We start from the raw sequence: 68,686 nt of genomic DNA on the forward strand, positions 1-68,686 counted from the left end.
AGATCCTTGGATGAAAAGAGCAATTGAAATGGAGATGCCTTATACTAAACATGCATTTTGCATATGACATATCACCATTAAGTTTAGTAGTTGGTTTACTTCGGTCCTAAAAACTGAGTACTCAAGTTGGTGCACCGAATTTTACAACTTACATAAGTTAGACTTGGCTGAAGTATTTGAGCAACAATGGTCATTATTCATTGTAAAGTATAATCTCGAAAAGAATAAACATGTGGTAGCGTTGTACCAAATTAAAACATTATGGGTTCCAACTTATCTTCGTGACTTTTTCTTTGGTGGCATGATGACTACCGGAAGATCGGAAAGCATAAATTCATTTATAAAAAAGTATATATGTTCTCATACATGTCTTCATACATGTCTAAGGGAGTTTTATTAGACAAATGAGTATTGGTATTATATTACTACATGTTATTTTAGTTTAAACATTTTTTTATTAATCTTTTTACTTATACTTGTATAGGTTCATCTTGCCATTGAAGATGTTGGTCATAAACAAATACATGATGGTATGCTGAAAAAATATCAAGAGTCGCATTTTAGATCATTATAACCGTTAGAAAAACAAGGTTACCAAGTTTTGACTCCATTTGCATTCAAAAAGTTCGAAGAACAATTTGCTCAAGTAATTCAATATTCGGTTCGGGAAGAAAATGACACAAGTTTTATTGTCAAACATTACAAAGCAGCTCAATGTCATCAGGTGATTTGGGATAGTAAGATGACTAAATGCACTTGCAAAAACTTTGAATTTGTCGGGATACTTTGTCGTCATATCTGAAGTGTATTTCTCCATTAGGGTTGCTTTGAAATTCCTTCTAGTTATTGGCTATCACGGTGGAGACGCGAAGAAGCTCGATTTATTGAAATCTTTCGATTACATCTTCACGGAAATTTTGATGTTTCATCATATTGTGGAAACAATAGTCATCTTGTAACTAATGCAATTGAGCTAGTTCAATGCCCAATTATCTCAAAAACAAAAGGACAGCCTAAGCAAAAGTGAATGAGAAGCGGAAAGGAATTAACGAGACTAGTAAAGTGTTGCAAACTTTACAAATCTTTTAGTCACAACTTCGGTACATGTCCAGAGCGTGAGGCTAATAATTTTCAACAAGTGGCTAAAAGAAAGAAACTTAACATTCAAACAGAAGATTTCAATATCATTTTTCACTTTAAATGTTAAATTGCAAAATTACTATTAAACTTTATTTTTTGTTTTGAGATGAGAATACTTATCAATTTCAATTCTCATCTTTTATTTTAAATGCTTGTCCAATGCTTACTAAATGTTTGTTAAATGCTCCTCGTCGTTATGATAAAGATGATAAACTTATCTCTCTATTCTAATAAAAGAACATGCTTATTCATCTATTGACAAGTGTCATACTATTAGAACTCTTCATTAATATTATATGTCATATATCATGTCACTTGTCAATATATTAATTATCAATTTCAAATTTCTCACTTTAGTTACATTAAATTAATAATTGGTTCTTCATTTTAAATTTTCTCACTCTAATTATATTAAATTGGTAACATTATATTAAAAAATAAAAATAAATTAATACAAATTATAAGGTGATATAACTTCACGTATTTATTTAAATCAACAATTATAATTTTATATAACTAAAAAATATCTCTTAAATATTAATTTATTTAAAATAATTGATTAATAATTTTGATTTTTTAATATAAAAGTTTAATAAATTTTATAGCCGGGGTTGTTACGGGTTATAAACTAGTATGATATAAAAAAAAAAAAAAAAAGAAATTTAAAAAGATAATATATAAATCATCGAATAAAGGAAATTTTTTGAGGGAACTAAAAATCTAGAATATAGTACCATTTCATATGCTTTTAGTAGGGAAGATTAAAAGGAAATAATAAAAGTGTAAATTTGAAAAAAATAAATAAATAAATAAATAAATAATAAAAATAATAATAATAATAATAATAATAATAATAATAATAATAATAAAACCCTTAAAAATACAATAGGAAGCTAAGGAATGTGAAATCGTGGTTTCAACAATAATATATAAATATGTCAAATATTTACCGTAATTAAAATTTCTCACGTATGCTCTTACCATTTAGGCACATGTTAAAAAATCCTAATTTTTTAATACTAATATAAACTTATCAAAATTTTGTGGATTTATTTTGATAATATTTTCGAAAACATAAAAATACTTTATACAAAGAATAGATATATAAATCCCAAAAGTTGTAAAACACGGGTTATTACTTATTATAATACAGCTATAATGAAATTGTGAAGCATGGTTATGTGTTTCATGGCTATTTGACGAAGCATGGTTTCGTGTTTCATGACTAGTCGACGTGGCAAATTGTACTCCAAAAGCTGTATTCAAACTTCAAAGACTTAAAATAAGTTTCTAGAAGAGATGAGCATTTGTCATATTCAAAGAATTGAATTTCGATGTTAGAAAATCATAGATAAATCAAATAGGTGTTATTACTCCCACTTGATTTTTTCATTATAACTAGAAAAGATTCCCTGGTGTTGTCGGGATCGAAAGATATTTCTTTATAAAGTAAAGTAGCATGTTGAATTGCACTGAGATAATCTAATAAAGGAAGATAAACAATCTTATCTAATTACATAAGTAAAGAAATCTAAATCATAATTTTTTTACATATAACTGAGGAAAATAAAAAAATGGTCTCACAAATTGAACTTTATTGCAATGTATGACAGCGGCCGGAAAATCAATCCGGAAAATATAGACTGTTGTTTTTTGTCAGTTAACGTAAGGGTAATTTGGTCTTTTAAGGTAGCAGAGACTGAATTTGTGACAATGGGTAAACCATATGGACCATTTATGTAATTTTGGCAGTGGTGGTGGTGGTGATGGCAGCTGGTGGGTGGCTTTATGGTATTGGGTGAGTATTTTCTAATAAATAAAACATTAATTTAAAACCAAAAAGAGAAATATAAATTAATAAAAAAAATGATTATGAGTAAAAGAGTGATTTTGGTTTCCATCGTTATCCTTAATGTGTGAAATCAGGTAAACCACAGGGACCAATCGTGTAATTTTGTCTAATAATAATAATAATAATAATAATAATAATAATAATAATAATAATAATAATAATAATGAGGGACCATTTTTGCCAAAAGACTAAATACTAATAATATGTAACAAACGACGAGGGTTATAAAAAATTCAAACGAAAGTGAAAGGGTTTTTGTGAACAAAAGCATAAAGGTGAAGGGTCAAGTAGTTTTTTAAAACCAATATAAGTTTGAGGACCAAAAATAATAAAAAAATTGACACAAAAAAGAGGAGCAAACATACATAACCTTAGGGACCAATCTTGTCAAACACTTAGGAATTTTACTATTCCTAACTTTCATATCTTTAATATATATATATATATATATATATATATATATATATATATATATATATATATATATATATATATATATATATATATATATATATATATAGGATATAGATCCGGTAAGAAATTTTTTTTGGTAGGAAGGTAAGAAGTTTTTTTTCTACATATTTTTTTGACGAACAAAATAAATGAATCACTAGATGATTCATTTGTAAGATGATTCACAAGAAAAAATTCTCAAAAAAACATCTTTATGATTCATTTTTAAGTAAATTAAGAAAAAAATTCATTTTTATGATAATTTTAGTGAATAACAACAAAATCATTGTATAAATGAATCATCGAAATGTTTGAGAATTTTTTCTTGTGAATCATCTTAGAAATGAATCATCTAATGATTCATTTTGTTTGTTCGTGAAAAAAATATGTAGAAAAAAAACTTCTTACCTTCCTACCAAAAATTTCCTTCTTATTTGATCTTGACTATATATATATATATATATATATATATATATATATATATATATATATATATATATATATATATATATATATATATATATATTAATTAGCATGTAGGCCTGATCCTAATCCGTTTTATAAGTTGATTTTCAACGACAGTAGTGATAATAGTTAGATACCAGATGTGCATAAAAGTACCTATTAGTTTTAAATTTATAACATAACAAACTTAACTAGCTAAAATGCACATAGACAGTGTACCTGATCGAATTATAAAATAATTTAGGTAAATCGGTTGTTGATCATAGGGAATAGACTTAATTAACTAACCTAATTACTAAAAATTAACCTAAAATAAGCAAAGATTTAAATTGGTTTTTATCTGATTTTAAAAGTTCAGACAATCTTTAAGAATTAACTGATAGTTTTACTCAATATTCTAAAAACACTTATGTTTAGTTCGAATCCGCTTCTCATCTATGGTTAGCTACTAATTATGGATAATTAAAGTTGGTTACCAATTATTATATTATTAGTAATTTTAGTCCAAATTTACTAATGTTTAACTAATTCATGTAAAACTATGCATGATCACACAGAATCAGTTATGGATTATGAATGGAGCTATGTAAGATTTATTAAGCAAACACAATTATGGTCATAATGTATGTTCTCTAGCACAACTAAATCTAATTACTTCAATTACTTATCTAAGATTTTGAGCTCTAACAATTTAATGGTCACTAAATCACTAGGTGTCAAGTTCATGTAATTTAATAGTCACTAAGCTACACAGAACATGAATTCAAACAATTTAAATATCAAATATTAGCATCCTAGATATTAACAATCAAACACAAGCACATAACCAACTAGTAAAATCCATAATTAATAAATTAATCCATGAAGTTGAAGCTTCATCTAGCTAAACAGAAGCAACTAGATTCAGCTGCTCATGGCTGAAATCAAACACATATATTCAACAAATAAGAACATAGTTGAATGTACCAAACTAAGTAATGGTTATGATCTTCAATCAATTCTTCTTCCTTGGATGCTTTACACTTGAATTCTATGGTTTATTTTTCTTTAGACTTCTCTTTCTAAAATCTCCAAATCTCCAGAATTATCTTATGAAATTACTCACAACTCACTCACCTACTTGTTTAATAATTATATGTTTCTATCAATTTAAAAATAAAAATAAAAAAAAAGACAATTTTTTAGAAATATGTTGTAATTTCCACAAATCCTTCTTAAATACGTTCATCATCAACAAGCAAATAGAGAATAGTGAAATTAATCAAAGCAAAAATTCAAGGAATCAGAGTTACTAAAAAATGGTAAATTGGTATATAGATACGATAAATTTAAAGAGTATACAAAGTTTCTGCTAAATTTGACATGATTTCTTTCTGTTACAACCACATTGAGGAACATCCACCAACATCAGGCGGTCTATTCAAAATGAAGAATTCAAACATTCAAAAGCAATAAATCTGGAATCTCAGTAAGTGCCATCACTCTAGGGATGTATACATCAGACCTCAAGCAACCCCAGTAAGTGTTATTTTACATTTTTTTTTTTTTTGACAAATTCGACTCCTACAAACAAACAATTTAAAGTAAGATAGATATCAAGTCTATAAAAGTGTTAAAACCACAAAGTCAACTCCTTATATCATGATGTCATTGGATTTATGGAGGCTCTAGAAAAACAATAAATGAAACTCCCCTATCACCAAAACAGATGTTGTGCTACCAAATGCCATGATAGAGCAACTGAAGGTCAGAAGTTACCATAACTCAGAATAATAGGTGAACTAAAAGTAGAAACACAAAGACTATGAAGATGCTCACGGTGTATATTAGCCACCATGAGTTCCATCAGACCTGTTATGGACATGCAGGCAAATATATAACATGCTCTGATTGATGGTACTACCCGTGTGTTAAAATCTATAAGGCTTCTTCTGCAAACTAAATAGAAGACCAGAGAAGAACAACTTGAGTTGGTAGGTATAAAAATACAACAATAACCATTTTTTATATACCTCAAATATCTTTTGAACCAAATCTCGTGAACCCCTTCTCCTTGCTTTTACTCCCCTCCCCCTGGGTCTTCAAAGACATTTAGAAGATCAAGTTTTCCATATTTGGAAAAAATATTTTGAACTTTTATGTCAGATATTAAACAAAATAATTCGAATGAGAAGATCTTAAGAAGTCTATAGAAGATCCATCTGATACACGGGGAGGCACGTTAAAGTATTAAACCACACCTATTATTGCTTTATGCTTCAAAATACATATGAACCATAACAGAAAACAAAAAACGCAGTTAAGCCCGTGATATAAAACAATAATAAGGAAATACAAAAATCAAAAACCAAACCTTAGTGCTCAATTTTGAACCAAAGAAGCTGAAGGTGGCACAGTTAGTGGATGAAGATGGGGATGATGGTGGCTGAGATTGGTGGTACGAGTGGTGACTGGCAGTGATTAGATTGTAGAAAAAGGGTAGCAAGTGTGGCTGAATATGGAGATGATTGGTGGTTGCTGATGATCGTGATGCAATCTCCTGGTGGTTGCTGACGATAGTGATGTCGAGTCTATAACTGTTGGAGGCGGCACTATGTGGCGGTCGCGGTGGCGGATAGGGTTTGTGCAAGGAAGAAACTGGCATGGTTATGATTCGTTGTAGAGTAGTGGTGTTAGCAAGGGTATTCGAAGATGGTAGTAGCAAAGGAATACGGTGGTCGAAACGCAAATATAAGGTACGACAGATGGTCATGGCATAAGATAGAAGAAGAAGGGTGGTGTTTGTACTCCAAATTTAGGATTAGAGAGGGAACGTATGCTTTTTTTTTAGACAAAAATGCAAAAATATCCCTGTGGTATGCATTTTTTGGGGGATTTAGTCCAAACCACGACTTTTTTGGATTGATGGTCATTTTGAGCTAGTTTCTTTGTGTTTTAGGTCCCTCAGTAAACTGAAAAGACTATTATGCCCTTCTAATATATTTTTTATGATTTTCTATTTAATTTAAATGAAAAATAAAATAACTAACTAATTTGGGGCCCACATCTCTCTCTCTCTCTTAAAATAAAGCGCACAACTCTTTTTTTTTCTTTCGATCTCAACTTCAACGAATACGAAGGGTTGCCACCTCTGACGATCTTGAGGCAGCTACCGCACCACCTGCCATCGCCCTTCTTATGTTCGGTATTGCACCCCACCACCATTCCTCCGACACTCCTTCCCCGTCTCACCTATGAACGTCGCTGGTAACAAAGAAATGAGAACGAGACCGATGAGGCAAGGCATCCACCACCTCCATCTGTCATTGTATCACTATTGTTCTGCCACTAGCCCATTACTCCACCCTCCTCTCCCTTTCGATCGCTAAAGGAAGAAGAGGATGAAGAGGTAGCTGAAGCCATCACCGTCATCGCATTACTCCACCTTCCTCATTTAAAGTTGTTGAGTTAGCATACTCTGTAATCAATCAGTATCTGGATACAATCCTGCAAGATTCATACACCAAGATCTAATATCTTTATTTTATTATACGAAAATCAAGAAATTGAAACATTTAGAAACTAACCTGTAAGAAATTAATATGAGGAGAGGAAGGAGTAAGGGTCGAGGATGTTTGGGGCTCCTGTACTCTAAAAAATAAACACGGTGGTGGTAGGTTTTTACCATGGCAGCGAGGAGTGGCGGAGGGAGCTACTCCGATGGCCAACAATGGTGGTTCTTGGTTGTAAGTGAAGAAGAAGAAGGAAGGGGAAGTTTGGTTGTGAGAGAGAGAGAGACCAAAGGTCCTTCTCTTCCTCCATTTTCTCTATAAATCAAAGTAAGTAGCAAAAATTTAAAATCTTTTTTATCTTGTATCATTCCTTGATTCTAATTGTGCAAGTGGCGGTAATGATTGAGGTTCAGGTGGAAACCCACCTTCATCGCCTATTTGAACTAAATTACAGGTCAAATCCAAAAGAAATTCATCTATTTCTCCATGTCAATGTGGTTTACAGGAAAAATGAAAGAAATGTGGGTATCCTATGTTGATTTCTAGAGAGAGAGAGTGAGAGAGAGTGAGATATATATATATATATATGTGGGCCCAGTTGTATATTTAATAATAATAATAATAATAATAATAACAATAATAATAATAATAATAATAATAATTCTAAAAATTGAAAAAAAAATGAAAACTAAATTCATTAAGGGTATAATAGTCATTTTAGTTTGAACGGGGGACCAAAATTGCAAGTTAACTAGTTCAAAATGACCATGAATAAAAAAACTCGAGGTTTGAACTAAAACCCCAAAAATTTACATACCACATAGACCATTTTTGCAATTTTATCTTTTTTTTTTTTTTTTAATTTGTTCAAATGATAAGAGAGCCAATGAGTAAGGTGTTATAAGGGGGTGGTTGGGAACCCAAGCGACATGCATCCGACGAATAGGAGGTATGAGTTGATAAAATTTAATTTTGTTCTTGAGACTCTTTGTTTATGTTTTAGAGGTTGATCCGGGTGAGTATATTTGTGTTTCTTTATGCTTCAAGAAATGTATTTTATGTTTGAAAGGTGGTACATTTATTCTGTTGGTTTAATCTAAATCACTTGGATTATCATTTATTCAATCTAAACCATTGAAATTAATTTTAAAGGTCCAAAATCATGCTTCTTGTTTTTAAGACTTTGGTCTTAAAAATCATGGGTCCCACTATTTTATATATATATATATATATATATATATATATATATATATATATATATATATATATATATATATATATATATATATATATATATGGGAGTAGGATCAAATGAGAACACCTAAAAGGTTGAGAACGCGAGAACCGATCTGGACCATTTAAATACTTAAATCTAAGGTCATTATTGAAAGGGGGATTTATGAAAAATTCTTAAATTGTTGGCATTAAAATGTAACTTTTAAATGGTCAGAAGGACATAACAGGAAATTCAACTTTACCTATATCCTATAATTTCTCACCCACTCACATATTTCCTTTAACCTTCTCGTGTATATATTTCCACCTCTTTCTTTTTAGGGTTTCATAAAACTCAGTCCATCATTGATCTGGGCATCACCTACAACCCACCACGAAGATATGTTCCCCATCTTCATCTTACACCGCAACCATCATCGTCGCACACAGCTCCAATCAAGAGTGACAGCCGAAGATGATTGTGACAATTGGCAATGGCGAAGATGACTGTGACAATTGGCAATGGCGAAGATGACTGTGACAATTGGAGATGGTGAAGCAGCGACGTTTGAGGCATATTGTGGTGGTACTCGGGTAGCCCAACGAGCAGACCACAACCAGTAAACCACAGTGTTGGTGTTCATGTCATTCTACAGGTATGATACCATTGATTCGTAGGTTGATTCTTTCTCACCTGAAGTCGGGTAGATTTAGTGGATGGAAAGGGACACATTGTTCACAGGTATGCTCTTTGAAGTTTTATTATCCAAATACAAATATCTTAACATATGGCTACCCAGATTTTGTATTTAATCGAAAATCATGGATTGCTCTCAACAATTATACATTTTTGTTTAGAAATTGGCAATGGTCTTTAATTTGTTGAATGAATGGGAACCAATGGGGCCAAGAGGGTATGTTCGTGAAGAAGGGATGAACTGTGCACATAAGGTGCTCGATAAAATGTCTGTGAGAGCATTTTCGACTGGAATAATGGAAGGGGTCTCGATAGGGCAGTTGCTTCGATCGGTAATGATTATCTTCTCTTTTATTTTTATTTTGACTGTAAATCAATGAAGTTTAATCAACTACATTTCTTTACTCGTATTTCTTTCTATTCATACATGAATGTAGCTTTGGAATTAAGTTTTATGAACCACAAGATCTTATCGTGAAAACGTCTACTCAAAACCACAAGGTTTTTTACTATTTTAGTGTTCGGAGACTCCACTTCTGATCCTCGAAACAACAACTACATTATGACCCCTTTCAGGGGCAACTTCCCACCTTATGGGAGAGATTTTGCAAACCAAAAAGCGACAATGAGGTGTACCAATGGAAAGAAAGACAATCCTAATTTTCGAATTTTTTGGTAATAATTTCTTGAAGGGGGTGCGTGAATGGTTGTATTTATTTATGAATAACATGTGTACTCATTTATGAATAGCATTGTAGTTATGTGTGAATAGTTGTATTCATTTATTAATAGCACGTTTATTCATTTATGATAGAATGTGTATTAAATTATAAATAACAGTGTATTCATGTGTATTCATCTGTGAATTGCAATGTATTCATGTGTAAATGATTATATTTATTTATGAATGTTAGTGTATTCATGTGAATGAGTGTATTTATTTATAATTAGAGGTATTCATTTTATGAAAAAATGATAATTTTTACATTTTTTTTTTCAATTTATGAAAAACGCATTGAATTATTTGTAATTTGATGTGTTTTCATTTATGATTGGAAGTGTATTGATTTGCGATTGGATTTCTATTCATTTTTTTTTTTTTGAAAAACAAAAACATGAAATAGTAGAAAATATTATTTTTTTAAGATTTTCTTTTCAGATTTAAAATAAAAGGAAATATTAAATTTTTTAGGTGATTTTTTTGAAAAACTCATAAATAATTTTTGGGAAAAATCATAAAAAAAATATTTATATATATTTTATTAATTAAAAGGAAATATTAATTTTTTAGGTAATTAAAATAATTATACCTAGATTTTAGGAAATCAATAATTAATATTTATATAAAGTTACTAATATACCCTTATAAAATGATTGATCCAGAACTGTACTCGCATTGTCAACCTTTTAGGTATTCTCATTTGATCATCTCCCTATATATATATATATATATATATATATATATATATATATATATATATATATATATATATATATATATATATATATATAGTTTTTGGTAATTACCCTGCTAACGTCGTGAGCTCAATTATAATCTGTATCCAAAACGGATTCTAGCTTCCGAATGCTTATCTTCTAGAACATTGATGCTCACGTTGTGAGATCGATTTTTAGCTGAAATCTTCATCTTCATAGTTCCAATCCTCTAAAGTTCCGATCTTTGTCACTTTTGGTCATTTTTCTTCAAGAATGCTCATTTTGGCTACAAAATACCATTAAATCTTATAAATACCATATATCTTTGCAAATAACCAAAATATTAATCAAAATGTAACAAAATATTGCTTAAAATGTGTATAAATATGGAAATATCAGTACCGTTATATTTGTTGTCAGATAAATATACAAGGTTAATACAAATTAACGAACTCAAATTCTAAATTTACGTCGAGTCGTTAACCATCTTGAATTTATACCGAAACATACATAAAATTAAGCACATAATTTTTTTTTAAAGTTAATGAATGAAAGTTATTAAGAAAAATCAGATTATATATATTACGGATGATAAACTAGAAAGTTTATAAAATGGTGTCGTGAAAATGATATTTTACAAAGTTGAAAGTAATAGGATCAAAGTGACATTTTACAAAGTAGAAGGAAATTTCATTATACTATATATATATATATATATATATATATATATATATATATATATATATATATATATATATATATATATATATATATATATATATATATATATATATATATATATATATATATATATATTAAAAAAATACAAGGTGTAAAATATCACTTCATAAAGTAGAGGGGTAACAAATGTCACTAGAAACATCCATAATTGTATCGTTGCTATTAAATTATTTGCCACACGTTGCAACAGGGACAATCATTTCATAAGTTGAATTTTGACGATACGTATTTATAAAAGTTAGATATCGTTGTAGTTGTTGGTAGGTAAATATACCAAGGTTTTAAAAAACGCAAGGCATGATTTGGCAGCGAGGTCAAAGTTAAGTTATGTCAAGCCTTGGCGAGCCATGATGTTTTTCAAGGCGTGAATATTTTATATACATTAAAAGAGATAAATCATATAATTATTGAATTGTAGGAAATATAAGAAGTTTTTAGAAGTGTTATATTAATATTTAATATAAAAAAAAATTAACAAAAACTCAATTATTTTAGGCCCGACAAAAAAAAAAAAAAACAGAAAAAATTGAAAAATCCGCGCATTGAAAAAAACTCGTGCCATAACACGAAAAGGCACGTCTTGACACGTTATTTGGGCGTCAAGCTTAACAAACCCACCTTGAACGTTGTCGTAACGGCTACACCACACCTTGCACCATGGAACGCCTTGAGACGCGCCATGACGCGCTTTTTAGAACCATGAAATATACAAGATCAATATTGGCTAACTCTAATTTATGCAATCAAATGAAAACATATTATAAGTGACTTATCAATTTGTACCTAATACTTGTATGTAAAAATATGTATGGAATTGTACACAAAATTTATGTTGAAGAATGTTGATTTACAAAATATTTTAAAGAATGAAAAATATCATTTTAGAAAGTGAAGGAAGCAAATCGTCAATGGAAGCACTCTTTGATGTTACCCTTTAATAAAGATATAATTTTTAGTTTCTCATTTTTTTAGATAAATATTAAAAAATATTCTAATATTTTTGGTCATTTTACGAAATAGTCACAAGTTAATTTTTTCTATATAAATTTTTTTCAAAAAGATCGGTAAAATATTGCATTCTGAACCATTTCTCATTGTCTAGCAGGTGACAAATTAATTTGGTACTATCTTGTAATTTGACCAAAAATATTGAGAGTTTTCTTAAAGGGTAACATCAACGAGTGCTTCCATTGACGATTTGCTTCCTTCACTTTCTAAAATGTTTGGATCACAAAGGATCCTTACATCCACACAATAATTTGGCACTCGTTGGTACTATCTTGTAATTTGATCATAGAAGAAGAAACGAACTTGAAAGTATAAGCGTAAAGACGGATGGGAAGTTTCATGTCTCACTCATCTCCCTAGCTTCCAGTTATTATTTGTAAGGACGAGGAACCAGGCAAGAGAAGAAGAAAATAGTTCTCTCGTGAAGATAAGAGTGTGTACATGTAAACTGATTGGAGAATATAGGCGGTGGAAAGTGCGGCGATCATAAAGATCACACAAACCCATAGTCGTAGGTGGTTGACTAAATCTCGATGGAAACGGGGGGATACGATTTTGTGGAGATGGAAGAGGCAATATGGTTTTAAATAAAGTAATTTGCCTAAATTAAAGGGTAGATGATTTAATTAATTATTTATTAAAATTAAATAATATTTGGTCCATATTAATCTCTACATCCACACAATATTTATTCATCCGCATTTGAACCTATATATATATATATATATATATATATATATATATATATATATATATATATATATATATATATATATATATATATATATATATATAATAGGCGAATGCCCGCGCGTTGCGCGATACCATATATATAGCTGAAATCTTTAGAAATATAGGGTTTTTTTTAATATAACAATAATGTTGTTAAATTTGATATAATAATTCGTATGCTAAGTTGATATAATATATTGATTATTTTGAATTATATGATAATATATACATCTATTAAAACTGTATAATCTCAAAATTTTGAATGATCTCTACCCGCAGGTTACTCATGAATAAAATTAAATATAATATATGGTTTAATATTATTTATAGTTGTTGTTATTGTTAATTAATTTTTAAATATTTATTTGCTTAATGTTTTAATCTCTATCCTTGTAATTATTTAAAACATCAAAGAATTATTTTTGATTTTAAAGGTAACAATATAATTGTTTATATAAAATTATTTTTAACTATTGTTATTGTAAGTTATTTTAAGTTACTTATTTGAAAACTTTTACCGATTATGAAAATATCTTTAAGAAAAATATTTTAGTTAAATTGATATTACAATTTAGTTTTTGCATTTGAAACTACAATTTATCACTTTTAACTATTTGCAAAATATTCTTTAGGTTTTTAAGTGGAACTAATTTTATATTGAAGTTGAGTCTGTAATGTTATATTTAAATTAACAATTTAAGTATTTTGTCCAAACAGTTCAAAAGTTATAGCTTTAAACTAATAATGGTTTACATACAACAACATATTAAATATAATAAATTAAGTTTAATATGTTAAAAGTTAAAGTCATAACTTTATAAGTAGAAATAAAAATATTATTTTAATATTGAAATTTAGTTTATTTATGATTACACTTTAGTTTTAATACTTATTTAACCTTATTAATCAACTTATAATCATTATTAGAAAGACACTATAATTTATCACTTTTAACTATTTACAAAATATTATTTAGGTTATTTAAGTTGAACTAAAATTTATATTTAAGTTGATCCTATAAGGTTATATTTAAATTAATAATTTAAGTATTTTGTACAAATTGTTCAAAAGTTATAGCTTTAAAATGATAATGGTTTACATACAACAACTTATTAGACCTAATAAATTAAGTATAATATGTTAAAATTAAAAACATAACTTTATAAGTAGAAGAAAATATATATTCTTTTAATATTGAAATTTAGTTTATATATTATTACACTTTAGATTTTATATTTATTTAACTTTATTAACCATCTTATAATCATTATTAGAAAGAAATTGAAAAGTCATAGAAGTTTCAAATGAATATGGTGAAAGAAAAAATGAATGGGAGTTTCAAATGAATATGATGAAAGGAAAAATGCTTTCTTTATAAGTATATAATGATAATGATATATATATATATATATATATATATATATATATATATATATATATATATATATATATATATATATATATATATATATATATATATATATATATATATATCGCGCGCACGCGCGTGTTTGTATAGATATAACACATGCAAATGAAAAACGAATTTATATATTTTTACATCTTAGAAAACGTTATATATATATATATATATATATATATATATATATATATATATATATATATATATATATATATATATATATATATGAAACAATAACTTTAAAAACATTTTTTAAGGTATATATATATATATATATATATATATATATATATATATATATATATATATATATATATATATATATATATATATATATATATATATAAATACGTATGAAAAAAGTATTTATATAAATTTATAAAAAAGTTCTTTCACATTTAAACATTTTGATACATGTATTTAATAATACATATAAATGCGTTTAAGAGAAAAAAGAACTTTAAAACATTTTTATATGAAAAAACGTATTTATTAAAAACGTTTATGCGTATATTTAATATAACATATGAAAAAAGTATTTATAAAAACCGTTTTTAAAGTTCTTTTTATTTAAATATTATTATACATGTATTTAATAATATGTTTAAATGCAAAAGAACTTTAAAAACAATTTTTAAGGTATAAAAATATACACATATGTTTTTCATATGTATTTGTTATATAATTTTAATATGTATTTTAAATATATTTATATATGCAATTATTTAGTAATATTAATAATAACAAAATTTTAAAATGATATATTTATTTGCGATTTAAATAAAATAATAAAACTAAAAATAAAAATAAAAATAAATGTTTTTGGAGAAAAGTCTTAATATTTCGGGTTCGTTTACAAAATAGTCCCAAATTAATTTTTTGTCGGCTGAACTAGGAGAAAAAGGTTAGAATGCCATATTTTATCGGTTTTTAAGACTTTTTTTGTAAAAATTTAATTTGGGACTATTTCATAAAATGGTCTAAAATATTGTAACTTTTTAGTAAATTGAATTTTGACGGTTGTATTGATATAAATTAGGTGATGTCGCTTTCATTGGTAGATAAATATATAAGGACAGTACCAGTGAGAAAACTATCGGTGGATGAGGCTAAATACGAAAGTTTAGAAAGTCGAATGGATGAAAAAGAACGAAAGTGGTCAAAATATTTACATCGAAATGTAAAAAAATTTGAATTTGTACCAACACGTTCATAAAAATAAGCAAGTAAGAGTATTTATTTTAAACTAGTAAAAAAAACCCAGGCATCATCCCGGGTCGTTATTTTTTTAAAACCTTTTTTCCAATTATGACATCGTACTTTGAAAGGTTTATTTGCCTATAGTAGCAACGTTCTTACATAGTGCTACAAAGACTTTAATAGAATAGCGAAGGTAGGGGGGACCAAAAGCGACATCTCCACAAAATAATGTGGCAAAAAATTGAGGTTTCACTTTTGGTAAAAATGTCAAGGACCAAAAGATTGAAACTCTTGAACTCTTTATGGCTAGCAGTAGATAATATCGAAGTTGGGGGACCAAATTTGCCAACTTCAGAAACTTATGTGGCAAAAAGTTGATGAGGGACCAAAAGTAGCATAGTGTAGAAACTTTTGTGACAAAACTTTGAAAAAGTTAAGGAAGGACCAAAAGTGGCAAAGTGTAAAAAGTTGAGGAGAGACCAAAAGTGGCAAGTATTGAAACTTTTGTGGCAAAGCTTTGAAAATTTTGAAGAGGGACCAAAAGTGTGGCAAAGTGTTGAAACTTTTGTAGCAAAACTTATAATAATAGAAAATATACTATTCCTAACACCTTTGTGCTTTAATATATATATATATATATATATATATATATATATATATATATATATATATATATATATATATATGATGGGTATCGAGGAATACATCAATCTTATGGTGTACATGCAGACCCTAATAGCTTTGGAACTAGTTTGTCTAATGAACATGCAGTTCATAATCCAAAGCCATAAAACCTAGATCTAGCATATAATTAATCATATTGACATAAAATAGGGTTTAGATCTAACCTTTGATTGTTATATAGCAATAACAATCAATAATTGGCTTCAGAAAGCTTAGTGCCTCAAGTGTTGCACCTCTAATGGAGTCACAAACACCACTAAGCAACTTGGATAAAGAGAGAAGAGAGAGAAGCACCCAAAATCATCCAGAAACCCTAAGGGAATCATTCACCACGTTTTTAGGGCTTAGGGGCTCCTTAAATAGGTAGGAAATTAGAGTTATCTTACAAGGAAATCCTAATTTGACTGCTTAAGCCCTAAGCAGTCCATGTACTCCTTCTTTAGAAGCCTTGGACGATTTCTAATGGGTTTCCCCATAGAATTCGTCCACTCCACCTTCTATGGAGTCCATAAGCCCAACTATGTAATTATCTTATAATTACACAATAAGTCCCTTAAGTTTAATTAATCTCTTTTAGCCACAAAATTAATTCTTAATTAATTCTTGACTAATATTAATTAAACATTATGATTTATTCTTTAATATATTATTCTTATAATATATTAATAAATCATAATTAAACATTTCCCTCCTTAATTCATCCTACATATTGCTATGGTGAAGGCAACCCAAAAGGACCATTCTCATAATCGGGTTAAGTACATACCAAAATAGTTATGGACTTAGACACTAATCCAACAGTCTCTCACTTGGATAAGTCTAATAACTATTTTGCATAACTTCAGAACCTGATCAGCAATCGTTGCTTTCAAAAGCCGTTGTCAACTCTGATCTTATCAGATACGCGTGTCCTTTAGATAAGGGATCGTATATTCCTCAATTCTCAAGATATCATATAGACACAAGAAATGAATTTTAATCATTCTCTCTATATTGTTTCCCGACTTCCGATTTATGACGACTGACAACTGACTATAAGTGAACACATCAACTTAGTCTCGGCTTGGCCAAGCGCTTAGGTGTCATCACTAAATTATAGAGAGGCCCACAGATATCGCTTTTATCCCACTTTGGGTAAAAGGAATGGATAAACCTCAACTCAAATGCTCGCTTGCATTTACTGATCGAATCACACACAATAATAAGTTTTATAACACCAAGTTACTGGTGCGTTTTCTTATTATCAATGTGCAACCGAACAACAAATAACAACTCACAAGGCTCGGTTTAAAGAATATACAATATTATCGTCTCACAATCACTCGTGATAAAAATCTATTAAGTGATTCACGTGAGCGTGGGTTTAATCCAATACTCTAATCTTATCAAATCACTTATGAACTCTGCAACAAACTTGTGCTATGTCTAAACTCTTTAGACAATCTACAGACTCTTCATGACAGTCTTGCTTCATACCTATTTCCAACGTATGACCGACTGTGGAGGTTCGAATAACCCATTTATTATGGAAGTCAAAACATGCAAAATTGAAACAAAATAATACTTAATCCTATATGGCCCCAAAACTTTTGAGTGTAAATAAAACAATTTTATTTAAACACCATATTGATTACTCATTATTAACTGTTTAATGTTTCAGCTAATCAACTTATTACTTAAATTACAACAATAGATGCCCCATGCTTCGAGCATGCACACTATGTTTCCTATGGCCCATGTTTTGTGAAATTGATCAACTGAAAACTTTTCCAATGATGCTCATTTCACAATTCCTTATCTTTATCATTAGTGTAAGAATACAAATTTCTTACCACTATTAGAATATGTTAGATTCTAACATTTTATGCAACAATCCTTTTGTAAAGTCATAGCACAAAAGTCACCAAGACTTGGCCAATGAAATTACAAGGTTCTCTATCAGAAATTGTTACAAAAAAAATTCTATATACGTGATGTCTCTCATTCAAAGTACATTCCTTTGAACATCCTTTGCATAAAAATTTCTAATCTAGACATAAAATTCTTAATATCCAACTCCCAATATGGATACATTTCAATATTTTCTATATGACAACTCATTCTAAATAGAATCTTATCTATTCATGATAATGTCGGTATAGTCCATCCAACACTATACTTCCAACTACTCACAAGCAACAAATCCTTGGCGAACCTTAGATCGTTCTTTGATAGTTGTTTAATTATTTTAATCAAAACCGATTCTAATCCCTTTTCCCTCTTAATATAGTGGGAATTTGGAAAATTTTAGGATGGTCAAATATTACAGCATATGCAATCGATCCTATACCTAAAGCGTATGGGACACGATTCATAATGTCTTACATAAAGACGTGATACTTTACTAGTCTTTTGCTACAATATTTCTAATTGCCATGTTCTCACAATTTTGATTACGAAAAGGGATGCCGTAATCATAACCAAATTTTGAGAATGCAATAATCCTTTCCATATATAGAATTTCCTCATGTTGAACTATTTCAACACAACATTCATATATATTTGACTAAATTTGATTAAAATTCCACAATCTAAGCCTTTAGATTTGAAATTAAGTATAATATTCTCTACCTTAATTATAGCAAAAAAACTTTTCAACCCTTGCGACTTTACAAAGTATAACTCTTGTTTTCTATAATTAGTATTGCTAACTTGCAATACTTACCATAATAATCATGCTCCCATTAACATGATGATTATTTTCTTATTGGCATAAAACTTATGCTCCCACTAGCTTTGACATGTATTCATAAAACAATGGAACTTCTAGAAGACAATGCTTATTGAATTCCTTAAGATCATATTTATAATACCTGATGCTTTGATAAGCCTTTATCTAAGCTTCTTAAACTCATACACCTGTGTCTTAGAAAGCTCACATGTGTGTCTAATCAAATTCAGAAGTTATTTTACTAAGTCCCAAATGTTCAGACTAATTGCCAAATCTCACAATTCGAACTATGAAAAGGGATGTCGTAATCATAATCGAATTTGAGAATATAATTTTTCACAATTGCTATCTTCTTAAAATCTCTTTTAGTGAAAGAATTTCCTCACAATCATTTTCATGAATGAGGGAAACCTTATGACACTTAGATTTTATTGTGTATGTGTTCTTATCCATATGAATTTGCCAAAACCAAGGTTTGCGACAAATCCAAGCTTATATGGACTGAACTTGTTTAATTTTGATTTCTTTCCTCATGGTAGCACAAGTGCCCACCATGTATTCCAAGTTGTTTAGAAACTCACCCCTAAATATCAATGTACTTTCCATTGATCAAGGTGCTTGCCTTTATGCATTCAAATAAGAACTCATATAACTCACATACATAGTTAACTCAAATGGAATGGCACAGAAACTATAGTATGTCAGTTACGATAGGATATAAACCTCAAGTTGTGTGCTAGTGATGATTAACTAGGTTTATTCTTGAATTTGTTCTTGAAACTTTTCAAGACATTTAAGACTCCCACTGACTCCTTGACATATAAGGTTCTCTTGTCAAGAAACATTTCTTGACAAAAAAAATTCAAGAGTTAGTGTAGCTCCTTATCAAGTTTAACACTTCACTCAGTTGGTCCTAGTTGGTCTTTATCTTATTCAAGATATCACAACTTACCAATTTCAAATGTACAAGAATAAGAAACTTTCTTATTCTACATTTGATAATTATTACAAACCTACTTAAGACATTTCATTCAAGTCACAATCTTGACTCTAAGACTTGATATTGGAACGAAGTATGATTGGCTTCTTGACTTAACCATTTCTACAATTCCCGATTCCTCTTCTTAGACATACAAATGCACTAAGACTCACTTAGAGTACCAATTGAGAAATAGTTCTTAATCATTAAGACTTATCATAAAACACAATAAAAGTTACTCTCCCTTCTTCTTAGAATAGAGAAACTTTTATCTTTCTGTCTACTAGATTTTTCTTATTCGTTCTGCTATTGAGTGAAACTCTTTCAATCAACTCAGAATTATACTCAATATTATAAGTATAACCATATTTACTAAAATTTAGTAAATCATGACGAATATCTTTGTCACTCTTGTGGTAGACTTGATCAACGTACGACCTAGTGTACTCGATCTCCTAGTCCTTTAATTGACACTTTGTCAAATAATTAGTCTACTTTCCAAATATAAAGGTTTTTCATTCATCACACTATGCAAGTTGCATGATTCCAAGTTTCTATCCAATTAAGACTTGGGTGATGAGAAACTCTCCCTATTTGGTAAATTCCTGACATTTCCATAAATAACCTAATTAAGAATCAAAGCCATCATTGCTAATAATAGAAACATTCAAAACATCAATTTTTCATACATGCCATCGTAAGGATAAATAAATAAGACAAAATCAAAATTTATTTTATTACGGAAAAATTTGTCCTTACAATGCAATTCAATTGAAAAAATATGTTATTACATATTTCTTAGCAATCTACCCTAACTCTAAAGTTGCAGCTGAAAAATCTGATCTTTGAATCCATGCGATCGAACTCCATTTCTTCGTGATCAGATTTAGCACGCTTTTTCCTTAAGTTTCCTTTCTTTTCTTCGATCCTACAAAATATCAAAATGTAATCTTATCGCATTATGTATTAAGAACCAAAAATAGGAATTAGTAGAGCTAGTTAATGGATTTTACCTGATGTGGAGCCATAAGTCTTGACTCTCTCATCTCTTAGATCTCTCAAGTAAACATGGCAGCTTCGTCTCCAATGCCCATTCTCTTGGTAGTAAAAGAAAATGGACTCCTTTGGTACATAGCAAGGGAAAATCTTAGCCTTTTCTGGACTTCCAATGTAGCCAGTGTCCAATGAATCTAGGGAGTTTAACTCACCAGACAAATTTGCTTGACCAGCATGCCAAATCATTGCTGATTCAACAGTTATAAGCAAATAAGTGAGATCAATTAGGGCCACGTATCGTTATATCATATAGTACTCTCTTACGAACTCACTATAAGAATCAGGAAGTGACTGAAGAACCCAGTCAACAGCCAACATTTCTGAGATATCGACACCCAACATCCTGAACGTATCAATGTGTGACTTCATCTCTAAGACGTGTGCACACACAGGTTTCCCATCTTCGTGTTTGCTTGCCAAAAGGGCTTGAGTGAGCTTGAACTTTTTAAGCCTTTGAACTTGTAGGTCAGGGAGAAAAATTGGAGGAGGTGGAGGAAGTGAAGCATGACTCTTATTTCCTTGATCGTATCTTGGAATGTTATCTTCATTTGGAAAGCTTGTTCCAAAGGATTTGGGAAGACCATTATAAGATTCAGACATCTATAAAACTGGAGAAAATTCAAGTCAGTTGATAAGAATCCTTAATGTAACACCCAAAATGAAACATCAAGGCTAGGATCCAACACAATACTCTACAACCTAGAAGAGGGATGCCGTAATCTAGTTGCAAAATATTTGAAGGTAGGTAAATCAAGATTTACCAATTTCTACCATGAAAAACGAAAAGGAAATTTAAGTTTTAAATGAATTGAACCTCCTAGATCTTTTGAGATTCATTAAACTTTTCAATGGCATGTTTAATCTCGATTATGCCCTTCAAGTTTGCGACTGTGATGCCGAGGATCACAAACAAGGTGCGAATAACCATATGAATATACGTGGTGCACTCAATGCTACTATCACCTAATCAATGTGTCGGTTAGCCACACACACTCCATTGATCTATGACAAACATCGAGCCACCCTTCGCTACCAATGCCAAACCCAAATTAGTGTGCCAGTTAACCACACATGCTCCACTAACGTCTCGGCAAAGGTACAAAGTGTCATTCCATGGATTAGCATACAATTTCACATTTTGCCTAAAGTAACTAGATTTGGGAATTTATGAAGGCATTTAGTTACTTTGTACTTCATTATACTTTTAATGGAAGGTTTCATCCTATCCTACCCGTTCGACTAACGACCCTCCACTAGTCAAGAGTGTGGTGGGTAAGAGTGGATACTCATTCAATCGTCATTTTATAGGCAATTTCCTTAAACACCCCTTATATACCAGCTTCGTGAATGAGGCCTACTAACGGTAAGACTGACTGTTTACTCAAACATATATATAATATTTGACTTTTAATGTTATATATAGTATAGGGTGTATTTTACACTTTTAAAATACTAGGTGGTTTAATTTAGTAAATTATACTTTTAATTTAATTAAATGTAAACCAGAAACTTTATAGGTTTATTAAATCTCTTTTAGTAATACACTTTAATTAATTAATAAAACCATGATGGTATGATTTGAACTTTTCAAATTACTAGGGTTTTGGAATTTAATATATCAAAATTAAACTTTTTAATCAAATTTTAAATTCCAAAACTTGAGGGCAAGTTTTGAAACTTTTCAAAACTATCTAGGTCAAATTACAAATAATTAAATTAAACAAATAATTGGTAATTATCTAAATTTAACCTAATTCAATTTCTTGCAAGATAATTCATCAAATAACTCAAATAAATAAAGGTTATCTTATAAGGCAATAAATATTTGATTAATTGGTAATTATCTTCTATTTTAGTAAGTATATTCACCAAAAATCAATAAAAAGTGAATTTTATTAATTAAAAACGTTTATGGTAAGTATCCCAAGCCAAAACAGCACGAAAATTGACAAAAATCGCTGCCAGACCCTAGGACTCACCGAGTCAGAGACTGGACTCGCTGAGTCAGCCTGACTCGCCGAGTTCATCTACTGACTCGCCGAGTCAGTCAAGCAGAAGGTGCAAAGATCAATTTTTTTCAGCCAATAAACAATAAAATAAGCATCAATTCATCAACAAAAAGCCCTAGGCTCTAATACCACTGATGGGTATCGAGCAATACATCAATCATATGGTGTACATGCAAACCCTAATAGCTTTGGATCTAGTTTCTCTAATGAACATACAATTGATAATCCAAAGCCATAAAACCTATATCTAGCATATAATTAATCATATTAACATAAAATAGGGTTTAGATCTAACCTTTGATTATTATATATCAATAACAATCAATCATTGGCTTCAGAAAGCTTAGTACCTCAAGTGTTGCACCTCTAATGGAGTCACAAACACCACTAAGCAACTTGGATGAATAGAGAAGAGAGAAAAGCACCCAAAATCATCCAGAAACCCTAAGGGAATCATTCACCACGTTTTTGGGGCTTAGGGGCTCCTTAAATACGTAGGCAATTAGGGTTATCTTACAAGGAAACCCTAATTTGACTGCTTAAGTCCTAAGCAGCCCATTGACTCCTTCTTTAGAAGCCTTGGACGATTTCTAATGGGTTTCCCCATAGAATTCGTCCACTCCACCTTCTATGGAGTCCATAAGCCCATCTATGTAATTATCTTATAATTACACAATAAGTCCCTTAAGTTTAATTAATCTCTTTTAGCCATAAAATTAATTCTTAATTAATTATTGATTAATATTAATTAAATATTATGATTTCTCCTTTAATATATTATTCTTATAATATATTAATAAATCATAATTAAACATTTCCCTCCTTAATTCATCCTACATATTGTTATGGTGAAGGCAACCCAAAAGGACCATGCTCATAATCGGGTCAAGTACATACGAAAATAGTTATAGACTTTAGTGTTTCCCATGCAGGGTTGAATCCTATTAAACTCAAAATCACCATTGTAGGTTATGACGTCACATTCAATAGAATGGGGAGTTCAATCCCCATTGAACTCTACATTCTCTCTCTCTCTCTCTCTCTCTCTCTCTCTCTCTCTTTCCACACACACACACACACACACACACACACACACACACACATATATATATATATATATATATATATATATATATATATATATATATATAAAGGTTATTGTATTCTAATTAATTATTGTGTGGATGTAGTGATAAATGTAGACCAATGGTTTTTGTAACAGCCCGGAATTTCAGGTATTGTTTTAAAACTATTTTTGGGACATTTTAGGAAGGGACTCGGCGAGTTGGTGTCTGACTCGCCGAGTAGGACCACAGGCTTGGTCGCGGATGCGCGACTGGACTCGACGAGTCCAGATATGGACTCGGCGAGTCGACGCTGTTCAGCAGAAACCCTAGCCGTTTAGTTTGGAACGTATATAATGCCCCTTAGGCCGTCATTGTACGTTTTTTTGGCCGATTGTGAAGAACCTAAACATCTGTGGACGACTAGAGGAGAAGGGAAGGCTATTGGGACCTTGAGGAGATTGTTAGGCAAGAAGAGGCAAGGTTTTGGTCAAAGGAAGATCAAGAGGATTGAGTTCTAAAGGTTGGGGACACAGAGAACACGTTTTTCAGGTAATACTCGGACCATTTCTGTTGTTTTGGTGGTGTACACGAATCTAGAGTTTATGAGACCCATTTGGGGATTAGATAGATTATTATGTTGTTACCCAATCGTTTATACCCCAGTAATAGGATGCTTAGAGGTCCAGAAAGTCCCATGATTGCATGTCTCGGGACCATGCGTAATTCAGGAGGCAGATGATCGACTGCATGGCATGGACTCGCCGAGTCCAATGATCAGACTCGGCGAGTAGCTTGAAGATTTACTGGGACTCGCCGAGTTGTTCTTCAGACTCGGCGAGTAGCTTGAGGATTCATTGGAACTCGTCGAGTTGTTCTTCAGACTCGGCGAGTGGAGTCGGGGTGGCCCCGCGATTCTTCCACGGGGATCTCGTCGAGTCAGGAGGGATACTCGACGAGTAGAAAGGGGAGCAACATGGAAGTTGGGGAGGACGTCTAGACTCGTCGAGTCGCCTTTGCACTCGACGAGTCCGGTCAAGTTGACCGTTGACCAGAGTTGACCTGCATGTAATTTCGTAGGGTCAGTTGTCTTGTTTGATAAGATTATTAATAAGGGTAAATGGTATTATAGGGAGACTGCAGATCGGTGGACCGAGTGCGAGTGGTTTCAAGAGTTTATAGTTTACATACTACGAGGTGAGTCTTCTCACTATACTCCACCCGGAAGGGTATGACTGTGAGACCAGAAGGTCGTACATGATATGTGTTATTTATGCTATAAATAGAAAGGTAGATGCTATGCATGATATGTATGTTTGTACGGGCCGTAAGGCGATATGTTATGTGACAGAAAGGTCAGGTATGATGTATGATGTATGTGCTATGTGTATTATATTAAATGTATTATGTGTTGTAAATGTTATGGGCCGGAAGGCAATATACTATGGGCCGGAAGGCAATATGATACGGGCCGGAAGGCAATATGTTATAGGCCGGAAGGCGATTATGTTACGGGCCGGAAGGCAATGTATTGTGGACCGGAAGGTCAGGGCCTGGAAAGGCGTATGTGTGTAAGTCGTATACTGGGGAACTCACTAAGCATTTATGCTTACAAGTTGTTATGTATGTGTTTCAGGTACTAGCGAGGACCGTGGGAAGGCGCCGGCATGATGCATACATACTGTTGCTATTTGAGATCTTGGGGATTTTATATATGTATTTGATATGGAACATGAAATAAATATTATTGGTTGAATGAAACTAGTTTATTTTAAATGAAAATTTTATTTGAAAATTTACGTTGTTACAATTGGTATCAGAGCCTTGGTTTGAGGGATTCGGGTGTACCTTCGGGTGTAACTGAACTCAAACCGAGGATTTGAGGAAAAATCTTTTTTTTAAAAAAAAATAATAATAATAAATACATAAACTCTTATAAATGGTAAAGTGGTAAACAAGAAAGAAGCAGTGTGTACGATCAGCCAGCGCCCGAACGGTAAAGATCCCCAGAATACCTTACAATGTTATGTTATGCACTGAATTATGAATTGTTATGCATGCTAGAAGACTAGGTATACATGATAGGACTAGAATGGCCTGTTTTGTGATGCCTTAGTCTAGGAAGATTTCTTATATGAGATATTCGGTAGCGTGCAGGTAGGTAGTGCATATTAAAAGTAGAGTACTCACTATTCGGGGTTCGGGGAGGAAGATTTGGGACGAATGCTGATACGGTGTGGTCGGTAGTATTGGGCCCGTACTACCGAAGACACCGGGTCGGCGGGCGACCCAAGTAAGAATCCCTGGATATCGGAGACTGAGTAGGGTTGCGATATCGAGTACAATTGTACTTGATGGAGTCTCTGATAATTTTATGTTGTATTTCAGAGACATCATGGTTACGACACGCCACGGAGCGAGTTCGAGCAGTATGAGTGACGAGGAGATTCGTCAGATGATTCAGGAGGAGGTAGCTGCGGCGGTTCGGGCTGAGATCCCGAAGATGTTTGGGTCCATTAAGACCACCCTGATGGAGGAGTTTGAGGAGCGGTACGCCGCACTGACTGAAGCTGCAGTCGCTGCCGCTACCACAGCTGTGGCAGCTGCTAGGCCGCAAGGGGGTGATTCGTTGCTATTCCGGGAGTTCAGCAACACGAAACCCCATGAGTTCGATGGGACGCAGGATCCGATTGCGGCGATGAGGTGGATCGCCGACATTGAGGGGTGCTTCTATACTTGCTCATGCCCGGAGCACCTGAGGATACGGTTCGCCTTGAACCAGCTCCGTCTGGGAGCGAAGGATTGGTGGAAGTTCGTGACGGCGAACTTCACTCTGGCGGAGATTACAGTGGTGACGTGGGAGAGGTTTACTGAGATGTTCAGGGACGAGTATGTTCCCCCAGTGGAGAGGGAACGATTGATTCAGGAGTTCTTGACCCTTAAGCAGGGTACTGATTCCGTTGCGGTGGTCACACGGAAGTTTCACGAGAGGGCGATGTTCTGCCCAGAGCTGGTGTCTTCGGAGCAGTCACGGATGAGCCGGTATTTAGGCGTTTTGAGAAGGGATATCCGGGAGTTTGTGTCAAACTCCACCTATCGTACTTTCACTGAGCTTCAGGTGAACGCCAGGAAGCGCGAGATCGAGTTGGAGACCCAGGCCAGGGAGGAGGCCGAGTCTCGGCAGGTGGATCGGCGGCCGGCTCAGTCTCAGCCGGCAGCCAAGTGGATCAAGTCCGCTGATTCGAGGATGGGAGGTCCGAAGGGCCGCACTTGCGCGAAGTGCGGCAAGGGTCATGAGGGAGCGTGTCGAGCTGGTGGTTGCTACAAGTGTGGCAAGGAGGGACACATTGCCAGGGATTGCCCTAAGGGGTTTATGGTTTGCTTTCACTGCAACCAGACAGGCCATCGGAAGGCCGAGTACCCGCAGCTTCGTCAGGGATCTACACCTACTACCAGGACTACTGAGACCCGACCGGCGAAGGTCGAGGCCCCGAGGGCTCGCAGGAGAGCCTTTCAGCTGACTGCGGAGGAGGTCCGCGCTGCGCCCGATGTTCTGGCAGGTATGCTATCATTCACGTATTTACTTTAAAGTCGAAATGTTATGCTTATGTTGATGTATTTGTAGGTACTTTTCTTGTGAACTCTATGCCTGCTCTAGTGTTATTTGATTCGGGTGCGAGTAGATCCTTTGTATCGTTAGCTTTTAGTCAGCATATCGGCATTAGTCGTGAGCCGTTAAGTCGGCCTCTGAGCGTTTCTATTGCGGCCGAGAGGGTGGTTTGTGCCACGGAGGTTCTTCGGGGATGCGTGCTAGAGATTTTCGGGGTTGCGTTTCCGATAGACCTAATTCCTATTGCGATGGGGGATGTCTGTGTCATCGTGGGCATGGACTGGTTGAGCTGATTTAGCGCCGTCATCGACTGCGAGCGTCAGCTGGTGACTATACGAGACCCTAGTGGGGGAGTTCTTACGGTATACGGCGAGGGTACCCGTTCGGGATCAGCTTTTTGTTCGGCCGCTAGGGCGAGGCAATGCCTACAGCAGGGATGTAGAGGTTTTGTGGCGTATGTGATGGATACGTGGGAGACTTCCGAGAGACCGAGGACAGTGGAGGAGGTTCCAGTGGTGCGCGAGTTTCCAGATGTTTTTCCCGAGGATTTGCCGGGAGTACCTTCTGCGAGGCAAGTAGAGTTTGGTATCGATCTGGTTCCGGGGGCTGTGCCTATTGCGAAGGTGCCTTATCGTCTTGCACCTCCAGAGATGCAAGAGTTGTCCTCGCAACTCCAGGAGTTGCTGGGGAAGGGATTTATTCGGCCGAGTAGCTCGCCGTGGGGAGCACCGATTCTGTTCGTCAAGAAGAAGGATGGTTCACACCGAATGTGTATTGATTACCGGGAGTTGAACAAGGTGACGGTCAAGAACCGCTATCCGTTACCGAGGATCGATGATCTATTCGATCAGTTGCAAGGGGCATCTTGGTTCTCCAAGATCGATTTGAGATCAGGGTACCATCAGGTAAAAGTGCGGGATGAGGACGTCCAGAAGACAGCGTTTAGGACGCGGTATGGGCATTACGAGTTCGTGGTGATGCCTTTCGGGCTCACCAATGCCCCGGCAGTGTTCATGGACCTCATGAACAGGGTATGCAGGCCGATGCTGGATCGGTCTGTGATTGTATTCATCGACGACATCCTAGTGTATTCGCGAACTAGAGAGCAGCATGAGGGACATTTGAGGGAGGTCCTTGAGGTACTGAGGTCGGAGAAGCTATATGCAAAATTCTCCAAATGTGACTTCTGGTTACGGGAGGTCCAATTTCTTGGACATGTTGTTAATCAGGCAGGGATATTGGTCGATCCGGCCAAGGTAGAAGCAGTGATGAGTTGGGAGGCACCGAAGTCACCTTCCGAGATCAGGAGTTTCCTCGGGTTGGCGGGGTACTATCGGAGGTTTATTAGGGACTTCTCCAAGATCGCGGTACCGCTCACCAGATTGACCCGGAAGGGTGTTACATTCTCATTGGGACCCGAGCAACAGACTTCCTTCGAGACACTACGTCAGAGACTGTGCGAAGCCCCGGTATTAGCCCTCCCGGAGGGGATGGAGGATTTTGTCGTATATTGCGACGTATCGATTTCGGGACTGGGTGCAGTGTTGATGCAGAGAGGCCATGTGATAGCTTATGCATCGAGGCAATTAAAGCCTCACGAGGCGAGATATCCCACGCATGACTTAGAGTTGGGGGCAGTAGTGTTCGCTCTCAAGATTTGGCGTCACTACCTGTACGGGGTTCGTTGTACTATATACACGGACCATAAGAGTTTGAAGTATTTGATGGATCAACCCAACCTAAATATGCGTCAGAGGAGATGGTTGGACGTGGTTAAGGATTATGACTGTGAGATCCTATACCACCCAGGCAAGGCTAATGTGGTAGCCGATGCATTGAGTCGTAGAGCGGAGAGCACTCCATTGCAAGACGTATGTCTGAGACTGACGGTGATGACTCCGGTATTAGATGCTATTCGTGGGGCACAGGCCGAGGTTGTGAGATCCGAGATGCAGAAGAAAGAGCGGGTCACTGGGTTAGTTTCGGAGTTCGTTAAGGATGGACGAGGACTTCTGACGTTTCAGGGTCGGATTTGGGTACCAGTCGTGGGCGGTACGCGTGCTACTTTGATGGAGGAGGCTCATAAATCGAAATTCTCGATCCATCCCGGTGCTACGAAGATGTATTTGGACTTGAGAAAGGAATATTGGTGGCCTTGCATGAAGAGAGACGTCGCTTGGTTCGTTGAGAGGTGTTTGACCTGCCGTAGGGTTAAGGCCGAGCACCAGAGACCGCATGGTAAGTTGCAGCCCTTGGAGATTCCTGAGTGGAAGTGGGAACAGATTACGATGGATTTCATCACCAAATTGCCGAGAACTGCCAGAGGAGTCGATGCAATTTGGGTGATTGTGGATAGGTTGACGAAGAGTGCACACTTCCTTGCCATTAGCGAGAGTTCATCAGCGAAGAAGTTGGCGGAGTTATACGTGAGAGAGATAGTATCTCGGCATGGAGTGCCGATCTCGATTGTTTCAGACCGTGATGTACGCTTCACTTCCAGGTTCTGGAAGAAATTCCATGAGGAGCTGGGTACTAAACTGCATTTTAGTACCGCATACCATCCCCAGACAGACGGTCAGAGCGAGCGGACGATTCAGACATTGGAAGACATGCTTAGAGCGTGTGTGTTAGACTTCGGGGGTAGCTGGGATGCGCATTTGCCTTTGGCTGAGTTTTCCTACAACAACAGCCATCATTCGAGCATTGGTATGCCACCTTTTGAGTTGTTGTATGGTAGGAGGTGTCGGACTCCCATTTGCTGGGGAAAGGTGGGACAGAGAGTGATGGGCAGTACAGAGATCGTACTTTAGACGACCGAGCAGATTCAGCAGGTTAGGCAGAGGTTATTGACCGCCCAGAGCCGACAGAAGAGTTATGCGGATAGACGCTGGTCCGAGCTAGAATTCCAGGTTGGCGACTTCGTTCTCCTGAAGGTTTCTCCCTGGAAGGGAGTGATCCGGTTCAGAAAGAGGGGAAAATTAGGGCCCCGGTTCATAGGTCCATTTCGGGTAATTGCAAGAGTAGGTCGGGTAGCTTATCGGCTAGAATTGCCAGCAGAGTTGGGACAGATTCATAATACCTTTCACGTATCACAGTTAAGGAAGTGTATAGCCGATGAATCGGCAGTGGTTCCGTTAGAGGACATTCAGGTGGATGTGAGCCTGAATTACGCCGAGAGACCGGTAGCTATCAGGGATCGGAAGATCAAGGTTCTGCGGAATAAGGAGGTACCTCTGGTGTTGGTTCAGTGGCAACACCGGAAGGGATCGGAGATGACTTGGGAGCCGGAGCGTGAAATGCGGGAGCAACATCCGGAGTTATTCGCAGAGTGAGACTTCGAGGGCGAAGTCTAGTTCTAGTGGGGGAGAGTTGTAACAGCCCGGAATTTCAGGTATTGTTTTAAAACTATTTTTGGGACATTTTAGGAAGGGACTCGGCGAGTTGGTGTCTGACTCGCCGAGTAGGACCACACGCTTGGTCGCGGATGCGCGACTGGACTCGACGAGTCCAGATATGGACTCGGCGAGTCGACGCTGTTCAGCAGAAACCCTAGCCGTTTAGTTTGGAACGTATATAATGCCCCTTAGGCCGTCATTGTACGTTTTTTTGGCCGATTGTGAAGAACCTAAACATCTGTGGATGACTAGAGGAGAAGGGATGGCTATTGAGACCTTGAGGAGATTGTTAGGCAAGAAGAGGCAAGGTTTTGGTCAAAGGAAGATCAAGAGGATTGAGTTCTGAAGGTTGGGGACACAGAGAACACGTTTTTCAGGTAATACTCGGACCATTTCTTTTGTTTTGGTGGTGTACACGAATCTAGAGTTTATGAGACCCATTTGGGGATTAGATAGATTATTATGTTGTTACCCAATCGTTTATACCCCAGTAATAGGATGCTTAGAGGTCCAGAAAGTCCCATGATTGCATGTCTCGGGACCATGCGTAATTCAGGAGGCAGATGATCGATTGCATGGCATGGACTCGCCGAGTCCAATGATCAGACTCGGCGAGTAGCTTGAAGATTTACTGGGACTCGCCGAGTTGTTCTTCAGACTCAGCGAATAGCTTGAGGATTCATTGGAACTCGTCGAGTTGTTCTTCAGACTCGGGGAGTGGAGTCGGGGTGGCCCCACAATTCTTCCACGGGGATCTCGTCGAGTCAGGAGGGATACTCGACGAGTAGAAAGGGGAGCAACAGGGAAGTTGGGGAGGACGTCTAGACTCGTCGAGTCGCCTTTGCACTCGACGAGTCCGGTCAAGTTGACCGTTGACCAGAGTTGACCTGCATGTAATTTCGTAGGGTCAGTTGTCTTGTTTGATAAGATTATTAATAAGGGTAAATGGTATTATAGGGAGACTGCAGATCGGTGGACCGAGTGCGAGTGGTTTCAAGAGTTTATAGTTTACATACTACGAGGTGAGTCTTCTCACTATACTCCACCCGGAAGGGTATGACTGTGAGACCGGAAGGTCGTACATGATATGTGTTATTTATGCTATAAATAGAAAGGTAGATGCTATGCATGATATGTATGTTTGTACGGGCCGGAAGGCGATATGTTATGTGACAGAAAGGTCAGGTATGATGTATGATGTATGTGCTATGTGTATTATATTAAATGTATTATGTGTTGTAAATGTTATGGGCTGGAAGACAATATACTATGGGCCGGAAGGCAATATGATACGGGCCGGAAGGCAATATGTTATGGGCCGGAAGACGATTATGTTACGGGCCGGAAGGCAATGTATTGTGGACCGGAAGGTCAGGGCCTGGAAAGGCGTATGTGTGTAAGTCGTATACTGGGGAACTCACTAAGCATTTATGCTTACAAGTTGCTATGTATGTGTTTCAGGTACTAGCGAGGACCGTGGGAAGGCGCCGGCATGATGCATACACACTGCTGCTATTTGAGATCTTGGGGATTTTATATATGTATTTGATATGGAACATGAAATAAATATTATTGGTTGAATGAAACTACTTTATTTTAAATGAAAAATTTATTTGAAAATTTGAGTTGTTACGTGTTTAAATTAGGTAACACATGTTTAATTAATGAAAATTTTGGATTTTAAGGGATATTGATTCTTTTAATTTTGAATTATGATTTTTTTAATTAATTTATTTTTAATCTAACATAATTTTTAATTTTACTTGATTTTATTCTTTTAGAATGAAAATGCCAGAATATATTCTGATAGAGCACATATTTTGATTTAAGTAACTTCATGTAGAAAAACAACATTCTTGAACCTTCAGTTGAAATATAACATTCTTAATTTTACTCGATTTTATTCTTTTAGAATGTCATTCTGTTAGAACGATATTCTATGAAAATGCCAGAATATATTCTGATAGAGTATATATTTTGATTTAAGTAACTTCTTGTAGAAAAAAAAACATTCTTGAACATTCAGTTAAAATATAACATGATCATTATATATTCAAACATCGTAATGCAAATATAAATACATACATATTCTTACAGAATAATAGTCTGAATAACATCCTTAAATTTACAATTATAGAACAAATAGATTGATTACTAAAATTAATTAATAGATAACATTAAATTTTACCTTATTTAATTAATTGTTAAGCTATTTTGCCTAAATTAAAGAGATTAATTAAATATTTATTTAAATACTAAAACTTATTAGTAGATAACATTAAAAATTTACCTTATTTAGGTTTTGAAATGATTGTTCACATTAATTCCTACATCCACACAATAATTAGTTAGAATACCTGAACCTAGTTCTCTTTCTTTCTTTCTTTCTCTCTCTCTCTCTCTCTCTCTCTCTCTCTCTCTCTCTCTATATATATATATATATATATATATATATATATATATATATATAATTTTTTGTTTCAAAATTTTAATTTTTAATTAATGTTATTTTTAATTTCGTTTTTAATTTTTAATTTCGTTTTTAATTTTTAATTTAATGCTAATTAATTATTTACAAAATAACAATAAATAAAAAAAAATGATAAATGATGTGACAATTCATTAAATTATATAGAGTTTAATGGGGTGTAGAGTTTAATAGAGAAAATTTTATTGTAAATGGAATATATCTTTGTCAATTAATTGAACTCATTCGAGTTCGAGATGATCTTTAACACCGATTTAGTTTTGGGGATTCTTGGCGCCATGAAGTCCCATACATCTTGATCTTGCATAAATACCATTATCTTGATGGCCCAAGCAACATAATTATTTATGGACAACAATGTATGTTCTGACATTCCATGGGTTTGATCAAGGTTTTTCAAGGGAGGTTGTAATACCAAGTGTAAATTTTATGCCTTTGGGCACAAGGAATCTGTACAACATAGGGACAAAAGAAGAAGCACAGACAGGAAAAGAAGAAGAACAACAAGGGAATGATAAGTAAAATATAAACTTGCTCTCTAGGTTTTATTACTTATCATAACGAAAAACTAAATGAAAACATCAACGTGCTTACTCCTATCTATACTAAATAAAATTGATACCTAGTCTATAATTCCAATACAGAGGAACAGATAAAGACTAATGCTAAAATAAGGAAAGTTTCCTAAATGCCCTTTGCTCTTTATTCTGAATTAACTCCAACAGTACTCATATCGCTCAACAACTTTTTGTCATAATTTTTTCTCAAGTTCTTGTTAAAACGGAGAATATAGATTTGGCGTTACAATCAACGGAACTTTCTTTATTGCAACACCTCCATCATTTTCTGTCATATCAATATCTTTAGGGATTATTTCAGAAGGAAGTTTCCAGTTGAAATAATATAGCATTTGAGCAAGAGCAGACTCGATAGAAGTCAAACCAAAATTAATCCCAGGGCACATTCTCCTCCCTGACCCAAATGGAACAAACTCAAAGTTTGTACCCATGAAATCAATAGAAGACTTTTCAAATCTCTCTGGTTTGAAACTTTCTGCATCATCCCAGTATTCAGGATCAACTGCGCATGCAAAAGCATTGACAATCACTTTCATTTTCACGGGTATATCGTAACCATCAATCTGACATTGTTCTCTACATTCCCTTGGGAGTAGTAGAGGGAGAGGAGGGTGAAGCCTTAGAGTTTCTTTGATTACGCATTTAAGGTAAACCAAATCTGCTAAATCGATTTCACTAATTTTCTTCTTTCCCTTAAATGTTTCTCTCACTTCTTTTTGTGCCTTTTCCATCACATTGGGGTTTCTCATCAATTCTGTCATTGCCCATTCAATTGTCATAGCACTTGTATCAGTGCCTCCAACAAATATATTCTGTGTTGTTAGGAAATGGTTAGAAAGTCAACAAGTGCTCCATATATTACATAATATAAAACAAGATTGTGGCTTTCTTAGTTTGATTATTTCTATGTTGTTAATTTTTTTCATCATTTATAAATAAAAACTATTATAACACACATGCATCAACCATGAGTTCTACATATAGTTAAAGACATCTCACTAAATCATAGACAAATTCCCTAAATGTTTGCCCTTTTAATTAAGTGTGAAAAGATAAAATCACGAAGTCTCTAAAAACTGTTATCTTTTTCCAAGCTCCATTGGCTTCACGTTATAAGTACATCAGTTCATCATGTAAGAGTTACCCTTTTTAGCATATCTAGACATTGATAACCGTGTTGTTTACATACGCTAATTTTATGTGTTTATATTAAGCATGATGTATTTATGTAATTGAACCCCAATTTAGCTTCGATCTAATACAGAATACCATCTTATATAAATACATATATCACTATATAATAACATATCAGCAAAATTTCGACCAATATAATTACTAAAGAATTATACTTTCGGTTAACTTCGTTATTATCATCTTTTATATGTTACACTTTTTATATAATTTGTCAAATAAAAAAGTAAACTGTCAAGTGAAGATTGTAAAGTATTCAAATAGAATGTGTTGCGTGCATGAAATATGAAAATAAAATAAATACAACGAGCGTTACCTCAAAAACAGCCTTGATGTTGTTGTCTGTGATGGGGATCTGTAGGCTACCGCTCTCTTTGATAGTGAAAAGAACATCAAGAAGATCACCTTCTGATTCTCCATTTCTTTGTCTTTTAATTTTCCGTTCCTCAAAAATATCATCAAAAATCTTATCAAGACGTTTGTGAATCTTCATAAGCTTGGATTTCAATCCAGAAATTACCGAAAGAAACCCATACTCAGGAAACAGATCTGCAACATAAAACCCACTCACCAATCTCCCCAACTCCTCCACCAATTCGAGCAATACATCTTGTTGTTTGCAGTTACCACCAAACGATGACTTGCATACGATGTTGTTGATCATTTTCGTTACCTTGTCACGTAAGATTACAGGCTTTCCACAGGTTGATCGAATGAACTCAATGAGATGATCGACTTCTTGCTCCCTGAAACCACTGAACGTTCGAACCTTTTTGGCACTTAAAAGTTCGACTGTGATGATCTTCTTCATCTGTCGCCAGTAATCACCGTAAGGGCCAAAAGCGACGTCGGAGCTCCCGTACAACATAATATCAGCGAGTAGTGAGTAGGGGCGGCTGGCGAGAGCGAGATCATTGGTTTTGAAGACGTCTTTAGCAAAGCGAGGTGATGAGACGATGATGGTAGAGACCTGGCCAAGTTGCATGTGCATGATTGGACCATATTTCTTAGCCAAGTCATGTAATGCATGCTGCGGCAGTGCTCCGGCCATCTGGTGGAGGTTTCCGATGATGGGTAGTTTTGGTGGGCCTGGTGGGAGGTTTAGAGATTTGGAAGCAGTGGGTTTTTTGTTGAGGATGAAGTAGAAGGAAAGTATGAGAGAGAATGCGACGAGGAGGAATGTGATATCGACGTCCATTGTTGTAATTTGTAATTTAGAAATGAATGGGAAGCTCTGTCTATTTATGGTAGGGAATGGATATTTGCAATTTTGCATGATTACCTTGTTGACCTGTAATTTCCTGTTCTATTTTCGATTACCATTTGCCATCAGGGAATCTTATTCCTGCTAAAAAACAAACAACAACACGTAAAAAACGAACATCACGTTCCAGAACAGTCTCACTGCATGAATAAGAAACTATATATATCCTTTTAAGAAATTAAAGAAATAATAATCAAATATATACCAGCGACCTGTTGTCATTGTATGGGGACCTATAACGGCTGCGTATATGTCATAGGGGATAGCTATAGGAGATAGACTGACATATAGCGACGACATAGTTATGGCTATAGCAGCAACAAGTTGTTGTAAGTTGACTTATGGCGACGAGTGAGTTCAATCTATAGTCATAATATATCATCGCTATAAGGCATCGGATTAAATCCAAGTTATATGGATTTTCAAGTAGAAAAAAAATATACACATTCAACATAATTCTTAAAAAATTTATAAATTTTCATTACAATTCTATTGCACCGTTCATAGTCATTCAACTCGACACTCTCTCTCCTTTATATTATATTCATATTTAATCTATTAAACCTTCATTCCATTGTAGATGGTCTAAGTTACTTATAACAATGACATGTCATCGCTATAGTCCATGTCATCGCTATAGTCCGTATACATAATGTATGTAAGATATTAAACTAGTGATATCTTGATGCCCAAGAGAAACTATGTAGACGAAACAAAGGAGGAACAGAAAAAACTGTGACAACGGATTTTATTGTTGTAGATCTTTATCTAAACTAACGAATACATATCCTTATTTATACTAATGAAAGCAGTAACCTAAACAAATACGTAATACTTGTTAAGCAAGCAGACAACTTCCTAATCTGAATCAAATACTTAAAATAAAAAATGGTTTTTCCAAAATACTCATGCACTCATAAATCCGATTAACCCAACAATCACCCCCTTAATCGGATCGGTCATAGCTCTCGTTCACAAATCACCATCTTCCCGAACCATCCCGACTTTTCCTAGACACCGTCTTTCAATCCATTTGATTGTTAACAACACATGTAACATATACCATGACATCCTGTTGGACATGTTCATGGCATCCTGTTGGACATGTTCATTACCATCTAGACTTTTTTCACAAATTCACGACCTCTCCCCGGCCAGATCCAAAGTCATCCGATTTAAACTTCCATCGCCATAATGTCGACATTGTGTTGTTTCTCCAATCTCTTCCTTTGTTTTGATTACCGTTCTTCAAAGAGGCATCTCCACCGACTAAGAAAACAAAGCCACCCGCTCCACCTTTTTCTTTCAATCTGCCAAACAAACTGAATCCAAAGCTACCTGCTTTGACGGATCCTTCATGCCCGCTTTTCATGCACCTATGTCGGTATCCCTTATCACGAACAAAAACCGATCAACATCCTATTATCTCTTTTCACCACCCCGACCTCTTTAATAAAGCTTGTTTCGAGAGCACTTTTTCACCGAACAACAAGACAATGTCACAACCACATTTACCATCTTCCGTCACCCGCAAAAACGAACCGATTCAAAACCACCTGTTTTGGCGTCTTCCTGTCTGTTTATTCTGTGTATCCGGTTAGTCTCTCTCTACCTTAGAACAAGCCCAATCAAGAGAAATCGAGGTTGTTATTGAGATGCTTGAACTCGCGCTCAAAAACAATCCACCCCCTTAAACCGAACCCGGTTCTCGCTGAATCTGCCCCGCAGCAAAGGGCTTCAGTTTTCTTGAAACCGACTCTCAAACCGGCCGCCCTATGCCTTCACGAGCCCTAAGCTCTGATACCAAGTGTAAGATATTAAACTAGTAATACCTTGATGCCCAAGAAAAAACTATGTAGACGAAACAAAGGAGGAACAAGAAAAAACTGTAACAAAGGATTTTATTGTTGTAGATCTCTATCTAAACTAACGAATACATGTCCTTATTTATACAAATGAAAACATTAAGCTAAACAAATACGTAATACTTGTTAAGAAAGCAGACAACTTCCTAATCTAAATCAAATACTTAAAATAAAAAAGGGTTTTTTCCAAAATACTCATGCACTCATAAATCCGATTAACCCAACAATGTATATTTCTTTTTTGTTATTTTTCTTATGTTTTTTTGTACATAAGCATTCTATAACATAAACATTCAAAAACAATAAGTTTAATAACAAAAAAGCATTAAAATACCACACAAGTAACAATAGATAAAATATAGTCGATATACTCTATTAGTTTAATGACTCTCAATCAACAGTCACAAAAACAAACATGAAGCTTAAAATTATACAAATTCGCAGAACATTTACTCATGCAGGAAACTCATAGTTATTTAATCATACATATAAAATCACTGAACATTTAGTTATTTACTTACAAAATCATAAAAATATTATAACATCTTAAAAATTACTAAGCAAAAAAAAATATTTTTAAGTCAACCAAAATCATCAATCATTCATTTCAAACCATCAAAGTATGAAAATGTGGAAAAATAGTTATCAGAGTATAATCCCAAAATCATAAAATGTTGAACATTGGTGGATGCGATGTGATCATGTCAAACTCTTCCCTTTTGAACCGGAAGTACCTAAAAAACATTTAAACATAAACCGTAAGCACCAAACTTAGTGAGTTCCAAAAAAAATGTCACACGCCATACATACAAAGGGCCCCACCCGACATCAGGCCCAACCCAGTATAGATATGTCAGTAACATGCGATGGGCCCCGCCCAACACATTCATCAGGCTCCGCATAACATCGGTCCCCTCCCGGTATCCATACAAACATATACAATACATACAAGAGTCACACAGACAACTAGCATCCTATAAACATAAATCAATGGGCCAACATTGGTGCTTTCGACCCACAAATAATGTGATGAGACTGACGTCAAACTAAAGATATCTAAATCACACACACAATTTTGCTACAAAGACTCCTCACACTGATAACATCCAAACTATCCCTAATTACTATTTAGGGTAATAACCTGTAATTAAAGGTCCAAATCATATTCTCTCTTACTAAGGGTAAAAGACCATTTTACCCTTACCATACTAGACCCAACTAAACATGGCCCAAGGCCCAAAATGGAATAATTGGACTTCTAGGAGTACGTCATGCGTACTCTTACATTATGCCTTACATAATTTGTGTCCACAGAAAAGGCATACGAGGCTAACCCGTTAAGCTATGCGTACACAGAGGTTACGCCCTATGTAACCCTCTGTTGTCCAAAATCACTTTCTAGCTCTTAATACCTAAAGTCCAAACGTCCAATTCACATATCTAAATCTTGGGAAGGTCTTAACTGATAAAGTTAACAACTTTAAGTTTTTTTCATGGCTTAATAGATCCCAAAATCAAACACTAGGTCCATAACTTCACAAAATGACCAACAATTCATGTTTGGGAGAAATATAACCCTCAAGATCCAATTTTTATGAAATAATAACCTCATAAACACCAAGAAATGATAATCCTGATTTTGGGATTAGCTTTTACTCACAAAAACCAAAACTATTTGACCAAAATCATGTGAATCTCCAAACTAACCTAGATCTATACAAAACAATCATAAAGGTGAGAGCTTTATACTTCTAGAAGGTTGAAAAGGTGAAGGAAACTTTGGATCTACAAGCTCAAAACCCATCAATCCTTTATAGTGTGCTTATCCTTCTTCCACAATGCTCCAAGAACACTTTAAAGGTCCAAAACAAGCTCTAGAAGGTTAGGGTTTCGAAATCACAAAAAGGGGAATGGAGGCAGAAGATAAATGAGGCCTCAAGGGCTTAAGGTCCTTTAAATAGGGTCCAAACCATAAAAATTAGGGTTTAGGATCTGCGTGAGTACGCCCTGTGTACCTTTTGTGTATGCCGTACATACTCAATGGAGCCTCGCCGCCTTTTAATAAATTATACTAGGCTTACCTATATGGTACGCCCCACGTAAGGACCGAAAATGCAAACTTTTATATTTTTTGGCCATAACTGAAAAAACCTGGGAACACGAGTGTTACAATTCTCCCCCACTTGAATCAGACTTCCTCCTCGAAGTCCACCTCCACAAGTAACTCTAGATAATGCTCATTAATATCCTCCTTAGGCTCCCAAGTCAACTCGGAACATTTCCAGTGCTGCCATTACACCATCAATAAACCCACCTCCTTGTTTTATAGTGTCTTCGTCTTCCTATTGAGTATCATCACCGGCCTCTCTATGTAGTTCAGGCACTCTTCCACCTGAATTTCCTCCAATGGTACTACGGCGGAGTAATCAACCAAACACTTCCGCAGCTGAGAGACATGAAAAATTTTATGGATCTGACTGAGCTCCTCAGGTAGCTTCAATCGATATGCAACCCTGCCCACCTGGGAAATAACCCTGAAAGGATCAATACATTTAAGGCCCGACTTTCCCTACTTCCTGAACCAGATAAAACCTTTCCAAGATGACACCTCCAGGAGTACCATATCTCCGACTTGAAACTCTAAATGTAATCGGTGTTTATGTAACAACTGGTTTCTGTTCATTTCTTAATTCAGGGTTGCGGACCGAAGGTCGATCATGTAAAAGCTTTAGGCCATTAGAAATTAAATTTAGATCTTTTAGTAGGTGTTAATGTTGGTTGTGGGATCTAGCCCTTGAATTGTGTATTAGACCGAAGGGTAGAAAGATAAAAGTTATAAACCGAGTTTCTTGCATGAATTAAGGATTTTTGTTCGAGATGTTTTTAGTCAAAAAAATTATATAGGATTGTGGGGCTCTTCAGTTCCTTTCCATTCATATAAAGAGAGTCGAAAACGGAGTTTAAACGAAGAAGTTATGGTTGATTGAAGTTGAAGTGGAAATGGTGAATTCTTGGCTAATGTTCGGCGTAACTAGAAGTTATGCAAGGCATAACTAGCTTTTTATTAAATACATTGGGCATCAGTAAGAGTGCGTTAGGCGTACTCGACCAGTATGTAAACCCTAAATTCGGGTTTTTGATCCCTATTTAAACACCTTAACCTCCATAAACCCTTTCCATTCTCAGCCTCCATCTCTTCAAGCGACCCCTTGCAAATCCTAATGTCCATTTGAGAGTATTTGAGCTATTTGAGTGTTTTGTGTTCATCTTTGAAGGAAGGATTCCATTGGAAAGCAATTGGGGAGCTTCAAGCTTTGTGGAACTGGAACTTTCATCTCATTAGCATTCTCTAAAAGGTATAAAGTTATGAACTTGGAGAATGATTTGTTAGATCTACCTAGGATTTCATGGTCATGTCCTTTTGTCCCATATTCATGGTCACAGGTTGAGTATGAGCAACTCCAGACCTTATGGACAACATTTTTAGACGTTTTTGCGGTGCTTTGTGTAACACCCCGATTCTCAGGTATTGTTTCAGTATGAATTTCTTTGATTTTGAGGTCTACTCGACGAGTGGGTTGTCCTACTCACCGATTAGCAGCGGGTTGGGGACGCGTATTTAGTGGCCTACTCACCGAGTCCATGAAGGGACTCGACGAGTAGGAGCTGGCAGATGAAACCTTAAATCTCGGGGTTTTGCACCCTATTTAAGGAAGCATAAGCCTCCTTTGGCCTCTTTGCAGTCCATTGAGAGCTAAGAAAACCCTAATTTGTGTGGTGCTTTACTCCTGTGTGTCTAAATCTTTGGAGAGGAGATCTTTTAAGAAGAGGAGCTTGAAGGACAAAAAGCTAGGGGCAAGGAGATGTGGGAAATCAGAAATCTATCTCAGATAGCATCATTGGAGGTATCAAGTCATTACCTTTACTTCATTTTCCTTCTAGATCTATTTTGGTTAAGATCTAGGGTTTTTATGGTTTGGTTGAGATGATAATGGGGGATATGGGCTAGATCTGAAGTTGTAACTTCAGATCTGGACCCTTCTTGGGTTCTAGAGTTATAAAGCCCCGAATTTCGTCATGTATGAAGCCTCTATGAGTATGAAACCCCCATTGTGCGCTTGGATTTGACATTTAGAGACTTTGTAGCTATGCATGCATGTAAAGTTTGCAACTTTACGTGAAAAGAATGCCTTAGAAGCTTGGATCTGTAATTTGGAGCCACTGCATGGCTTAAAAGAGTCTGTATGGATTTAGGACTGAACGAACTCGGCGAGTCGTAAGGTTGACTCGGCGAGTCTCATGAAGATGAGTCTGGACCTGACGAGTTGGATGAACAACTCGGCGAGTCCGATAAAGATTTATGTAAACTCGACGAGTTGGATGAACAACTCGGCGAGTCGGTTGAGGTTTCCCCAATTTATGTATGTGTGTGTAACCATCGATTTTCCAGAAGGAAACCCGACGAGTGGCCCTAGGGTTTCGATCATAAACCAAAGGAACTCGACGAGTCACTCCGGTGACTTGGCGAGTAAGGAAGTACTTCAAGGAACTCGGTGAGTAGCTGATGGTACTCGGCGAGTTAGGGTCAACATGGACTATTGACCTTGACTAATGACTTTGACTTTGACTTTGATCAGGGTTCGAGTAGTTGGCTTATGAGATACCTTGACAGGTTGGGAACTTATGAGTATGATTGTGTTATGGTATTAGGTGGTGGAGTTTGGGGCGGTGATCCGAGGGTTGAAGTTTATCTACCAAGTCGACATCTGCAAGGTGAGTTATCCTCACTATATCGATAGGGTCTATGGCACCAAGGTTGGCCCTATAGTTGTTATTGTTATGGTATGTTACCTATGGTTATGATCTGTTAGACCAGAATCAGGATAGACAGTATGTTATGCTCTTATGACCGTACCGCTCCTCATCCTTTCAATCTAGTTATTCAGACACTCTGATGAACAATAATTTGAAAACATTTTGTAAACAAATACTATTTGGTTTTATTTATGATTGAAAAATTTTAAATTTGGCGTAAATTTTATGGATGCTACAAGTTGATATCAGAGCCTTGGTTTGAGTGAATTGGGGGAAACACACATGTAAACCCAATCTCAATCCAAGGGAAAGTTCGGAATAACTTCTAAAATGGTTTTCAAAAAGGATGGAGGATGCAGAGGGTACAATCAGTCGGAGCCTGTAAGTAAACCCCAAAATACGTTACAGTTATTTGATATTATGATATGATAGAGCAACATGCTAGTGCTAGGCTAGGAGTCTTCAGGAATCGCATGATAAGATTTGCCAGGTTATATGATGCCTACTAGCCTAGGGTTTCTTGTATATGGAATTGACATCCTAACTGTAGATGTTTGGTGTTTGCATCACGACTGTGTATAATAAAGATCTTATAGCTTGAGAGTGCCTGATTCGACCTTAGTGTAGGATTGGATATTTGAAGTCTATTTGTTCCAGCGTTATGTGTGGCTAGCATACACTAGTGTTGCAGGGTTGGTGAAAGTTTCATGAATGTGTGAGCTGTGAGACCAGTTGCGAGATAGTCGATATTCCCCCTAGGAGGGAGGGTTGGGCGCATAATATGTTGATGATATTCAGGTCGATGAGCACCTGAATTACGTGGAGAGGCTTGTAGCTATCTTGGAAAGGAAGAAGAAGATTTTGCGAAACAAAGAAATACCTTTGGTGAAAGTGCAGTGGGAACATCGGAGGGGATTCGAGTGTACATGGGAGCTGGAGGCGGAAATGTGGGAGCATTACCCGGCGTTGTTTACTCCACCAGACTTCAAGGGCGAAGTATAGTTCAAGTGGGGGAGAATTGTAACGCCCCGATTCTTAGGTACTATTTAAGTATGAATTTCTTTGATTTTGAGGTCTATTCGACGAGTAGGTTGTCCTACTCGCTGAGTAGCAGCGGGTTGGGGACGCGTATTCAGTGGCTAACTCGCCGAGTCCATGAAGGGACTCGACGAGTAGGAGCTGGTAGATGAAACCCTAAATCCTGGGGTTTTGCACCCTATTTAAGGAAACATAAGCCTCCTTTGGCCTCTTTGTAGTCCATTGAGAGCTCAGAAAACCCTAATTCATGTGATGCTTCACTCTTGTGTGTCTAAAGCATTGGAGAGGAGATCTTTTGAGAAGAGGAGCTTGAAGAACAAAAGGCTAGGGGCAAGGAGGTGTGGAAAATCATAAATCTACCTCAGATAGCATCCTTTGGATGTATCAAGTCGTTACCTTTACTTCATTTTCCTTCTAGACCTCTTTTGGTTGAGATCTAGGGTTTTTATGGTTTGGTTGAGATGATAATGGGGGGTATGGGCTAGATCTGAAGTTGTAACTTCAGATCTGGACCCTTCTTGGGTTCTAGAGTCATAAAGCCCCGAATTTGGTCATGTATGAAGCCTCTATGAGTATGAAACCCCCATTGTGAGCTTGGATTTCACATTTAGAGCCTTTGTAGCTATGCATGCACGTAAAGTTTGCAAATTTACGTGAAAAGCATGCCTTAGAAGCTTGGATCTGTAATTTGGAGCCACTGCATGGCTTAAAAGAGTCTGTATGGCTTAAGGACTGAACGAACTTGGCAAGTCGTAAGGTTGACTCGGCGAGTCTCATGAAGATGAGCCTAGACCCGATGAGTTGGATGAACAGCTCGGCGGTTCCGATAAAGATTGCTGTAAACTCGACGTGTTGGATGAACAACTCGGCGAGTCGGTTGAGGTTTCCCCAATTTATGTATGCGTGTGTAACCGTCGATTTGCGAGAAGGAAACCCAACGAGTGGCCCTAGGGTTTCGATCATAAACTGAAGGAACTCGACGAGTCACTCCGGTGACTGGACGAGTGGGGTAGTACTTCAAGGAACTCGACGAGTAGCCGATGGTAATCGGCGAGATAGGGTCAACATGGACTGTTGACCTTGACTAATGACTTTGACTTTGATCAGGGTTCAAGTAGTTGGCTTATGAGATACCTTGACAGGTTGGGAACTTATGAGTATGATTGTGTTATGGTATTATGTGGTGGAGTTTGGGGCGGTGATCCGAGGGTTGAAGTTTATCTACCAAGTCGACATCTGCAAGGTGAGTTATCCTCACTATATCGATAGGGTCATAGGGTCTATGGCACCAAGGTTGGCCCTTTAGTTGTTATTGTTATGGTATGTTACCTATGGTTATGATCTGTTAGACCAGAATCAGGATAGACAATATGTTATGCTCTTATGATTCGTAAGGATTGGTATGATAGTGACCTGCTAGGTCGATGCTCTAGTTATGAGAGATTGCTATGATTGATGATCAGTAAGATAGATATGTCTGTGTTTATATATGACAGTATATGCTAGTTATGAGCACATGGTTATTTGTCTGTTGTTTAGGTTGAGACGGTCCTGCTTTGTGCTGAAGGCCAACACACCCTATGAGCGGTCCGGGGAGACTGTAGGCCCATGTGGCAGTCCAATTATGTCGAAGGCTCGGGACAGATTCAGATAGAATGTAGGCCCTGCAGGGCGGTCCAGTCAGGCCGATGGCCCAGTATGCATGTTGTGATTGTCTTTTATTGATATGGTATTATCGGTGTGGTATTGGTATTTTGGGGGTAGCTCACTAAGCCCTCGGGCTTACAGTTTCAGTTTATTATTTCAGGTACTTCAGGAGATCATGGCAAGGCGAAGGTGTGACTGTACCGCTCCTCATCCTTTCTATCTAGTTATTGGGACACTCTGATGAACAATGATTTGAAAACATTTTGTAAACAAATACTATTTGGTTTTATTTATGATTGAAAAAGTTTAAATTTGGCGTAAAATTTATAGATGTTACACTTTGAGTCATAAAATGTCATCTTGATTCTTTCCTTCCACCCATGCAAGATATATGAAGCTTGGAGTTGTTTAATAAGTTAGGATTATGGTTATGGACACTTTCTAGCCATGCAAAGTCATAAAGTTAGGAAACTTTATGATTTACAATGTCATTTGGATTTAGATCTGATTATTGGAAAAAAGATCTTGTGAATAAGTTCTTAACGGAGAAGTGTGATTGGGCTTGTGTAGGGTGGGTGTACCAAATGGTACGCAACGCGTACAAGGTTTGAGTCTCATATGCTGAGCGTAGGATGGAGTACGCAAAGTGTACTCAGCCTACTTTGGACTTTAACTTTTCTTTGACTTCCATTGACTGTTGACTTTGACTTCTATCTTGATTCTCAATTCAAATCCTCATCGGTATGCATTTCACTTTCGTATTCTGTTATTGTTAGATTGTTTCAATTTCCTTAATCTATACTAGTATTCTTATATCTCGATTCTCAGTTCTCTATTAGAAGTCTTCTACATGTATTATCATTTATTGAAATAGATATGACTAAAATCACATCACATAACAATTTATTTATGGATGTTAGGACTCAATACTGGTCTTTGCATTGCTTTTCTATTATTTTATGGTGTCCATAGTGATGGAATGTTGAAACTATATGAGAATTTGATGCATAACAAAATTAGAAGGTACAAATTGGAAAATAGTTTAAGAATCAATTAAAGATTTCAAGTTGCTTAGCTAGAATAACAAAGAATCCTTTAGCATACTGATTAATGTTATAGAACGAACAATGTAGGGTGATTAATTCACTATCAAGAATTAATGGTATTTATGACCAGATAGCTCAATCACATAGCTATATTCAGTTTGTTATGTATTTTTGTTATATTAGGTGTTATAAGAATCATATAGAATTTTTTTATCAAATTCTTGTTGATTTAGTTATTTTTATCAAATTCTTGTTGATTTAGGTTATTACAACAGAAAGATTTTTTTATACCGTACTAAAATTATCCATGAAGAAAACATAAGTGAACTTGTATGTGAATACAATTAATGAGTATATTAAAGGTGAAAGGGCCCCAGAATTTTGGTTCGCTTAGAGTCCCCAAACTGGTTGAATCGTATCTTGTTTTTTGTTTATTATTATTATTATTATTATTATTATTATTATTATTATTATTATTATTATTATTATTATTATTATTGCGTAGTGTCTTTTGACAAATGGCAGACAGATTTATGTGTATGGTTGTCTATCTCTTAATTTCTTCTGGCTGCTTCTTATATGATCGCAACATTCCTATATCATGTTTAATGTGTGTGACGTTAATGTCCACCTTGATTGTTAATTTGTAGTGGGGCTTTTCTAGAAGACTCAACAGTCTCCAACATTATATGGGTGTATTTACTCTAAGTCCAGTATCTTTCATTTAGTTTCTAGAATATAATGTCACAGCATCCACATTTGGAAAATTTCTAGAAAAACACCAAAATTGAAAGAGTAAACTCTTTTGGACAAAAACTGAATTTTTGTGATTAAACACAGGAATCAAAATGTGTTTTACTTTATACTCAAATATCAGTTTGATTATGTAGATAAATAATCACGTAGACCTAACATGTAAAAAAAATCAAAACATAACCTGTAAAAACATGCTAAAAATCATTTTGCCAAATGTTTGTAAGTTCACAAAATGCATATATTAGAATAACCCAAAAGAATTTTGACAGCGAACATTTGAAAGTTTATAGCTTTTAACCAAAAAAAAAAAAAAAACTCAGATCTAAACAAATCTTAGTTCATTGAAATAAATCATTTTTAAGAACATTTATAATCTTTTTTCATTAATTATTTAAGGTATTAGTCTCCCTCACACTCCAATTATCTATCTTGCTCGATATAAATCTCTAAAAACAATCGATATTACGCATTATCTATTTAAACAAAAATCTTCTTTCATACCTTTTTCGAATCAATGACATAAGTCTTCGGGTTTACGAACCAAACATTTTCGAATCACTTTCACACAAAAACCGAACAAAACCAAACACATGCCCTACTAGTTATATTATGCTAAAGAGCTATTTGATAACATCTTAATTGAACCCTGAGGTCACCTTTGAATCAGTCAGCATTCAACATTTTGTATTGTTTAAGACAACCAATGAGCAATTAAAGAACCATACCTTCTTTGAACAATTAAAAGATTTGAATAAAATATAATTGGTTCAGTTTTATCAGACAGTCTGACTAAACATAAAAAAATGGCAAATAGATTACAACATTTTGCTTGTATGCATATGAATAAAGAACCAAACATCTTGAGAATATATATTACATTTCCATAGCCATAAACAAGATCAATAATAAACAAAAAAAAAAAAAAAAAACAAGTAAATCACGGAGGATTAACCTATACAAAGACTCTCGATTCATTTTATTTTTCCTATTGAGGCAAGTATTGCCTCAAAGTCTCGGTTTCATCTGTGTTTCTTAACTTACGAAACGCGTAAAGTTCAATTTGTCGAACCCTCTCGCGACTCACTCCCATTACATCTCCGATTTCTTGCAGTGTTCTTGTTCTACCATCTTCTAAACCAAACCTCCATCTAATTACTTGTTGCTCTTTTACATTTAATGTGTTCAAGACTTTGTCTAAGTCTTCCGACATTGTTTGCTTGATTAGTATCTCCTCGGGTGTCTCTTGGTCCGGATCATCAATAAGGTCCTAAATGCAAGAAATAGCAACTTACTTTATCAGTAATTTACAATTTTACAATTTTAGTCCCTGACTAAAAAAAGAAAGAAAGAGGACAAACCGTGAGTTTTGTATTGTTTTCAAAGCCGACACGGACATCGAGAGATCGAGCGGGCTTAGGTGCAACTTCTGCGGATTGAATTCTTTTAACGGAAAAACCGGTTTCAACTGCAATCTCTGCTCGAGTAGCTGCTCTTCCAAGTTTCTTATTTAATCGATATTTAGCCTCATTCACTCTTGCTTGCACCTCCACCATATAATACTGTTTCATAGAGATTTTCTCCATTAGTCCTAACTTTTTGAGTAATTTACACTTTTAGTCCCTGAGTATAGCTTTTTTGCATTTGTGGTCCGCACTTGAGGTTATTGTAACTTTTTTGGTCCCTAAGTAAGTTACTATAATAGCTGGTTTAAGCAATTTTAGTTATTTTACTTGAAACAGGGACCAAAAAAGTTACTAACACCTCAAATTGCGAAAGAAAACTTTCCGGGACCATAACTGAAAAATCAGCTATACCCAGGGACCAAAAATGTAAATTTACTATATTTGCCTGCGGTTATTTTCTCAAATATTTTTTGAGACATTTTTAAATCGTTATTTTGCTTACGGGAACATGAATGATCCTGCTTTGTTCAGCACGAGATCTTTGGACAGCTTGTCTTATCCACCAATGAGCATATGTTGAAAACTTGAACCCCTTTGAAGCATCGAATTTTTCTGCACTTTTCACGAGACCTCGGATTCCTTCCTGAAAAATAATTTTAAAAAGAAAAAAAAAAACATCAAAATATGTAGTCAAGATAAAAAAAACAAATCCCTGTCCCACCTTGTTTCACCTTTTTCAATAAAAAGTTGCAGTTTTTATCCAGGCATTCCACCTTTTTACATAGTTCCACCTTTTGTAGTGGGACAAAAACTTACACTTCCTGTCATGTCCTACCTTTTTGGGTGGGACAAAAACTTAAAGTTTTAGTTTTGTCCTTGCATAAGGACAAAACTGTAAGTTTCTATCATGTCGCATGATAGAAACTGTAAGTTTTTGTTCCACCTTTTTGGATGGAACAAAAACTTAACATTTTTTTAGTAAATACTTACGGTTTCTTTCTGTATTGTCCTACCTTTTTGGGTGGGACAACAAATATGTCCTTCACATCAGTCTCAATCCTAGTCTAATGCAGTATGAGAAAAAACACGGTTGAAAAAGCCGATGCATACCTGAACAATATCTTGAAGATGGACCTTTGTTCCATAATAACTTCTTGCAACTGAAATAACAAGTCGTATATTACTTCTAATCATTTTGTCCCTACATTCTTCACCATGATGTAATCGTCTCCCTAACTGTATCTGATCAATCCCTGCTGCAGCTGCCCATTCTGCAAAAGTAGGTGGCACCCCAAATTGTGCTTCAAGTTGTTTATGGACTTCTTGCAATTTTAAGAGATCCTACATCATAAAAAAACAAATGTTCTAATTCTTCCAATGGTTTTAATTTTTTTTTTCTTTTAAATAATACCTGTATCCCTTTTGAAAGTTCTACTTCCTCATCAGCAGTCAAAAGCTTAGCATTAGTCATTCCACCCAAAAAAGCCAAAACGTCTTTTTTCTCACCGCGTCTCCGGCTAACACCCGGTTTAACCGCCGCTGAGCTGGGTCGACCGCGGTTGTGGGACCCGGATTTGACCGAAACGACCCCGGCTTCAGCCTTTTCAGTTGCTCTTAATCTCCTTGCTTTCCTTTCCACTTGCCTCTTTGATCTCACAGCTATGCTTGCAGATAGCTGTTCTTCTAGAAGCTCCAGTTCTTCGGGCGTGGGCCCCACTTCTTCTGAGAGTTGGGGCCCACACTCTGGTATTGAATGATTATCAGTGGTGTGATGAGGTGTCATCATTGCAGCTGCGGTTTTGGCGAGTTTTAATGCAGCCTTGGCTAAAGCAACTGCTTCTGCTGCTGCTTCTGTGTATTCGCTTGTTTTAAACTTTGAAGGCAAAGTTGTTCCAGTATTTCCCTATTTTTATTTTTTTAAATATCAAATGAAAATTGATAAATAATAATGTAAAATTTTGTGCATTACTATTTCTTCAAAAAAAAAAAAACAAATAGAAGATTCTGACCTGATTGACTTTTGCAGTATAAGCCCATGGTCTACTCCCGCCAATTGAATTTGTATGAGGTTCTAAAGATGGTAGCTGGAAATTTTCAAGATCAAGCACTCCAGTTGATGATGATGATGATGATGATGATGACCAATGTCTATCAGCAGCAGTTGAATTTGAATGAACTTCTAAAGATGATAATTTTAGCTTCTCTAAGTTAAGAACTGTAGATTCTGTTGATACAGGTGGTGCTGTAGTTGATAAAACACAACGTGTTGGGAAAAAAACAGGTTCTCTACATTTTGCTGCATTATGAAACCGAGTTATAACAGTAAGAACAGAATCAATCATATGAGTACAAATAAAGCAGCTAAATGCAAGAAATATCAACTCAATTTATTATAACAGTGAAAATTGTTTTGCATTTGGAATTATTTTGAATGGCATTTATATAATTAGGTAGTTTTTCAAAGTGTAATGTCCTAATAGGAAGAAATATTTTGGGTGTGCTAAAAGTTTGAACCCTAGACCTACTTTATGGAATTTCACACCTTGGGTAATCATATTTGAAACTAATTAAAAGAGGCCCTAAATTCCAATATATCTAGAAATCAGAGCACTTTTTGCAGCATACGTCATCTTTGTCTAACTAAAACTGGCTAGAAAATGTTCCATAAGCTTCAAATTCAACAAGAAAACTGAAAACATTTTGAATTCCATAATCGGAATTAGATATTTTTGCAAAAAGGAGGTGACAAAACTGACTATAACTTAACCTTGGGGATCCTATGTCAAAAGTAATCAGAAGATAACCGACTGAACTCAATTCAGAAACAAAACACTAAAACTGAGGATTAGATATAACCAAACAGAAACTCAAAATGAAATTGCACTTGTAAATTGCTCTCCCATGAATAGAAACATGAAAATGCTACAATGTTGAATCGAAAAGCTTAAAAACACAAATTTCAAGTAATGAAATAACAAAAACACATCGGAAACTAAAATATAGGTAACGAAGAACATGTGTAAGCTTACGGAGGTTGGAACTATGATGATTGTGAGTTTTGAATTGGATGGTAAAAGAATCCGGTATGCACTTGAATTGGGGAAGCAAACAGGACATATTTTCAGCTACAGACGATATAGATGCAAACATGTAATGATCATATACATGAAAATCCGATTTAAGCATTCATCTGAGGAATAAATTCTGGGTTGAAGAGTGGAAATAGGAGGTGATAAAGAGTGAATGAAGAAGACGAAAGTGAGAGATGAGATTGTGGAGAATGAGGATAAGGGGTCATCAGACTGCGGACGAGAGAGAGACAGCATCCATTAAACAAAAATCGGTTAAAACTTAAAACTTACGTTTGGGCTCTTGAGCTTTGTAAGGCCCACGGCCCACCTTTAATTTCCCTTGATATTTCGAGTTTTGACTAAAAATTATACATGTTCGGTTGGTTTTGACTTTTGACAACAAAATATTTTTTTATTAAATATCTAGATCTATAGCATTATTTAAAACTAACAAATCATAAGCTAATAATAGAAACATATGAAAGTCAACTGGATTACAAAGATATTGAAAAAAGAAAATTAGGGTTTTGAAAACTTTTTTGAACTAAATGATTAAAAAGCATAATAAAAGGAATCAATAAGATGGAATAAATGAATTTAAAATTGTAAGTCCTAAAAACAATAATAAAAATTTTCATTTGGAACATCATTAATTGTTCAAAATCAAACACCAAGTTATAATATTCAAAACATCCGAGTATAATTATTCAGAATGTGGAAATCACAAAGGGAGGATATTGTGTCGTCATGTTAGACCATTCACTTTCGAACTAGAAGTACCTTAAATCATAAACATAAATTGCAAGCATAAAGCTTAGTGAGTTCCCTAAATTACTACATATTATACATAAGAAAGTGAAAAGGTATAGGTCAAATCATAGTCTTACAATTATTTTCTGTCATGAGCAAAATCATGTTCTTTCCTTACAATGTTGAGGACCAAATCTCGGTTTTACATACAAGTATCAGGGGTCAAATCCTGATCTTTCATACAATTATCAATGGCTAGATTCTAGTATTTCACACAGTTATCAAGGGTCAGATCCTGGTCTTTCATGCAGTACCACATAGACAACTAACATTCTATATAATAAAGTAATGAGCCGACATTGGTGTCTTCAACCTATGGATCTAGTCAGGAGACTCACCTCACAGACCGATGAGAAAACTGAATAGCACGCCACTCTAAGATAATGCAATGACAACAATCTCAACATATAGATCAAAAATACCAAAAATGCCCCTAGGTCAAAATCCAGGTCAAGGTCATTTGAGTCAACAGAGTCGGCTCAGAGTACGATGGGCGTACACAACAGGTACGCGGGGCATACCAAGCGTTTGACCAAAAAAATAAGGGAATGACCACGTACGCCTATCGTACCCTTTAGTACGCCCAATGTACACGGCTGCCAACCAACTCAACCCATTAGGTGCTTAATCCTTAAAACACTTTCGCCCAAAATCTGGATCCATAACCTAAAAGGTGATCTTAACCATAAAATTTCCAACTTTATGTTTTGCATGGCTATTAAGACCTTAATAACAAAAACCTAGCTTTTTTACCTTTAAGACAACCTAGACCATGCATGGGAAGAAACCAATGTCCAAGATCCCATTTTTATGACTTAGCACACCCCTAAACATTTGAAAGGGCAACTCAAACGCCTTGAAGCATTCCCTGCTTACAAAGGTCAAGATTTGGGACAAAGGGACCAACTTTAAGCTAAAACAAGATCTAACAAAAAATTTCATAAAGATTGGAGCTTTATGCCTCCAAAAGATGCACAAAGGAATGTAGATGTTGGATCCAAGGCCTTGAGTGAAACACCATAACCTCAAGGTTCTTACTTTTTTCTCCAAAATGGCACCAAAAGACTCTCCAAGCTTCACAAGGCGCTCACACACTTTTGGGTTTAGAAATGAGGAAGGAGGCTGGAGTTAAGAAGGCGTGTGAGGCCATAAAGATTTTTAGATATGATCCAAACCCTAAAAATTAAGGTTTGCACCCTGGCTATGTACGCCCAGCGTACCCAGCGTATGCCTAGCATACTCATGCATGGCCCAAATTAAGAAAATGCTATTGGGGACCAAATTTGTAAACAAATCACAATCTAAAGATCAAAAATGAATACCTAAACAATTAAGATATTACAAAAACCATGTTTCAAACGATTAAATAGATTATGATTAGTAATATATACATTTTGCTCATAAAGGAAAATCTCTCAAAAAAAAATTATATATTGTGGTAAGCTATGACATAATAATATAAAAAATAATTATTTAGAAAAATAAAAGATAACCTATGTGAAATTAAAAAAAGATATATTTATAACTAAAAAAACAATCGTCTAACAAGTTTTAAATAGAATTATTTTCAGATATAAGATATCATCACAAAGCAATATTACAATAAGATTGTTTTTTTTTTTTTTTTTTTTTTTTTTTTTTTTTTTTTTTAACAACGAATAATACAATAAAATTTAAATAAGATAATAACTCCTGTTCAAAAAGAATACAATCAGATAGGAAAAGACAATACATTGAAATTCTAACAACAAGATTTATAAACATGTTAAAAGAACTTTTTGGTTGAAAAAAAAAAAAAAAAAAAATTCCAAACCCTTGATAATGTTTAACTACATGCCCATAGAAAAGTAGAAAACCCTCTAAACCCCTGCCCTGGTTATCTTCCCTTTAACAATGGCTCACACCAGACTTAAAATTCCAATTCTCTCAACTATCACTACAACTGCTATTAAATTCTCCAAACCATCATTGCTTCATGGTTATCGTCGCCATATCTGCCACTGTTCATCCCCCGTATCTATTTCTCAAAATCAACAACGACAACCGCAAATCAGGAGCCCTCAACTCGTCGCATTGGAGTATGCTGATCTTAGCATTCCGCATATTGTGTGTGAGGTATTAGAAAAATCATTTATATACAACAGATGAACAATATTTTCTGTAATTATATTCCTGACCTAGCTAGTTTCCTCACGATGTTATCTTATATGGCTTTCAATGTTCGACGCTTGCTTTTCAATTTCGTAAATGGAATCACTTTTGAAATTCCATTAGAAATCGGTAACTTAGGTTTACTCTGTCGCGAAGATTTCTGTGTTGATTTAAATTGGATGCAAAATCCTGATGAAGTTTGCATCTTGTTTTTCATTTTTTTTTTTTTTGTTGATTATCAGGAGTTAGGTGCTACTAGGGTGAGGCAACATGTTAATCCTCTGAGCTCTAGTTTATCAGTATACACTTTCTCTCACTCAATTTTGATTAAAATTTATATTTCTAAGCTCTTTCTCATAATACATGCTTTGAGCTTTCTTTATATTTTGATAGATTCCTGTTGAAGTGCCAAATTGGAATGATGTATTTGAAGACCCAAAGTTGCCTCTAGTTGTTGATGTAGGAAGTGGTAATGAATATATCTCTTATTCTTTATGCATATGTTGATGAATGTCATAAAATCAATTGTTTGCTTTATTTAAATAAATTCTGATTACTCCAACAATTTAAATAATTCAGGTAGTGGCAGATTTCTCATGTGGCTTGCTAAGAGAAATCATGGTTCCAAGAACTATATGGGGCTTGAGATACGAAAAAAGGTATATATATTAACTCATTTTGATTTTTCTTCATATGCATAATTTTTTAAGGGGTATTTCTGGAAATTGAGTATTGCATTAGTATTTAGTATTTGTAACAACAAGTTTTTTTTTTTCACTTTGTAGTTGGTTACACGGGCTGAAAAATGGGCGAAAGAGCTGTCTCTTAGTAATATGTAAGTTTTTATTAATTTTCCAAGTTTCCTGAAAATAAATGAAACAATAAACATTACAAAATTAAATTTAAGGTTAAATTCAAGATATGGTAAATGGTAATGTAATGCCATTGGTTTGTTTATTATAGCATCTTATTCTCGTTTCTTCATATTATACAACGTTTTATTTTGAAAAAACTACTCAATTATACAAAGCACATATATTTATATGTATTATATTTATATTATCATATTATTATTGTAATTATTTATGCAGACATTTTGTGTTTGCAAATGCCACAATATCCTTCAAGGAGCTCATTTCCACATATCCTGGGCCTCTGATGTTTGTTTCAATATTGGTGAGTACATGTGCATCCTTATTTCTAAACTCCATGTAATTCAATTAAATTATATTTATTTCTTTCAAATCTATTATTCAATTTTTGAGCTTTGAAAATTTAATTCGCAGTGTCCAGATCCTCATTTCAAGAAACGACACCACAAAAGAAGGATTGTGCAGAAGCCTCTTGTGGAAGCAATTACCGATAGTTTAATGCCTGGTGGACAGGTAATGACTTCTCTTTGGTTTGTCAATTCCCACCGGAATCGGAATCCGTGATTCCATTCCGTTGTGTGTTGGATTTTCGACTCCCATTGGAATCCATGATTCCATTCCGTTGTGTGTTGGATTGTGGATTCCTGGTGGAATTGGAATTCATGATTCCATTCCGTCATGTGTTGATGGAATTCAATTCCATTCTTGACACAGTTTTTTGTCCCATCCACAAAGGTGGGACAGGGACATGGACTCTCTCTCTCTCTCTCTCTCTCTTGTGTTGAAAAGACGTAAATGCCCTTCTGTAAAACAGGTGTTTATACAGTCGGATGTGCTTGAAGTTGCAGTTGACATGCGGAATTATTTTGATGCTGAGTCAGCAAAGGTCGTGTTTGAATCGGATTTGGCATGTGACAATGAAGGATGGTTGTTAAGTAATCCAATGGGGATTCGAACTGAAAGAGAGATTCATGCAGAATTTGAAGGTGCAAAGATTTATAGAAGAATTTATCGAAAACTATCATAGTTTTTTTTACAATTATTTGCAGAATGAGAGATAAAATTAGATAAAAAGTTGTACCATTGACGTATGTTTTTATTATTAAGTTAAAGGTTTCTAAGGTAGCATTGTAGTTTCATTTATTTGTGTTATTATGGCATTGTATTTTCATTTCATCTTGTTTAACCTTTTTTTAGGGACAAAAAAAAATATACTTTTGTTCCATTAATCGGATCGAGACTAATGTAAATGAGACAAGTGTAGCAATTTTTCCACCCAAAAAAGTTACAAAAAACTGTGGTGATGATTGATGGATTAATTAATAAAATTATATCACTTTATGATAAATAAATTGAGTTTCAAAACATAACCAAATTATTTGAAGAAATTATTTATTCAAGAACCATGGACAATGATTTGGACAATTTAATTAAAAAAAATCAATTGTTAAAACTGAAAAATGGATATTAAACATTAATAGATGGTTATAAAAGTCATGACCCCTTAGCTACCACAATCATATGATGAATTTCATTAGTGACATAGATTGTGTGTTACTTTTCTTAAATAATTTGATTCAGTTTTTAAACCGACCAACTAACAAATATGTGAAAATGTCTGTTTAAAATAGAATATCTTAGGCTAAATGCTTATATATGTAATTACGTTTTTTTAATGATGATAACAAATTTGATATTATGCAAAAGAAAATGTTGCATTTATGCATTTCTTTTAAGTAATATAGTATAAAAGGAACATATAGCTGGAATATTAGTTTATAAAGGAAAGCTATACGACCTCACATTTTTTTTTCAATAAAACTAAAAAACGAATCGAATATTTATATAAATATCCTAATAAAGGTCACAAACTTTTTGTAATACGATCTTTCACATATGTTATAGTTCGATCTTTTTTAACAACATAATTCAAATCAACAAATAATTGAATTTAACGATAACACATTCCACAAATAAAAGTTTGAATTCATGTTTTAATAAATATTGGTGCAAAATGTGTTTGTATATGTGGTTAAAATGCTGTTTACTTTTTTAAATCGTATAAAAAATACAAAAGTATAAATTACATAAACGAACATTTATTTAAAACGCGTTTTCATACACTTGCTTTTTGTATATATACACGTACATGCATCCTCTCAACTTGTCAAGAAGTCTGCGTTTGATCATTTCAAGACAACACCTACACCCGCCAGAAGATTATCACGATTGGTGAGCATCTCATCTCTATCTAAATTCGTCTAATTGAACTTCAATTCACCATTTCGATCTTCCGAAATTGGAACTCAAATTCCAATAGCTTTGATTTTTGTTTAATAATCTCTCTGTTTTCTGTTGAAATGGATACGATTAAATATCTAAATTCATCTATCTAGATCGTTACATGTATAGATTCAGGAAACACCTGGTTTAGAAGTTCTGTGATTTTACTTTTAGCAATGCTATATGCGTTTTCATGAATCACGCATGCCGCTGTTAATTGACAAATTATTATAACGGATCATAAGGTTTACTTGTCAATTTCTCAGATTTGTATCTCGGTTTGTAAACCCTAATTGAATCCTTATTTCCCGAATCCGAATCTAACTGTTGATCATGTTCAATTGGTTGAAAATTTTCTCATTTCCTTTCAATGGTTAACGTTTTCCGGCTTTGATTGATGAGTTGGCTTTCTTCTTAGTAATTGCTGGAGTTGAATTCATCCAGAGAACTCTGTAAACACCAAATCTATGAAATAATCCATTGTCTTTGATTTACATTGCAGTTTTCGTGAATACAATACCAAATTGAAAGAAAATGGGTGGTGGAGATGGGCAACAAAACGAACATGACAAAGGGTTATTAAGCAATCTTGCTGGATATGCTACCGGAGCTGGGCACTATCCTCCTCAACAGGGTGGGCACTATCCTCCTCAACAGGGTGGCGGATACCCTCCACAAGGAGCATACCCGCCGGCTGGTGGTGGCTATCCTCCGGCAGCATATCCTCCTGCTGGTGGTGGTTATCCTCCACAGGGATATCCTCCTGCTGGTGGTGCTTATCCTCCACAGGGATATCCTCCTGCTGGTGGTGCTTATCCACCACAACAGGGTTATCCCCCAGCTGGCTACCCTGGTCAATCGGGTTCACACAGTTCACACAGTTCAGGAGGTTAGCTGTTATTGTTAATTTGTTAATTGTTATTGCCAACATTAATATCACAAATAGTTCACTGGAATTGAGTTTCACGCTTTTGTTTCTTGATTTTGATATTGTTGCTAATCAATGTTTTATGTATAAAAAACAACCATTTTTTTTTTCTTAAAAGTGTCATAAAAGTGATCAGTGATTTGTTCGGTTTATCTAATTTAAACAAAAGATACCATAAACATAGAGGTGGAGGAAATAATATTATACTTCCATTTTTTTTTTTGTGTGTTTTATAGCATTATACTTCCAATTCTTTTCATGATAATATTGTACTTTCCTATGTTTTTTATTAATATATTATACTTTAAAAAAATTTGTTTATATTTTCAACTTTTTTTTTTCTTTATTATAGAATGAGATTGCTATAATTGGGTGTTTTTTAAAGTAAAAATACATTGCTATTTCTTGCACTGTTAAATCTTTTTATAATTTTACTTATTTCGATGATTAAAGTATATAATTTGTAAACTTATAATAAAAAAAAAAATACAAATGATGAAAGACACATATGTCTATCTTTTGGTTATAATTTTTTTTTACACTACAAAATGATATCATGTGAAATTTTGTTGCTTTAGGACATGGACCGGGAATGGGAACGGTATTAGCTGGGGGTGCAGCTGCTGCAGCTGCAGCATATGGAGTTCACCATTTGACGTCCCAAAGTCATGGTGGTGGCCATGGCGGCCACAGTATGCCCCAAGGAGCCCATAACTTGATGGGCTCTATGGGACATATGGGTGGTGGTCAGTATAAGCAGGGTGGGAAACATGGCAAACACAGTGGTGGTAAGTTCAAGCAAGGGAAACATGGCAAAGGCGGGAAACACGGGAAGTTTGGTAAGCATGGAAAGGGCGGGAAGAAATGGAAGTAATTTTCGTCTCCACTTCCTAAATTTGGATTCTTCATTTGGCTTGGATGATCCGAATATAAAGGTTTCATTATGTTACGGAACTATTTGTATGTGTAAAAGTTGATTATGTATGAATGTTTATTTTAACTTATTACAGAAATAACAACTTAATAAATAAAAAAATCTATAGAAATTGACTTTCTAAGGAAGTTCTAACTCTTTTTTTACAAAATTTCATCATTATTTTTCCTTCAACTTATTTGCCCTAATGTTCAAATTTTTTTTTTTAAAAGCCATTTATGCATTTATACTAAATTTAAACTATTTTTTTAGAATTTTTTGCGTAGTGTGAGTATGGAAGCTATATAGGAGAACATATATATTCTTACATCATGATGTTTCATGTTTGTTCCACAATAAAGAGGCATATTCCTCTCAACATAAAGTTGAAATGCGTCTTCTTTTAAGTTGTTTAGGTATGTTGAATTGCTTTTTATGTTCATTATATTTAATAATATATTAATCCATCTTTTATGGAAAATTGATTTAAAAAAAATCTAAGTAGTAATATGAAATATGGAAAGCTAAGCCAAGAAATACACTAGTTGAATTACATTAGACTTGATTATTTTGGGTGTTACAAATTTTACACATGCAAATGAACAATAATAAGATAATGGTAATCTTAGATGATTATATTGTTATTTTCCATGTCCAGCACATGTACCAAATATATATTTAATGGATCCCTTTCCATGCCATGAATGTAATCAAAAGACCCTTTTCCATGACAGTGCATGCATGTATGGGAGCGACCCATACTCAAACCTAATCACGAATCCAAACTATGTAGGAAAGCATATCTCCCACCGATTTCCAAAAAGATTTACAAAACCCATAATACATTAAGTAAATAAGAGAACATATTAAAAATTAAATTACCTAAGACTATTAATGATGGAATTTTTAAACATCAAATACACGACTTTTAATGTTCGATTTTTTAAGCATCAAATACACATTAACTAGGTAGCGAAAACAATTAAAAATCAACCAAAATGTACACGCACCCTAAGATGTAGGTTTTGTTAGTTTAAGCAACGTACTTTAAAATCAAACTAAAAGAATGATATATTAGATACCTCTTGATCTCTTGATTGAGACTTTGTGATTGACAATTTTTGCAATGGATGAAGGACTCAAAGGAGAATCTTTCTAATGTAGTCAGACCCAAGACTCCAAGAAGCAACACCAAGGAAACCCTAATGAGGGATATCACGAAAAGCAATAACCCTTGGAGAGGAGTTATATTATCGTCAATATGGAGCGAGAGAGGAGAGAGGGGAATGAAATTAGAGAGAAAAAATTCATCTAGGGTTTGATCCCTAACATCCTATTTATATGCATCATCAAGAATCCTTAAGTTGATTAGTTTCCCAAGAATAATCCATATCCTTATCAAAATTTGCCTTACCACTATCCAAGGGATATCAAAATCGTTCCTTACATATCTAGGAGGTTCTGTAATATTTCAAATAATATCTAAAAATTAATTAATATTCAAATTTAATTAATTAAAAACATTTAATTAATTAGAAAAATAATTTCCAATTAATTTATTATTACTTAATATAACAATTTACTTTTTCTCCAATTCATTATTGCTAATTGTGTTATGAGATCAACCCAAAATAACATTGTTATTATTCAGAAATATTACCAACTAATTAATGATACTGAACACTATTTCCAACAGTTACCAATGTCAAATCTCATGTATGCAAAGCATATTATTTAAACCCATAAAACAACATTTACATAAATACCATTTTTTAACATGTATCTAGAATCACTTTACATCTACCAATATAAGTTTGAAACCTAAATGAGCGTCAACTACAAATCATACCAGTATCCACAAAACTTGTTGTAATACGAAGAAATCTTAAGACCACATAAATTCATAGAGTATAACACAAGAATTTGAGTGGAAACACAAATGAGTAAACCACAAAGGAACTATTATTGATTTCAATGGAAACAAGGAGTTACACGTTTGTTTCTTGGCTAAAGAAATCGATGAGGAGAAGTTAAAATGAATGATTGATATAAAAAAAAAATCTCAGATCTGACGCCATAAATGTAGGCATACAAACTCAAGTCCTAAAAACACTCCAAAACTACCATGCAACATAAATGAAAAAGGTTGCATAAAATGTGAAACTTAACAATAGATGCAACACCTAGTAATGCAACACTTTAGGATAGGATGTACAAAAAGCGGTTCCCATTCACATTAGGGTTTCATATCATCCTTCAACTACCTTTGCATTGAGACAAACCAATCTTGAGCAAGAAAACCTTCACCCTTTATAATAACTCGATACTAATATTTAGAAAAAGGTTGAAATAATTTAGGAAATGTTGCATAAAAATAGTTCCTATGCACATTAAGGATTCAGAGCATCCTTCAACTAACTCTACATTAGGATTAAAGCAATCTTTAACAAACGACCCTTCATCCTTCATAATAGTTTGAGAAACATAAAGTGCCAAAAGTCCATAATAATTAGAGAAATATAGGAAAATGTTTTTCAAGTTAGACATACCATTCTTCTATATATCATCTTTAAGCATCATGGAGAAATGGAGAAAAACTTGTATTTTCCATTCTTCCATTCAACTCAATCATTGTCTTGTATATAGACCACGACAAAGTACTTCAAACTATCCGAAATCTTATTCCCTTAATTGGGTTTTGTTATCGTTTATTCATTTGTTCCACATTGTCTTATTTGTTATGTATTCTCAAAAATGATATCATCATCCTAAACATAAAAGTCATAAACAATATAGCATTACAACTAGGTTTATCAAACAATACAATTCCAATGGTCATCCTAAGAGTAAACACGAGTAATTTATACTAGAGAATTATAGAATAACATGAATGATACAAAACAATTAGAACACTTACTTTAGTATCCTCCATTGAGGGAACCCAATTTATATTAATACACACGAATGAGTGAAGCAACTTGACTATTTATACAAGTTTTGGTTGATTTTTTAGAGCTATCGATTTTTGGGGTTAGGGAGGGCAAAACATCTATCGACAGTAATTATAAGCTTTTGTAAAATACGTTATCGTGTTTTAAAATTTCAATATGTATTTAATTTTAATATGAATTTAATAAAAAAAACTTTATATTTATAATTAATTAATATAATTTAATATATAACACTATACTATAAGTATTAAATATTACATTTAAATTATAATTAGTAGATAAAAAAAACTAGAAATATATAAATATATAAAAAGAGGGACTAAAATCGACAACTCAAATTTCATCCCCATTTTGGGGGAAATTAATAGTATAACACAAAATATGGTGTTATATTATTCATTTCCCCTAGACGGAGGAATAAATGAGATATGGTTGGAGAGAAATGGTGGAAAAATGAAGGAAATAATAGAAAATGGGAGTGGGTTGGAGTTGCTCTAAGTAATGACCTTTCACATCCTGATTCAGTACCAGTTTTTCCTGAGAACCAGTCGGATCGAACCCGAAAGTACCAAGAACTAATGAGGGCATTTTAGGGGAATCGATCATCGAACTGCTGGTGTGTATGTGGTTCGATTCGATTTAGTAAAACGGTCTATTAGCTCACCCCTAATCTGCACCTGTTTTGTCTTGGTTAAAGCTATTGTGGGAGTTGTATGACTCATCTTAATAATGAAAAGTCTAAGCTTATGGAAGCTTTATGCTACTTATTATTGTGGATCAAGAGAGAAATTCCATCATGTGTCTTTAACAAGGTGTGATCCTATATTTCGAAATTGGTGTAAGACTTGCTACTTACATTATATATTGGATAAAACATTAGGCCAAAATGTTTAGTGTGAACATGATAACATGGTGCAATTCTCATATTTCATATTGTATTTAGTAGTTGTGGAAAGAGGCCCAATCCCACTAAAATTATAGTAATAGTAGTAGTTGTGTATTTCTACCATCTTGCAAGATCCTTTTCTTAATAAAATCTTGTGCTATTAAAAAAATTATGTTTTTAGGACTAAATTTTTTCAAATCTTTATTTAACTTTGAAAAAAATTAATAAAAGTCATAATAAAACACAAATTAATACTTCATAAACATTTATAGGGATTAATATTTTCTTTAACATAGGAGTGTTTGGGATTGTTTATTTAAAGTGTTTACTGACTTATTACGGTTTAACACCGACAATAAGGAGTTTAATGTATTTGAAACACTTATTGATTTAAATAAATAATAAAAATTATAAGTTATCTATTCTTAACTTATTAACTTATTTAAGGAGTTTTCATTAAGTTATTTCTTTATTACATGTATAAGCACAATTTGTCAAACATTAAAAAATAATTTATCAACTTATTACATTTTGATACCAAAAGATAATCCAAAATTTTTTTACATTCCTTTTTAATATCTTAGAAACTAATAGTTTTTAAATAAAAAATCTCAAGCACCCCTTAATAATGGTAGTCGACAAAATTTGATAATATTGGCATGGTTATCCAAAGTTCTAAACATACCAAATCAAAAACTAAAAGTACTTGCTGCCAAAAAGTAGATGGAAGTTGTAGTTTTTATTTATTGTTTAACAAAAATAGGTGTTGGTTCTTAAATATATAAAATTAGTTAAAAACTTAAAGCTAAAAGCTTACAAAAACTATTTAAAGTAGATTTGAATTCTTGATTTTTTGTTTTAAACAAAAACTAAAAGTACTTGCTGCCAAAAAAATTCCTTTTTCTCGAGTGATCTTTTTTAAAAGCTAAAAGTTTCATATCAAACACGTCATAGTTTTCATGTTAACAAAGTTTTAGTATACTATTGGATTATCTTTTGTACTTTATAAATGCCCATTATGATTAATGAGAAAAAGGAAACCATTTTTTTTTGAACAACCATGTTATTTAAAAACCACAATCTAGCAAAAAGCAGACTAAAATAAATTACAACGAGACTTTAAGCCAATCAACCTAATGAACATTACATTTAGGGTTGCGACTATCATACCAATTAAAGGAGCACATAATTATGCTATCAACTAGACCATTTTTCACATGCTTTCCGGCTCGATCCATAACATCCAACACCAAGTGATCCATACTACTTTTAGCCTTCTTGCCTACTATCATGTTAGCCGACAACTATCAACCAAGAAAGTCATTATGAAATTAATCAAATTTGGGGAACAACTATCGCGCACCACATAACTATCGTCGTCTACACCTCAGAACAAACAAACAACATACATAAAAAGAGTATGCATAGTAGACTCCACCCCCATACCACAAACATGACACACTATGTAATCTAACTTTGAGGCTATGTTTAACATACTAACAGAAAAGCTAGCTGATAACTATAACTGAAAAGTTAACTGTTAGCTGAAAGTTAGCGGATAAAAAATAACTTTTGGTAAAAACTATTTGATAAATTAGATGGAAGATGTAAAAGACATAAAAGACATTTAAGATAATGAGTTTCCTATAATTAATTAAATGTATGTTTGGAATATTTCAAAAAAAAAAAAAAAAAAAAAAAAAAAAAAAAAAAAAAAAAAAACTCTTGAAAATCTAGTCTAACAATTAAAAAAAAAAAAAACTAGCTTATAACTACTTTTTGGCTTACTAAAGAAGATAGTTTAAAAAAGCTAAAAAAAACTAGCTTATCAGCTAGTTGTGGCATGTCAAACACTGTCTAAACTTCTTATAGACAAGTTAATATCTTTCATGGTATCGCAACATTTGGTTCAAAAAAATTATGCTGCCACCGACCACCACCTCCAGTTACCTTCTATAATCCTTGCGATCATCTGAGGTGCCTTATCTAGTTAGTGCAACCTTACTTTCCACATTGAAATGTATTTATTCTCACATCACCAAACTCATCTTATTGCCTTTTATTTTTGTAAAAATCCTTTCTAAAACAAAAATTGTTGCCAAACTCGTATCCTTCCAAGAAAAGTCAAGCCAGACACAGACACATATTCTTTTTTCTAGAGTCAATCTTTTAGAATTCAGAACTTAGAAAAAACAAGAAATTAAGCTAACAACCAGTTACACATTTTTTAATTGAAAGTCAACAACAACAACTCTCTCTCTCTCTCTCTCTCATGCTATTTGAAAATACTGCCTGATCATACCCTATTTGATCATACCCTATTCTATTTCTTAAGCAATTTCTTTTTTCTTTTGAACACCACAAAGATCGTCATAATAGGACTTCTTTCTACCATAAAGATCATCATAATATGACAATTTTAGACTCCACATATATCTTACGTGGTATCAGAGTCGACATTCGTATCTTTGTGGCTTAACACATCATAGTCTGACCTCATCAAACTTTTGTCTCGGGGGGAGTGTAAGTATATCTCATATTGATGTGACACGGCCCTTATATCGTGATATATGGTTGAGTATTCCATCTCTCCATAAGATCTTTTTTGGAGAGAAATTAATGGATTCCAAATATATATCTTATATTAGGGCTTCTAATAATATATTCATATTTTATAAAAAAACAATAATTACCATAAGTTATCCAAGAATTACCAATTAAGACTAATTTAATAAAAAAAAACCTGATCTTTCGTATTTTTTATATAAGAAAACCTCATAAAAACCATGTGTATTTTCATCAAATGCTTAAAAAAAGGCATTATATTAGTTTTTAGTGCACAAAAATCCTTATATTTTCTGAATTTCTTATTTAAGGTTTTCTACACTTAAAAAAACTTAATCTATTTTCATGAAAGAAATAAAAAAATCATTATATAATTTTTTGTTGTGCATTTAAACCCTCATATTTTTTTGAAATTTTTTAATCTAATGAGTTGTAACAATTAAAACTTTATGAATCGATTACATAACATTTTTAACTATCTAGGATTTACCAAACTCAATGCTTTAAATGATACATTTTAAAAAATATAAAGGTTTTAACGTACAAAAGATTATATATTGGTTTTTTTAAAACTTTGATGAAAATATGTTGAATTTTAATAAGGTTTTCTTGTTATATTGTATTTGTGATACTGATGCATAGCTTAATCAACAAAATTCGGTTTTTTTTTTTTTTAAAGTTATGGGCTTTGGCCCACTTATGGATGAGACAGTCTTATCCCGACTTGTTTTCTATGTCCCTATGATAGTATGATACGTTTTATTACTTTATAGTCCTCTTGTATTCTATTTTTTCTTTTGCTTTCATGATATAAAACTACAATAATTATTAATAATTAAGTTAATTGTAGGTAAAAATTGTAAAATAGTTGAATATATTAAAGACAGGTTCTTATCTTCGACCATAAATGTGAAGAGAATAAACATTATTGATTATATTATATTATATAATTGAAATGATGAGATATATTCACCACATGTTTTGTTCTCCATCTATATATATATATATATATATATATATATATATATATATATATATATATATATATATATATATATATATATATATATATATATATTAGGAAACTAAGCAACGCGTGAATCAGATTCCCGCTTTCCTATATAACAGTTTGCCCTTCTCTATATCTCTTGCAAGTTGTATCATAGCTTTAACCTACAAAATTGAAATCATAAAACACTCAATTTCGTTAGGTATCAAATCTCTCATTTTTATATGTATGTTGCATGTTAATCATACTGTCATGATATATGTTTTTGTTACAATTATCATATTGTTTTCCTTTATCTGGGTTCAGATGCATGTGTGTTTCTTTAAGTGGCAACCTTTGAATTTCTTTTTGTAATATCATCTCTTATATATGTTCATGTCCATTCCAGTTTTTGTCAAAGTAGTATCAAGGTGAAAAAGATGGATGGGTATAACAGACATAACGGAGAGAAAGGACTCTTCCCGATTCTTGGTGGATATGGTAGTGGTGGTGGACACTATCCCCCACAACATACAACATACCCTCCTCAAGGGTATGGTTATCCTCCTGCTGGTTATCCCCCATATGGTGGGTATCCATCAAACGGTGCTGGTGGATATCCGCCGCATGCATATCCTGGTTCATCAGCTCCCTATCATTCAGGTTAGTTCCCATACAACACCTGTATTGATTGTATTCTCCAACTATTGACTATGAATTGATAAGAAGACGAGAATATAGATCATGTGCAATAGAAAATATGGTCTTTCTTTCTTGGAAATTTTTACTTGAAAATTGAAAGTGTAAGTTGTCCTC

The 68,686-nt window shown here is 34.2% G+C and overlaps 5 protein-coding genes across 5 annotated transcripts in view; 3 read left to right on the forward strand and 2 right to left on the reverse strand.

The window, feature by feature from the left end:
• Window positions 1–34,361: 34,361 nt before the first annotated feature.
• Window positions 34,362–37,005, reverse strand: LOC145005864 (cytochrome P450 Tp9025-like). The gene is made up of 2 exons (XM_078964981.1): window positions 35,935–37,005; window positions 34,362–35,239 (listed from the first exon to the last, which is right to left on the reverse strand). Exons 1-2 carry the CDS (start codon window positions 36,892–36,894, stop codon window positions 34,625–34,627), a joined length of 1,575 nt encoding a protein of 524 aa, XP_078821107.1. The 5' UTR covers window positions 36,895–37,005; the 3' UTR covers window positions 34,362–34,624.
• Window positions 37,006–48,860: 11,855 nt separating this feature from the next.
• On the reverse strand, window positions 48,861–52,775 carry SIG2 (RNApolymerase sigma subunit 2). Its single transcript, XM_078963756.1, has 7 exons — window positions 52,482–52,775; window positions 51,462–51,748; window positions 50,864–51,355; window positions 50,563–50,793; window positions 49,955–50,095; window positions 49,408–49,608; window positions 48,861–49,316 (listed from the first exon to the last, which is right to left on the reverse strand). Exons 1-7 carry the CDS (start codon window positions 52,636–52,638, stop codon window positions 49,035–49,037), a joined length of 1,791 nt encoding a protein of 596 aa, XP_078819882.1. The 5' UTR covers window positions 52,639–52,775; the 3' UTR covers window positions 48,861–49,034.
• Window positions 52,776–55,157: 2,382 nt separating this feature from the next.
• LOC145005279 (tRNA (guanine-N-7) methyltransferase) lies at window positions 55,158–57,481 on the forward strand. The gene is made up of 8 exons (XM_078964354.1): window positions 55,158–55,448; window positions 55,727–55,783; window positions 55,878–55,953; window positions 56,064–56,143; window positions 56,270–56,319; window positions 56,576–56,660; window positions 56,771–56,869; window positions 57,171–57,481. Exons 1-8 carry the CDS (start codon window positions 55,227–55,229, stop codon window positions 57,381–57,383), a joined length of 882 nt encoding a protein of 293 aa, XP_078820480.1. The 5' UTR covers window positions 55,158–55,226; the 3' UTR covers window positions 57,384–57,481.
• A 973-nt stretch (window positions 57,482–58,454) lies between these two features.
• Window positions 58,455–60,629, forward strand: LOC145004022 (glycine-rich protein A3-like). The gene is made up of 3 exons (XM_078962926.1): window positions 58,455–58,588; window positions 59,142–59,528; window positions 60,146–60,629. Exons 2-3 carry the CDS (start codon window positions 59,174–59,176, stop codon window positions 60,439–60,441), a joined length of 651 nt encoding a protein of 216 aa, XP_078819052.1. The 5' UTR covers window positions 58,455–58,588; window positions 59,142–59,173; the 3' UTR covers window positions 60,442–60,629.
• A 7,342-nt stretch (window positions 60,630–67,971) lies between these two features.
• LOC145004024 (uncharacterized) overlaps window positions 67,972–68,686 on the forward strand; it is a 1,149-nt gene continuing 434 nt past the window's right edge. The window contains exons 1-2 of the mRNA XM_078962928.1: window positions 67,972–68,093; window positions 68,280–68,533. Of these exons, the coding sequence (XP_078819054.1) occupies window positions 68,311–68,533 (223 nt within the window). The 5' untranslated portion in view covers window positions 67,972–68,093; window positions 68,280–68,310. The remainder of the gene's footprint in view (window positions 68,094–68,279; window positions 68,534–68,686) is intronic.

The sequence above is a fragment of the Lactuca saligna genome, chromosome 7 (genome assembly GCF_052625555.1).
Source record: "Lactuca saligna cultivar CGN05327 chromosome 7, ASM5262555v1, whole genome shotgun sequence".
NCBI classification, from domain to species: Eukaryota; Viridiplantae; Streptophyta; class Magnoliopsida; order Asterales; family Asteraceae; genus Lactuca; species Lactuca saligna.

Coding starts and splice junctions, on each gene's coding strand:
- LOC145005279 (XM_078964354.1), top strand. CDS start 55,227: ATGGCTCACACCAGACTTAAAATTCCAATTCTCTCAACTATCACTACA. Junction 55,449..55,726: donor TTCCGCATATTGTGTGTGAG/GTATTAGAAAAA, acceptor GTTGATTATCAG/GAGTTAGGTGCTACTAGGGT. Junction 56,144..56,269: donor GGCTTGAGATACGAAAAAAG/GTATATATATTA, acceptor TTCACTTTGTAG/TTGGTTACACGGGCTGAAAA.
- SIG2 (XM_078963756.1), bottom strand. CDS start 52,638: ATGCTTAAATCGGATTTTCATGTATATGATCATTACATGTTTGCATCT. Junction 51,749..52,481: donor TCATCATAGTTCCAACCTCC/GTAAGCTTACAC, acceptor TTCATAATGCAG/CAAAATGTAGAGAACCTGTT. Junction 51,356..51,461: donor ATACTGCAAAAGTCAATCAG/GTCAGAATCTTC, acceptor AAATAAAAATAG/GGAAATACTGGAACAACTTT.
- LOC145005864 (XM_078964981.1), bottom strand. CDS start 36,894: ATGCAAAATTGCAAATATCCATTCCCTACCATAAATAGACAGAGCTTC. Junction 35,240..35,934: donor ACATCAAGGCTGTTTTTGAG/GTAACGCTCGTT, acceptor CTAACAACACAG/AATATATTTGTTGGAGGCAC.
- LOC145004022 (XM_078962926.1), top strand. CDS start 59,174: ATGGGTGGTGGAGATGGGCAACAAAACGAACATGACAAAGGGTTATTA. Junction 59,529..60,145: donor CAGTTCACACAGTTCAGGAG/GTTAGCTGTTAT, acceptor TTGTTGCTTTAG/GACATGGACCGGGAATGGGA.